This window comes from Mytilus californianus, unplaced genomic scaffold (genome assembly GCF_021869535.1).
Source record: "Mytilus californianus isolate M0D057914Y unplaced genomic scaffold, xbMytCali1.0.p SCAF_2, whole genome shotgun sequence".
Lineage (NCBI taxonomy): Eukaryota > Metazoa > Mollusca > Bivalvia > Mytilida > Mytilidae > Mytilus > Mytilus californianus.
In genome coordinates this window covers 46,588,490-46,660,578 of record NW_026262668.1, presented here as the reverse complement: position 1 = coordinate 46,660,578, position 72,089 = coordinate 46,588,490, and the positions used below count along the sequence as shown (strand labels likewise).

At 32.7% G+C, this 72,089-nt stretch overlaps 2 protein-coding genes and 1 pseudogene across 2 annotated transcripts; 1 reads left to right on the top strand and 2 right to left on the bottom strand.

Moving 5' to 3' along the window:
* Positions 1 to 16,284: 16,284 nt before the first annotated feature.
* Positions 16,285 to 36,077, bottom strand: LOC127728976 (translation initiation factor IF-2-like). Its single transcript, XM_052236554.1, has 4 exons — positions 35,903 to 36,077; positions 35,270 to 35,425; positions 32,194 to 32,853; positions 16,285 to 16,484 (listed from the first exon to the last, which is right to left on the bottom strand). Exons 1-4 carry the CDS (start codon positions 36,075 to 36,077, stop codon positions 16,285 to 16,287), a joined length of 1,191 nt encoding a protein of 396 aa, XP_052092514.1.
* Positions 36,078 to 50,658: 14,581 nt separating this feature from the next.
* Positions 50,659 to 53,736, bottom strand: LOC127728975 (coiled-coil domain-containing protein 34-like). Its single transcript, XM_052236553.1, has 2 exons — positions 53,619 to 53,736; positions 50,659 to 51,251 (listed from the first exon to the last, which is right to left on the bottom strand). Exons 1-2 carry the CDS (start codon positions 53,734 to 53,736, stop codon positions 50,659 to 50,661), a joined length of 711 nt encoding a protein of 236 aa, XP_052092513.1.
* An 18,282-nt stretch (positions 53,737 to 72,018) lies between these two features.
* Positions 72,019 to 72,089, top strand: part of LOC127728974 (uncharacterized) — a 1,192-nt pseudogene continuing 1,121 nt past the window's right edge.

Below are 72,089 nucleotides of genomic sequence, written 5' to 3'. Positions count from 1 at the left end.
CACGATACCGAATGACGTTACGCCACGAGTTATCGTTCCTGACGTTATCGAATAACGTTCACACATATACAAGCCAATGCAGCAGGTTCTGCAATCACAAAGTGATTAAATAATAAAAAAAATATTTTTGGTAATTCATTATGTGACATTTTTAACGGTAACTTTCCCTAGATGTAGAGTGCTGAGAGTTTTGATGCAATACGTAACGGTTAACTTATTTGACATAGATTGCTTTATCGTTTTCCGGCAATTCTTCTGCTCATTGTTAACCTTTAAACCTAGCTATTGTATTTATTGTTAACTTGTTCTCGTCCTGAACATGCATGAACTATTTGCCACTGGACGTTAAGCAACCAACAATCAATCCTACAATTTACACCCGTCACTTATAACTTTAATTGTTAAAATTTAAATCATTGCCTCTAATTTTTTCAAAGCAATCGACCGCTTGCTCATTATGGAAGTGGGGTAACATGAGACTTTATTTGTAAAAGGACAAGTACAAATAAAACAAAAAAATATATGGTACATGTTTTTTGTACAAAAGTTGGCTGTTATAATGATAAATGGAGATATGGGATATGCAATTTATAAGATAGCAACATCTGGACATTTAACGACATCAAAACCAAAGACCTCAAGAAAATTGTGACTAATGCTAATTGGACGAGTATCTTTTTATTTCTAATTTGTAGTTTTAGAAAACGTTGGTCCCCTAAATTGGAAAGTATGTGTAGTATAATTATCACAGTAACATTTCAGTCTCTTAGTACATGTTTGTTAAGTCTTAAAACTTTTGTTATTCTTGAGAAAATTCAAACCATAATGAAATAAGGAGATGCGGTAAGATTGCCAATTAATCAACTTTCCACCAAAGACAAAATGACGGAAATGGTAGCTTGCTTACATTGCTACTTCATTTTAGATCTCCAAATTACCATTCCATTATATGAACTGCATATTCAAAAATATGTTTTGTCACCAAAATTCCAATAGAGCACATATCATCATATTGTTTCACCCGTGTCCGTTCGACCGTCAATCCCGCACTTGACATATATACATAGGGTTTATACATACGGCTAATTATTTAGGACTACAGTCTTTTTGCTTCAGGTTTAAATTATTTACCTGGTGTTACTACTCATATTAAAGGTACGCATGTCGTCTGGATTTTCTTTATCTTTTGTTCATGACAGGTTGCTGGATTAGGCATTTTGATAACATATAAAAGGAACGCAGTGTACAGACTCCGGCTTACATCTCCTACATGTGGAATTTCAAGCTGGAACTTTTATATTTCGCGGTTTGCTTTACTTATAAAGAATGAATATATGATCTCAAGCTTTGTTTTGTAAATAATTTTCCACAAATGACAGACTGTTGAACTTTGTGAAATTTTGCATACAGTTTGCAAGGTTTGTCCGACTTGCTCAACCAACCAACTCACACATTTACACCACGTAGAGTACACTATACTAAGTACCAAGTTAAGAATATGACGGCTGTTAATCATTCTTTCGATGTATTTGAGCTTATGATTTCGTCATTTGATAAGGGACTTTTAAGTTTTGAATTTTTCTTTGAGTTTTGTTATTTTATTTTTTAGAATGTGTATTTTATCAGGATCATTATTTTCCCTCATAATTTTCACAACTAACAGAATGTTTAACCTTTTTTGACTGGTGCATCAAATTTGTCTTTTATAAACAACTGTTTTCCAAATTGTATTGTATCGTCCCGACCATGCATGAACTATTTACCACTGAACGTTAAACAACCATCAAAAACCAAGCAATTATAAAACTGTTAACTGAATCAAATTTTTAAAGTACTCTATTTCTGCATGGATGCAGCGATGACACCACCATTGTCTTAAATGATGGAGTTAAAAACTCAGTAATTCAAATGAACCACACGTGAAATTTTTCATGTTATTTTCACGTGAACTTTACAAAAATTTGGAGGTGTTTTTCATGATTTTAATTAAATTTAGAATAAAGATATTATTTGAATAATCTTATTATAAAAATTTACGTGAATTCAACGTGTACCAAATTCCGTTGATTTATGCATGAACTATTATCATAAGATTCACGTGGAACCAACCAGTTCAAGCAAGTTTCAAGTATATGCTCGTTTGGTGTGAAATTCAGACGAGATTAATGTTAATTCATGTGAGTGAAATTTCCATGTGCAGGACGAAATAAATTTATAGCAGTAGAATTTCATATTGCATAACTAGGAAATTTACGAAACCCGACAGGGGAAATGAAAATAAATAAACAACATTCAGATCCTGACACATATTTTGTTTTCCATATCTCTGAGTAGGAATAACGTTATATTCTGTATGCAATAACGTCATACGTTTTCGGTCAAATTCTAGGCATATCGATCAACTTTGAAGCCATTTATCTCAAAAACAAGGATGGTGACATATGAGTTTTTTTACGTGTATGGATTCAGTATGCAATCCTGGATATTATGTTAGTTTTTTGTTTTTCTCCGTATATAAGAACATATCCATCCATTGGAAAATCTAAAAAGGAAAGCCGAAAAAAAGCCATTTCTCCTATATACCTATGTAAATTTGTCGCAAAAATTGACGTATTCCTATCAAAATACCAAGAAAACAAAAATGGTGACCCCCATTTTTTATTACATATTCCGATGTAATTCGATTCAAAGAACACGTGTGTCAAAAAGTTTGGAAATCGGGAGATATGCCATTCGGTATCGTGTTACCTTAATATGCAAGAAACGTGCCTTGTGTAATTTGATGATATTGAAATAAAGGAGCTAGATCAAACATGCTTAAAACAAAAAACACAGAAAAAACTTATTCCTACATCAAAAGCTAGAAAAGTGAAAACACCATCATAGCTCCTCTACGAAGTGAAGGTACACTACACCCAAGTCCATCTAAGAAAGCAAACATATTTAACAATCAATTTCATTCTGCCTTTACATTTGAAGCAAACACTAATGACATGATGCATGATGCAACATAAAAATTCCAACAATTTAATTTAAGAATTACGAACATGGGTTTAGAGCAAAACGATCATGCGAGTCCCAAATAATTTCTCTGATACATGCATTATCACAAAACAATGACAAGAACATACAAAAAAGATCTTATAATCATGGATTTTGCAAACGCTTTTGACAAGGTACCACACAAAATATTACTATAAAAAATACTTTGGCATATCAGAAATAATAAACTGGGTTGAGTCCTTTCTTTCAAATAGAACTCAAAAAGTGTTTTTTGAAAATATGACATCCTTAAAAATACCAGTCACATTAGGTGTCCCACAAGGTACAGTGCTAGGACCCATACTATTCCTAATTTACATCAATGACCTTCCAGAATACATCAAACATAGCCGAATCAGACTATTTGAAGACGACAGTATAATCTATCGACAATTGAACCCCAAGACGACTGCCTCAAGCTTCAAGAAGATCTTGAAGCTGCCATTCAATAGGAACAAGACTGCCGTATGTCATTACACCCATACAAGTGTAACATTATGAATATAACACGCAGTTTACTGCGACCATTTGTGTTTAAATCATTACATCATTTTCTTTTGTACATATCAAAAACATTATTCTCAATATTTTTAATATCATTTTTATTAAAAGTACAGTTTATATTACAAAAATTTTCAATATTAAGTTCTCTAAATCTACTATGAACTCTAAAATTCCAGTTTTTAATTTTACTGTTACATATTCTATTTGCCCAGAAGAACACTTATTTATTTAGTCTGGTATTATTCATTTTAAAAAATCTTGACCAATTTCTAAAAATACATGACCATTGTTTAATTATACATGGCATCCAGCCCATATCTCCATATAAAGATAAATTTGGGGTATATTTTCCAACACCCATAAAGAAATCGCATGGCTCTATTTTTAATTGCATTAATACATGTAAATTCCCTAGCTCCCCATATTGAGGCACCATATTCAATAACTGACATAACCAGTGCATCAAAAAGTGTTGTAAAAATTGAAAACTCAAAACCACCATTAGCTTTACTTTTGGCAATTAACAAACCTAATGCCCTACTGGCAGACTTAGCAACAGCTTTTGCCATATCTATATAATTCAAATATTCATTTAACACTAGTCCCAGATATGTATATTTTTCTACAATCAAAGTGTTTCTAAAATGGTTCCTATTTTGATTAGAATAACAAAAACGGAATTTTTATAATCACATATTTTTAACTGGTAAAATATTGGAAAAAATACAAATTAAAATAAAAAGATAATAAATAAAAGAAAAACAAACTGAACATAAAAGAATCCGTGAGGTGTGTAAAATGCAGATATAAGATGCTACAACGAAATTTTATTTTTTAATATACATTTAAGTTATAAAAATATTTTTAGCGGTATGTTGACGATTCTAAAAGAATAAATAAATGTTTGGGCTTGGTATTTGTGATGTCGTTTAACAGAAAAAATGATTATGCATATGCTATGCAGCAGTGGTGAAATACTAATACAGGGTCAGAAATAAAATAACGAATGTCTTTTATAGAGACTGAGTGATCCTTGATACAGTCAGAGATAAGATAATGAATTTCTATTTAAAGTAGTTTAGTTTAAACATATTTTATTTGCAAAAGTAGCAAAAGGGATTGGACACAAGTTATAACAACATTAGTGACGTCGTCTCCCTATAAAAATATAAACACAAAATAAATTAGATAATGACGAAAAACATAGTAGGAATGTATGTAATATATATACAAACTACAAACAAAAACGAAAACAAAAAATACAAAATAATATGGAATATTATAGAGGACTGGACTAGAGTGAAGGGTTGGAAAGTAGGAAGTCAGAATTTTAATTGAATGTTCTAAATCTTTGTGTAATTTTGATATGTGATTGTACAGACTCAAAAATTTCTTTGTTTTGCTGAAATGAAAGGTCACCGTCACCAGGCAATAGAAGCTCAAAAGATATAGCATATATTTCTTATTTTAAAAACAGTGTTTCTTTTGCTTCGTTGTGAAAAGGGCACTAAAAAAATAGTGAATACCATCCTCAACAGGATGGCCACAGCTGCATGCGGGATTTGGTTTGATAATAACACGGTGCAAATCTGCATTTAAAGAACTGCACATATTTACAAACGTGTATGAATAATATTAAGTTTTCTATCACCACAACTAAAATAGTAGGGTGGCTGTATCAATTTAGATTTCATCTTTCGTTTGAACATATTTATATTTCTGGAATTACGTATTCGGGGTTTAGGCTATTCCATTCAATAGTAGTAGATGGAAAAAGGGATTTTCTGGTTATGCCTAGTCTATACCTGGGTACTACATAATTATTACTGTTTCGCAAATCATAATTAGATATTTGATCAACAAGTGTGGGCATTAAATCGCAGAGGTAATCAGGGGCAGTCCCATTATGTAAAGAAAAGAACATATTGAGCTTTCTGGACTTTCTTCTGTCTACTAGCAATTGCTAGCCTGTTTCGAAATATATAGCTTCCCGACTAGCAAACACTGGCAACCCAGATACCAATCTTCCTGCTTCCAACTGAACATGTTCTGAATTGTCGGAATCTTGTTGAGTACAACCATCCCATAACTCACATGCATATTCCATAATTGGTCTTATAAATGTTACTAGTAAGTATATACGAGCAAGATAATTTCTATTCAATACATATTTCAATTTTTTGAGAACATTTAATCTTGTGCTTGCACAATTTAAAATGTTTTCTATATGTGTATGGAATTTACCATTGGTATCAAAAGTAATTCCTAAGTGTGTATGACAGGAGACAAATTCTACTGCTTGATTTTGAAATTCTATTTCGATATCATCTGGGGAAGTATTACAGGAGAATATCATAGCCTTTGTCTTATTAGGATTAAAACTAATTAGCCAATCTTTAGACCATGCTGAGATTTGTTCTAAATCGCTATTTAAGACATCCTCTATTGTGTAAGGACTATTACTGGAATAAGAAAGGGATGTGTCATCAGCAAACAATCGAGTTAGACTTATCAAATTATCAGCTATGTCATTTACATAAATAAGGAATAGTAAGGGACCTAATACAGAGCCTTGCGATACTCCTATACATTAGTATTCTCAAAAGGCGAATATGAACTTGAAACAAAAACACTTTGTTTTCTATTTGAAATATAACTTTCAAACCATTTGTACAGTTTTCCATCAATACCATATGCTTTCAGCTTTATCAAGCTTTAGGCCAGTATGCCATACCCTATCAAAAGCTTTCGAGATATCACATAATATAAGAGATGTTATACAGCGATCATCAAATGACATAAATATCCTATAGTAAATTTCTATTAGCTGGTGAACGGTAGAATGAACTGGAATAAAACCTGACTGGAATTTGTATAACAACTTGTTTTTTATTAAGTGATTAAATATTCTTTGAAATACTTTGCCCACTGCTGATAATAATGAGATTGGTCTACAATTGGAAATCAGTGATTTGTCTCCGGTTTTAAAAAGCGGCATGACAATAGCTGTTTTCCACTGATTAGGAAACTCTGCTTTTTCAAATGACAAATTGAATAACAATGACAAAGGTACACTGACAGTATTACTTGTCTTTTTTAACATTTGATGACTAATTGAGTCATTACCTGATGCTTTTCCCAATTTTAAAGTCTGCAAAATATCAAGTACTTGATCTGAGGTTATATGAAAAATATCAATTGTTGAATTTGATCTAGCCAGAAATTCTGGAGGTCTACTATTATTATCATCTATAGTAGATATGGAACAAAAATAGTTATTCAAAAGGCATGCTTTATCGTAATTTTCAGTGACTAATTCGTCATTTTCATTTTTTAGTTGAGTAATATGAGTAGAATTACCCGATGTCTTTACCATTTTTTTCATTAAGGACCAATACGATTTAGAATTTCCACATGCGAACTCATCCAAAACACTATTCGTGTTTAAGTAAAATTGGTCTTTTGTATATCGTTTTAAATTATTCATATTTATAGTAATTAAGGCTCTACATTTTTATCAAACTTAAATATAAACTAGAATTGCTATTGCAAGCAACAGTGGATCTCACCCACCCCCATTGCCACTAAGCGGCAGCCATTTCGAAAATTTAAAGCAGTGAATGCACATATATGGATGGCTATTCATCTTTCTGTAATTTTTCAGAACATTTGGAGCATTTTGAAATTTTTCGCATTTTTGCTGTTTCCATGGCAATGGCGACCATTTTGGAAATTCCAAAGACAAAAGTCTTCTCTATACATGCCAGTTAGCATTAATATAAAGTTATATTAAGCTTGGTGCATTTTGAAATTTTTGACATTTTTGCTGGTTTCCATGGTAACAAAGACCATTCCCAAAATTGTAATGACAGATGCTACATTGGTACATGGGAGGGAACATACCATCAAAGTTTCAATGGATTTGACATACCATTTTAAGAGAGAAAATGCTACTTTAGGGTTTTTCCCATAGGCTATAATGGGAAACCTTTCCCCAGTTTCCATGGCAATACAGTAGTTCTGATGATTCTCAAAATCATCCAAAACCTGTATATAGTGGATACCTATGTTGTATAAAAATTTGATGATTTTTAGTTCAGGCATTCTCAAATTAGTCATCAAAAACAAAAAAAATATTTTTCACAATTTTGCTGTTTCCATGGAAACGGCGGCCATTTTAAAGTTCCAAAGTTTCACTGCAACTCCACTGATGATAGTCCTCATTATGCTCAACAATCATGAAGATTGGTTCCATTGCCTCCGAGAAAACTGCCGGACAAAATTAGGTGGAAGAAAAATAATAATAATAGGGAAAAAGAAACAGAGGAAAAGCAATATGTTACCCGACATTGTCGATCGGGTGACATAATAAGGAAACAAAAGCAATAATTATACAAAATGACAACGCGATGAAATCAGGTAGTTAATTTTCTCGTATGAATTGTTTTATATTGTCATTTCGGGGCCTTTTATAGCTTACTTTGCGGTATGGGTTTTTCTCATTGTTGAAGGCCGTACGGTGACTATAGCTGTTAACTTTTACGTCACTTGGTCTCTAGGGGAGAGTTGTTCTTATTTGCAAACATACCACACCTTCCTGTTTTTATTTAAATAAACCATACTTAATCTTATTTAAAATACAAGTTAATATAAATAAGAAGATGTGGTATGAGTGCCAATGAGACAACTCTCCATCCAAGTCACAATATACAAAAAGTTAACAATTACACTAAGGTCAAAGTACGAAGCCTGGAAATTACGATGAAATATAAGGCACCTTTTGTGTGTGTTAAATGCAGAAATTATACGTCACATCGAAACAGTTCATAAATGAATATGCGTTTGAGTCCTTAAAATAATTCTAAAGATATGAAAAGATTTACAGACACTAAGTGATTTCTTTGGAGTTGAGGCGATTACTCTTTATTTATTTAAAACTTATGGTTAATGTAATTAAAGAAATTGAGGTTTGATATATTCCTCGATGTTTGGCATTGAAAACTATTATACATTACTACCGTTATATGGTTTGCGAGGATAGATTAGCAATTGTCTAAAGACTTATGATAACAGGAAGATGAGTATTATCTATTTATGATTCTTTTATAAAATTAGAGATGCGTATGTTAATTTTTTTAGGAAAGTGTGTGAGTTTTCCAAAGGGCACGTGTGTCGACTTCCCTTTCCAAATCATATAGTTATAAATGGCAAAGTCAATTCTTTTGTTTTCGGTATGTGAAACAACCCACCTTCCCCTCAAAATAAAATCAGATTAAAAGTTGAAGTAGCTTGTGTACAACTTCATGTCCCACCTACAGAAGAATCAGTGCAAGTTTCTGGGAATTCCGTCAATTTTTTTTTCAAGGAGTCGAGCCAATATGTAGTCATAAGCGAATTTAGAGGGTCTAGTTGACAGAGGTCTAGAGCGTTTTGGCGACAACTTGATAAAAAAATATTTTTCTTAAAATCAATATCCGTATAAAACGAACATGCGATTGCAAAACAGGATTTTTATATTGCATACTTGACATGAGCTATACTGAGTTGGCACAGTTATTCCTGCTTCCCTCTGTCTGTCACAGAATCGTATAAAAGAGCAAATCAACAACTTCATTAGGTTTTGGCCAATTTACAAAAGGACAAGTTATGAAATGAAAATGTGAGAAATGTTTGAGCAAACTGAAAGTACAAAGTTGAGGTTTCAAATTGTTTCTACTCTAAAAGGCTGTTTTTAGTTTGTTTACTGGGGTATATTAAAATAAATTGAGCATATTTCGAATATGATAGTCAATGACCAAACCATATAAACCAGTGTCATTTATTTTCCAAAACAGTCTTATTTCGGAATTTACAAAACTAATATAGCTTAGGGTTTTGAACTATTTTCAAACTGGCTACAAACAAATAATCATGATTCATTTCATAAACTTCTTCAAAACAAAGACTGTTTTCACATTTCCATTTCAACTTTAGCCAGGAAGCTACCTCTAATTTCCAAAATAGCACCTCAGAATGGAACAAACAGTGGTTGCCTCTTATTCAGCATGTTGTACAATCTAATTTAAATATAGAGATATGGTTTCGAATCGTCATATGCTTATATGTACGAGCACGTGAGTTAAGATAGATCTGAATTTTAATCAGATTGCATGTTGTAATGCTATCTATCGAAAGAGAGAGGAATGGGAGAGAGAGAAATTATTTCTTTAACAAGAAAATTATACCCCACACAAAACAGCAGCTTCATTAAGAATCCATGTCAGTTTTTCTACATTTTATATAAAAAAATGAGGTAAAATCATGCTTCTTTATGTATCAATTATCTGATCGTTCATGCCAAACAAGCATTTAGGTTCACGATTGCGTTTCTTTTTTTTTAAAGAAAGCAACTTGTTTTGGAACATTTATTTGTAACATCAAGAGAAATATATATCAGTAAAAAAAAATCATGAATATCTGTGTACATGGTGTATGCGAGGTGATGACGTATGTATACCAGTCAAAGGTTAAATGGAGGGTTGACTGAGAAGCAGGAGTACCAAGATAACCCGAAAACAATCGAAAACAAGCTCAAAAACCGAAAAACGGTTCTTAATTCCCGAGAACGATATTGTATAAGGTCCTTTCAAGTCAATAATGATTAAGGTAACAAGACTGTTTTCGGGTTTTAAGCTTGTTTTCGACTGTTTTTCGGGTTATGCAGGTACTTGCATCACTAATTATGTTACATCGTCGATTGATCTGCAGGTATCGCTTATTATCAGAGGCTTGTAGTATTTACATAACTGGTATTGATAAACTATTATGGTTAACATGGGATAATAACACGAAATTGAATGCATTTTTTTTTGTACAAAGGTTTTTATAGAATAATTGTTTCAAAAATATTTCTATGTGTGTGTGTGTACTTTTATTTAATCATTATAAGTCTATATGTTTTTAATTGTAAATAAAGTTTGTATCACGACTGGTATTACTATTGTAAGTACTTATGACATATGTATTTATCTACATAACACCACGGAGACATCATGATTGTACATTATTAGTCATCTATTTATTAGAACAAAAATATAATACTGTCCCCCCAGACTGTCCAATTGAGGTCATTCCATATTTTCTTTTTGTCAAATGCTTGTAAGGATTAATTAAATGTTTTGTTTCAAGAATTGATACTTATTTAGTAATGCATGTCAACATGCAGTGGTGGTTTTAGGATATAGATTCATTTCGCCATTGAGGTGCAATTTTACGACAAATTCTGTCAAACTAACTGGTATGTTTTTGCATTACTCATGTTAAATTGAATTAAGACTTAAAGAAAGAGGTATGATCAATTCCCCTGTATACACGATTGTATTTTTTTCACTCATAGAGTCTTTCAATTTACAAAACTAGACTACGTATTTGAAAATAAACACATTGATTGCTCTTTAGTTACACTACAAAAGTACATGGAAGATGCGCTGTTTTAATAATACAATGAAAAACAGATGAGATCTTTTTGAGAGATGCTTTTTATATAAAAATCCTATTTTTCAATATAATGGATCACAAACTAATGTCGACATGGCTGCAGTGTATTTCCGATCATTTTTTAAACCCACAGCTGTGCAATAGAGCCTATTGGATAATTTACGATCGAAGTATACATCTCAAGAACCGAAAACCAAAGCTATCGCACTACCCAAACTTATATTTTCCAGTATGATATCGTCCTGAACAAACATGGAGTATTTGCCACTGGACGTTAAGTAACCAACAATCAATCAATTTATCCAGTATGATATATATAACCCTTAACACATTTATAGTTTTTGGCTCAATGAAAAAAAAAGATGTTTCATTCAATATATATATATATTTTTATTTTATTCATTCATTTTTTTTTATTTAATTTTTTTTGGTTGTGGGGGCGAACTTATGTTCAATTAAAATTATAGGACAACGGAGATTGCGTACGTGGGTTCGATTCCCATCCTAGGCATTCATTTACATCGGCTGGTGCAAAGCGGGTAGTTAAGCTTAGTGGCCCTGCGCTGACTCTGTTGTTTCTATGTCTAAAAATTCTGCCGGTCGCTGCCAAGTCTTGCTATCTTTCTTCTTTTTCTGTTTCTTTTCGAAGTCCAGATTTTACAAAACCATGATGGTAAAATGTGAAAATTATACCATAGATTTATACTCGGGTTGCATTCCCACAGGCTCCATTGTACAGCTATAGGTTAATTAAAATATATTTTACTATTCCATAAATATGCAATTGATATTAAGTGAATATAAGTTTTGTCCTAGTATTCACTTTTTATTACAAAGTCTTAAAAGAAGCTTATTTGCGTTCTGTATGTGCCTGTCCCAAGCCAGGAGCCTGTAGTTCAGTGGTTGTCGTTGGTTCATTTCTGTCATATTTGTTTTTCGTAAATTGTTTTGTTATAAATTAGGCCGTTAGTTTTCTCATTTGAATTGTTTCATATTTTCAGGTCTGGGCCTTTTATAGTCGACTATACGGTATGGGTTTTTTTCATTGTTGAAGGCCGTACGGTTGCCTATAATTGGTTAAATCCACTTCATTTGAACTTTGGTGGATAGTTGTCTAATTGGCAATCATACCACATCTCCTTTAATATTTCTATATTATTTACGGGATGGCATTTGCTGATTGAATAACCTGTTAGACGATTTCAATTAAAGTTTGGTTTACGCCTGTGACCATATACGATTCCTGATCGGCAAAACATGTACAAGATGAGTTGTGTATAATGTGTGGCGTTTGACCGTATGATGATCACTCAGGTTAAACCTGGTTTTATAGCTAGCTAAACCCTCCACTTGTATAACAGTTGTTTATAGTTCCGTTATATTGACAAAATTTGGCGAGCACGTATTTTCTTAGTAAAAATGTACGAACTATATCATTGCTTTTTGTGATATAAAAATAACACACTTTGTATTTATTTAATGTGACAAAATAAAATAAAACGTATGTACAATTCAAACAATAATAAATAAAAACTTTTAAAAAAGTCAATAGACAACGTCTCATCAACATTATAACCACGTGGTTATAACATATAGGTTGTTTTCTAGGAGGAGGTTTTACTGTCAACTCTGAAGCATGAAAACAGGTTTGTGATAAAATCACCAAACTTTGATTTCTTTACAGGTTTTTCTCCATCTGCAAAATAAATTTTGAAAGAAAAATCAAGTTATTAGACCCATGGAAGTAATATTGAATTTAAATATTACTTCCATGTTAGACCTAAAGCTTTTCTATACAGCTTTGTTTCTAATTTACTTACATCTTTTAAACAAAAGGCGATTCAATAAGATAGCAAGAGGTCAAGATATAGTACAAGCAGATAAATCATTTCTCATAATTTTTTTAAAATTATTTTTAAAAACTTGAGAGGGAAAAAACTCTCACTTGGTTGTTAATTTGAAACAAAAAGCATTATTAGCAGACTGATATAACAAAAATTCGAACATAATATTATGTAGGAATTAGAATCGCTGCTGTAGTATACCTATTGTATCAAAAAGTTTCATCACATTCTTCTCATGTGCATCCGTGCTTTCTTTTTCAATAAATACTAGATTGATAGTGAAGATTGAACCCACATTTAAAAATTTGTTTTTGATACCCTACCTGTAACTGTTTTCTCTTTCGTGTCATTTATTTTCATATTTTCTTTTTCTTTTAATTCCTCTTTTTTTAGTATCCTTTTATCCTGAAATTCATTACCTTCTAATTTTCTTATTTCTGTCGCTTCTTGTAGCATCAAAGTTCCTTCTTTTAACTGCTTTTTGTTCATCTTTTTTTCTTTCGATATCTCTGCCTCAAGCTTCCTTTTCTCTCTATATTCAAGTTTCTTTTTCTCTTTGCATTCCTTAGCTTCAAGCTTCTTTTTCGCCTTATATTCTTTAGCTTCAAGCTTCGTTTTCTGTTTGGATTCTTTGGCTTCTAACTTCAATTTTTGTTTTAACTCTTTTGCTTTCCGGTTCTTTATCTCTCTTGCTTTCTTTGCTTCCTGATTCTTTTTCTCTTTTGTTTGCTTTGAATCAAGGTTTGTTTTCTTAATTGCTTCTGTTGTCTGCAGTTTCATTTTCTCTAAGGTCTCCTGTAAATTTAGTTTCATTTCCTCGTTGGCTTCAATTATTTCTAATTTCTTTTCCTTTTTAGACTCTCTTGCTTCAAATTTGTTTTTCTCCTCTGAATCTATATCGGTGTCCAGTTCTTCTTCTCCACAATTTATTGTACTTTCCTGGATTTTGGCTTCCAAGGCCCTCCAGAATTCGGTGCTGTATTCATCAACGGCATCATTGATTATACCGCTGATGAATTGTTCCACCTGATTCTTCTCGTCCTCTTCTACTTTCGGTGGTCTAACTGTTCCCTCGTGTCCTGTAAATAGAATTTTAAAACCTTTTTGTATGCCCGGTCTAAGACAGTAGAGGAGCATTATCTTTTTCCGCTCTATTCATCCGTCCGTCCGTTCGTTTCGTATTGGGTTAACATTTGGTTAAAAGGAGTGTATGGTCACATCAAATTAAAACTTAGTAGACATATAAAAATAAGGTTGTGTGGTATAATGGCACATGGGACATCTATCCACCAGAGTCCATGAAGTGGATGTAAGCAATTATAGGCCACCGTACGGCCTTCAACAATGAGAAAAACCCATACCGCATATTCGACTATAAAAGGTCCCAACATGAAAAATGTAAAACAATTCAAACGAGAAATCTAACAGCCTTATTTATAACAAAACAATTTACGAATAACAAATATGGCCGACATGAACCATTGACAATCACACAACAACAGGCTCCTGACTTGGGATATGCACATAACGGGATCAAATGTTCGGAAACACACCGAAGTGTATATATAAACCTTAAAGTTATGACTTTTAGTTAAGATCGAAGGACTTCTAGGTAAAGATCTGCAGTAAAATAAATTCAGGTTCTACCTCTTTAACTTTTGATTCAGAGAAGTTTAAAAAAAAAATGCTTATACGTTTATTTCATCATGAAGTAAATCAAAATATTGTAACGGTTATTAGTGTGTCTTTTAAAGTAATTATCTAGAACAATCCAGGATCCTCCTAGTACAAATCTGGATATCCCAATTTCTACTTGTAAATATTTGAATCTGATTTGTACTGGATTTCAAATAGTATAAATCAGAATTCGAATTTGTACTTGGGGTATTATAGAACCTTTCTGAATTCCAATTTGTACTGTAACATATATATACATATATATATTATATATTTTATGAGGAAATAACAACAAAAGGTACATATGGTGTATAAGTATGGACACCAGGCTTCTTCTGTTTTTATATACTTTACAAAAAAAGTAAAATAACAAAAATACCGAACTACAGGGAAAATTTATAACGGAAAGTCCCTTAACAAAATGGCAAAATCATACACATCAAACGAATGGAAAACAACTGTCATATTCCTGACTTGGTACAGGCGTTTCCTTATGTAGAAAATGGTGGATCAAACCTGTTTTTTTTATAGCTAGCTAAACCTTGTGACAAGCCAACAAACAACATGTTTCTAAGATTCTTGTCGTAAAAAGGGTAATTGCAAAAGCAGAAGTCACTCGCTATGATATAAAAATAAGGAGCTGTGGTATGATTGCCAATGAGACAAATATTCACCAAATACTAAAGGACGAGGATCGAAACTATATATCACCGGACGGTCCTCAACAATAATGAGCAAAACGGAATGACAAAGAGAAAAAAAAATTCAAAAGAGAATGTAAGACTGTCATAAAAGACTTGGGTTCCTTATTATTTATTTAAATATCTATTTATTTTGTATTTTAAGCAATGTAAAAAAAAATCGATCAGTCGATCTGGTATGTATCTAAAAGTTTCGAAGTTGGTTCGTTTCAAAGCATATGCATGTGAGGGTCTGGATGGAGAGAATAATAAGCCAATGTTACAGAAAAATAGACAAATAAAGTAAAAATTAGGGAATAGTGGGGTACTGAAATATAAAGAATAGAGATAAGGGGTAAAATTTATAAAGACTAGAGAAAATGGCTAAAAAATTTTAAGAAAATAGAATTGAAGGACCCCAAATCCAGACCCTTATATGGCGCTTCGGTTTTCATCCGATTACTTACGCAAATAATTCAAACCATTCTTCTGATATATCAATGTATTCTTTGCTAAATCTGTATTATCACCTGCTCCATTTTCCTTTTCAATATTCACGCATATAGTTGTTTTTAATACTTTGTCTTCGTCCGTTTTCTTATTTTCAGTCGATTTTTCTCTCACTATTTTTCAAAAGATTATAAATAGAGTTGGTGTTGGTGGTGATAAAACATAAACCTAATACTCATATACTTAAACTAAAAACTTCATTGATCAATTGTTTTCAAATGTTTCAATATAAGAGCGCTATTCTAATGATTATGATAGGAAAGCTTACATATATGCAATTTATAAGGAGTGCTGAAAATTCGAGTTTCGTCTTCGTATTCTCAAATGACGACTTGACAAATCCATTATAACGTCAAAAACTGTGACGTTTCCATGATGCAAAACCATTTCTGAATTGGTTGATTAACTGTTTTGTACTACAAATGCAAAAGTAAAAGTTTTCAAGATTATTAATCGAGCAAACACCCCCCCCCCCCCCCCACCAAAAAAAAAAAAAAAAAAAAAAAAAATCCCTTGGCCACCCTTTTCGTTTTTTTCTTTTCTACCAAATTTCAATAAATAAATAAATGCAAACCTGTTATTTCTTCATCAGAAGTAACATCTGTTGGAGATTTGTAATTCTCCCTGACAACTTCTATCCTCTGCCAAAATTCCAATTCTTGACTAGACTCCGCCTTTTCTTTATATTGCATGATAAGCTCTTTCTTTGCAGCTTCTAACAGCGGAAAGGGGTGTTCCAAATCATCCATGACTAAAATAAAAATGAAATTTTCTGTTCGACTGCTTTCATTTAACTCTAGATTGATTTGAAATGCAGTTTACCTATATATATAGTACTTGTGTATTCTCTACCCCCACTCCTACGCGACCAAAAGGAACCCCGAGCCATAGAAATCGGTCCCAGTTTCTCTATCTGAGGGTCACGACTCCCGACAAGGGGCAACCGTCTGGCTGTACCGCAGCCGCGTCCGGTCGGAATCGGAACGTAAAATGAAAAGCCATATGTTAAAAATATACCACGCTCACTCAAGAACTATTGCAACAACTCCAGTGTGGAGTATGTGTGAAGCTTCTTACAAGGCAATATTTCTGTCCCTATAAAACATGTTTTCATTTACCAATGCCGTTGAAAATTCTGCATTTGTATCCCGATTAAACCATTAAGTAAATAACCATACCGTATGGGTTTTTCTCATTGTTGAAGGCCGTACGGTTGCCTATAATTGCTTACATCCACTTTATTTGAACTTTAGTGGATAGTTGTCTCATTGGCAATCATACCACATCTCCTTATTTTTTATATGAACTATTTGCAATCAAACTGATAATTAATGATCAATCGATCAATCAATCTAATATCTACATAATGTCTGTTTATCTATAGTTAGCTTTTTTTCCTCGTCTTAGATTTTTAGATTTGTTTATTGTACTAAAAGTATTTTCTATACTTAAACGGTACCGATAAGCTATAATAATGCAAAAACTAGTTTTGTTTTCAAGTGAACACGCACTAGATATACGGGCGCGGATCTAGATTTTTTAAAGGTAGGCCACCAGTAGTGTACAGTTTATACATGTTGTCATTGTTATCTACTACAAAGGTAATAAATTGGAAAAGGGGTATAGAAACTGTTGTCTATGTATCATGTTATTCATCGCGATTACACACTGGTGATCTTTATGCTTGTGTCCAGCCTTCATCAAATATTAGCAAAAGCTTTCCATGGCATGAACTGTTGCATATCTTATTTGATTTCAAGGTCAAAGTTATTAAAAGAGTCAATGTCTCAAAATGACATTTGAAATTTAAGCATGCTCCATGGTTCCATCTAATATTCATTTAACATCCTGACATAGTTGACAAGGGAAAATGGTTGAACTCTATTTAATTTCAAGGTGTACCGCGTGTGGGACATCAGTTAGCATTATAGATGGTATGGATTGGGTTTACAGAATAGAGAATAATGGGCAAAAAGTGCAGAATAAAAGGCTAAACAAATAAATATAGAAAAAAAAGTTTAAAAAAAAGAAGAAAATAATGGGGTGCTTATAAAATAGAGAGTAATTGGCAAAAAATATAAATAATAGAGAAAAATTACCTGAAAAAATAAAGAAATTTACAGAAATGAAGGACCCTGTTATGAAGTCCGCTTACTAGACGTACAGTATAGCGCGCCGCTCAACTGTCTATTGATGAGATCACAACAGACCCCCATCCAGACCCTCGTTATAGGAAAAGGACTAATCGCAAGTTGCTTCCGCCTGATTTGCTGCGGGCATGTCAATCAATTTTGAGAACAAAATGAAATTGATCACAAAAGTCATCCTTATATTCTGTAAGCTTTGATTTTATACATTTGTATTGTATTTTCGGTGATGTAGTCAGTAAATAACTGCACTTTTAGTCATTTCTCATTAAACAAGAATCAGTCGCAGTAGATATATCTAACATCTACACGTCTCCAAAGAAAAATAATATAAAATAGAAAGACTTTCCAAGGGCGAAATAAACATAGACATACATGAAGGATATCAAAAGAAAGTTTTGTATAAGTTACTGTATGTTATAAGTAGGATATTTTCTTACCTTTATACGCTTTTCTTTCTGTTTTCGTTCGATCAGCGAAAATTATTTTTTAATAAAAAGAACAGCGCTTCAAATTTCGTGAGTGTATCGTTGAAACTTTTTCCTCAACGACGACGACGCTACTATGGTACAACTGTGACGTCGCGAATAATTGTTGTATAGCTTCTTGCTTCCGGTTGTAATCAAAAGATGCAATATTAGAAATAAGATCGCATACTTATTAAATGCTGGGTAAAATTCATATTAATTTCCTGAAAAGTTTGAAAAAAAAAGTGTTAGACGGACAAAAATTATATCAGCGTTTTGGTTTTTTTAATGAAATTTGTGAATAATGAATCTGCACTTTTACTAGCATATACAAAAAAAAAAAATTCTTTTTGAGGGGGCAAAATGAAAACTGCAAAATTATTCAAAAACATTTAAAATACATGCGTATTACAATGTTACAACATTATAAAACAGTTCGAAGTGGGTGAAAACGCTTAATCATCGGCTTTCACAGAAGGGAGGAAAATCAGCTGAAAAACACCTTTTCATCTGTACAATTATTTGTATATATTAGAATATGAAACAAACAAAAACGGGATAAACGATATTAGAAAATGAAACAAACATAAACGGGATAAACCATATTAGAAAATGAAACAAACATAAACGGGATCAACCATATTAGAAAATGAAACAAACATAAACGGGATAAACCATATTTGAAAATGAAACAAACATAAACGGGATAAACCATATTAGAAAATGAAACAAACATAAACGGGATAAACGATATACATATATACATATATATCTATATATATACATTGTTGTTATTTATTCCAATGAAGAAGACCGTAATAGCCGAAACGTATGGAAAATTGTGTTATAGTTTTTATTATATACATATAATAGTCTAGGTGGCCGAGTGGTCTAGAGCGATGGACATAGTGCAGGCGGTGTTGTCTCGATATCCCAATAGCATGAGTTCGTATCCCGGCGAGGGAAGAACACAAATTAGTTTCCACAAATTTGCAGATTTAACATTGTTGTGCTGATATTTAGAGTAGTTATATCTTTTGGAAAATGTTGTTTGTGTTGTATTTAGACCCCTCTGCCAAGAAATTTGTTTTGCATGCACACGTATAAAAATTGCGGTTTTTATCCAACGCAATCATAGGTTTGAACGTTGTTTTCAATTTAGACTTGTATATATTTTTTGGTTTGGGCTTGTATTATATTTGCCTTCGGGTTTATATAATCCGTTCATCCTATTTCGACTGTTCAAAATTCAAGAGTCTATCCTAAATTGAGGTAAATTATGTGGCCTTCCAAATACCGTTTCGATTCCTAACATCACTGAAGAGACATTAATTGTCGAAATCCGGATATGGTGTACCAAATTTTTGCACCTTATGTTTGCGGTATATCATCTTTTCCGCAAGTTTATTGTTTTCTGTTTGGTATTAAATTAATAATTAAGATCCATTTTGTTACATCTGGGATCCGTTTATTTGGCAATCGCCAATGGCAGTCAGCAGGATTTAAGAGCATCTGTCGTTCGATCTGCTAGTCAAATGCGTTTTGTTAAATATACTTTTTCACTTTTTTGGTCTTTTGGAAAATGTTGTTTGTGCTGTTTTTAGACCCCTCTACCAAGAAATTTGTTTTGCATGCACACATATAAAAATTGCGATTTTTATCCAACGCAATGATAGGTTTGAACATTGTTTTCAATTTAGACTTGTTTATATATATATACATGAGTTCGAATCCTTGCCAGGGAACAACAAAAAATTTGCTTTCGCAAATTTATAGATCTAACATTGTTGGGCTGATATAAAGAGTAATTATGAATATAATATGTGTTTTCAGCCGTGTATCACCTTCACTGGTGATCCAATGGATGGATCTGTCGTAGAGTTGTCACTTGTACTTATATCATAAAAGCTCTTCAACTGCAGGATGGTGCAAGTCGTGTGGTAACAGACGATGTCTGACTTGCCAACAAATACTGAATACTCAAACATTTACTTGCCACTCCACTGGGTCCGCATACACTATATATTGCAATGTAACTTGCAAAACCCAGAATGTTGTATACCTTCTGCAGTGTCGATGTGGCATGCAGTATGTTGGCGAGACAGAACAGCCATTCAACAAACGCATGCCCGACCTCCCCGTAAGTCGTCATTTGAGATCACCTGGGCACGCCAAAGCTGATCTCAAAAACCTTACCATCTCTATCATAGACCACAACGAGAGTTGGTAAAGGGCCGATAGACTTGCTTGGGAAAGTTTTTGGATAAGAAAGTTAAGGACTGTTTCTCCAGATGGCATTAATGAAAAAACATAGTATGAGTTTCCTGTAACTCAGGCTTCAGTACAGGACTCTTACAGTTTTAAGGAATTTATTCCTCCTCCCAAACATCAATATTGAAAAAAATTACCAGCGTATTGATTCGTGATAATTTGTATAACGATCAAGATTATTATTTCAGTTTGACTACCACATGTCAAGATAAGAATCATTTGACATCTTACTGATGAAGGATATTAGTTATCCGAACTATTTAACATTTGTTCATGATTTTACTTTTTTTTTGTGATGTTGTACCCTTTTAGACTTGCTTATTATATATTATATTTTGTAGTGTACTGTATCATAATTTTATGATCCATCGCCCCATAAGATTTATCGTTGGCTATTATTCAGACATTTTATATATATATATTATATATATATATATCTGCATATGTGTAGTGACAACTGCAAATTATACCTTGTCCATCGGATTTCTTATGATTAAGAAATACCAGGCGTTATCATATTTATAAAGTGCCTAGAAAATCAACTTAACAATGTTAGGTTGATTTTCTAGGCACTTTATATTATATATATTTACATATGTATTGTAAAGTTAACAGTCTAATGAATGATTCAGCAATTGTTAGATTTCTGAATGTCCAGTTGCAAGACTTTCACGCATATGCGTGTAGCATATTATACATTAGTTAATAGTCCATTTGGATTTTTGAAATAATATATCATGACACCTATATATATATATACAACAAAACAAAACTGTTCAAAATAATTTAAAAAGGCATATGTGAATATCGGTTCATGGAACTGAGACGAAAGTAACTGGGCGAACAGACCCATTTTCTTGAAACATTAGTGGAATGGATCAATAATATTGCACCTTTTTGTCATTATTATGATTATGGTTTATAATATAATTGCAGCTGCATTGTACATATTAAAATGAAATTATAGAAATATGTAAATTAAAGAATATAACTTTAATTTTTTGAAATTTGTTGAAACTAAATTTTGAGTGGGGGACTTGAGACTTTCGAAATTCGTAATTGTTGACATTTTCACAGGCTCTTTTTTTTCAAGGTTTTCAATAGGTCAGAAAGAAATATGCATGATATTCAAGGTACTAATATAAAAATAAGCAGATGTGGTAGGATTGTCAAAGAAAAACTATCCAGCAGAGTTCAAATGATGTGCAAAAAAATATATAACTATATACTTTTTGAAGACGTTTCAGTCAAATATTGTCTATCCTGTTACTTTAATCATTTGAAATGGGGCGTAATTCCACAAAACGGAGTAAAACTTTTGAACGATTTTATGCTAAAAATATATATATTTTCTATCAAATCTACGCCACCGCCCCGATTTCGCCACTTGAAGGGTACGCTTTAATATGCAAGAAACGTGCCTTGTGTAATTTGATGATATTGAAATAAAGGAGCTAGATCAAACATGCTTAAAACAAAAAACACAGAAAAAACTTATTCCTACATCAAAAGCTAGAAAAGTGAAAAAACCATCATAGCTCCTCTACGAAGTGAAGGTACACTACACCCAAGTCCATCTAAGAAAGCAAACATATTTAACAATCAATTTCAGTCTGCCTTTACATTTGAAGCAAACACTAATGACATGATGCATGATGCAACATAAAAATTCCAACAATACAATTTAAGAATTACGAACATGGGTTTAGAGCAAAACGATCATGCGAGTCCCAAATAATTTCTCTGATACATGCATTATCACAAAACAATGACAAGAACATACAAAAAAGATCTTATAATCATGGATTTTGCAAACGCTTTTGACAAGGTACCACACAAAATATTACTATAAAAAATACTTTGGCATATCAGAAATAATAAACTGGGTTGAGTCCTTTCTTTCAAATAGAACTCAAAAAGTGTTTTTTGAAAATATGACATCCTTAAAAATACCAGTCACATTAGGTGTCCCACAAGGTACAGTGCTAGGACCCATACTATTCCTAATTTACATCAATGACCTTCCAGAATACATCAAACATAGCCGAATCAGACTATTTGAAGATGACAGTATAATCTATCGACAATTGAATCCCAAGACGACTGCCTCAAGCTTCAAGAAGATCTTGAAGCTGCCATTCAATGGGAACAAGACTGCCGTATGTCATTACACCCATACAAGTGTAACATTATGAATATAACACGCAGTTTACTGCGACCATTTGTGTTTAAATCATTACATCATTTTCTTTTGTACATATCAAAAACATTATTCTCAATATTTTTAATATCATTTTTATTAAAAGTACAGTTTATATTACAAAAATTTTCAATATTAAGTTCTCTAAATCTACTATGAACTCTAAAATTCCAATTTTTAATTTTACTGTTACATATTCTATTTGCCCATAAGAACACTTATTTATTTAGTCTGGTATTATTCATTTTAAAAAATCTTGACCAATTTCTAAAAATACATGACCATTGTTTAATTATACATGGCATCCAGCCCATATCTCCATATAAAGATAAATTTGGGGTATATTTTCCAACACCCATAAAAAAATCGCATGGCTCTATTTTTAATTGCGTTAATACATGTAAATTCCCTAGCTCCCCATATTGAGGCACCATATTCAATAACTGACATAACCAGTGCATCAAAAAGTTTTGTAAAAATTGAAAACTCAAAACCACCATTAGCTTTACTTTTGGCAATTAACAAACCTAATGCCCTACTGGCAGACTTAGCAACAGCTTTTGCCATATCTATATAATTCAAATATTCATTTAACACTAGTCCCAGATATGTATATTTTTCTACAATCAAAGTGTTTCTAAAATGGTTCCTATTTTGATTAGAATAACAAAAACGGAATTTTTATAATCACATATTTTTAACTGGTAAAATATTGGAAAAAATACAAATTAAAATAAAAAGATAATAAATAAAAGAAAAACAAACTGAACATAAAAGAATCCGTGAGGTGTGTAAAATGCAGATATAAGATGCTACAACGAAATTTTATTTTTTAATATACATTTAAGTTATAAAAATATTTTTAGCGGTATGTTGACGATTCTAAAAGAATAAATAAATGTTTGGGCTTGGTATTTGTGATGTCGTTTAACAGAAAAAATGATTATGCATATGCTATACAGCAGTGGTGAAATACTAATACAGGGTCAGAAATAAAATAACGAATGTCTTTTATAGAGACTGAGTGATCCTTGATACAGTCAGAGATAAGATAATGAATTTCTATTTAAAGTAGTTTAGTTTAAACATATTTTATTTGCAAAAGTAGCAAAAGGGATTGGACACAAGTTATAACAACATTAGTGACGTCGTCTCCCTATAAAAATATAAACACAAAATAAATTAGATAATGACGAAAAACATAGTAGGAATGCATGTAATATATATACAAACTACAAACAAAAACGAAAACAAAAAATACAAAATAATATGGAATATTAAAGAGGACTGGACTAGAGTGAAGGGTTGGAAAGTAGGAATTCAGAATTTTAATTGAATGTTCTAAATCTTTGTGTAATTTTGATATGTGATTGTACAGACTCAAAAATTTCTTTGTTTTGCTGAAATGAAAGGTCACCGTCACCAGGCAATAGAAGCTCAATAGATATAGCATATATTTCTTATTTTAAAAACAGTGTTTCTTTTGCTTCGTTGTGAAAAGGGCACTAAAAAAATAGTGAATACCATCCTCAACAGGATGGCCACAGCTGCATGCGGGATTTGGTTTGATAATAACACGGTGCAGATCTGCATTTAAAGAACTGCACATATTTACAAACGTGTATGAATAATATTAAGTTTTCTATCACCACAACTAAAATAGTAGGGTGGCTGTATCAATTTAGATTTCATCTTTCGTTTGAACATATTTATATTTCTGGAATTACGTATTCGGGGTTTAGGCTATTCCATTCAATAGTAGTAGATGGAAAAAGGGATTTTCTGGTTATGCCTAGTCTATACCTGGGCACTACATAATTATTACTGTTTCGCAAATCATAATTAGATATTTGATCAACAAGTGTGGGCATTAAATCGCAGAGGTAATCAGGGGCAGTCCCATTATGTAAAGAATAGAACATATTGAGCTTTCTGGACTTTCTTCTGTCTACTAGCAATTGCTAGCCTGTTTCGAAATATATAGCTTCCCGACTAGCAAACACTGGCAACCCAGATACCAATCTTCCTGCTTCCAACTGAACATGTTCTGAATTGTCGGAATCTTGTTGAGTACAACCATCCCATAAATCTCATGCATATTCCATAATTGGTCTTAAAAATGTTACTAGTAAGTATATACGAGCAAGATAATTTCTATTCAATACATATTTCAATTTTTTGAGAACATTTAATCTTGTGCTTGCACAATTTAAAATGTTTTCTATATGTGTATGGAATTTACCATTGGTATCAAAAGTAATTCCTAAGTGTGTATGACAGGAGACAAATTCTACTGCTTGATTTTAAAATTCTATTTCGATATCATCTGGGGAAGTATTACAGGAGAATATCATAGCCTTTGTCTTATTAGGATTAAAACTAATTAGCCAATCTTTAGACCATGCTGAGATTTGTTCTAAATCGCTATTTAAGACATCCTCTATTGTGTAAGGACTATTACTGGAATAAGAAAGGGATGTGTCATCAGCAAACAATCGAGTTAGACTTATCAAATTATCAGCTATTTCATTTACATAAATAAGGAATAGTAAGGGACCTAATACAGAGCCTTGCGGAACTCCTACATTAGTATTCTCAAAAGGCGAATATGAACTTGAAACAAAAACACTTTGTTTTCTATTTGAAATATAACTTTCAAACCATTTGTACAGTTTTCCATCAATACCATATGCTTTCAGCTTTATCAAGCTTTAGGCCAGTATTACTTGTCTTTTTTAACATTTGATGACTAATTGAGTCATTACCTGATGCTTTTCCCAATTTTTAAGTCTGCAAAATATCAAGTACTTGATCTGAGGTTATATGAAAAATATCAATTGTTGAATTTGATCTAGCCAGAAATTCTGGAAGTCTACTATTATTATCATCTATAGTAGATATGGAACAAAAATAGTTATTCAAAAGGCATGCTTTATCGTAATTTTCAGTGACTAATTCGTCTTTTTCATTTTTTAGTTGAGTAATATGAGTAGAATTACCCGATGTCTTTACCATTTTTTTCATTAAGGACCAATACGATTTAAAATTTCCACATGCGAACTGCATCAAAAACACTATTCGTGTTTAAGTAAAATTGGTCTTTTGTATATCGTTTTAAATTATTCATATTTATAGTAATTAAGGCTCTACATTTTTATCAAACTTAAATATAAACTAGAATTGCTATTGCAAGCAAAAGTGGATCTCACCCACCCCCATTGCCACTAAGCGGCAGCCATTTCGAAAATTTAAAGCAGTGAATGCACATATATGGATGGCTATTCATCTTTCTGTAATTTTTCAGAACATTTGGAGCATTTTGAAATTTTTCGCATTTTTGCTGTTTCCATGGCAATGGCGACCATTTTGGAAATTCCAAAGACAAAAGTCTTCTCTATACATGCCAGTTAGCATTAATATAAAGTTATATTAAGCTTGGTGCATTTTGAAATTTTTGACTTTTTTGCTGGTTTCCATGGTAACAAAGACCATTCCCAAAATTGTAATGACAGATGCTACATTGGTACATGGGAGGGAACATACCATCAAAGTTTCAATGGATTTGACATACCATTTTAAGAGAGAAAATGCTACTTTAGGGTTTTAACCATAGGGCTATAATGGGAAACCTTTCCCCAGTTTCCATGGCAATACAGTAGTTCTGATGATTCTCAAAATCATCCAAAACCTGTATATAGTGGATACCTATGTTGTATAAAAATTTGATGATTTTTAGTTCAGGCATTCTCAAATTAGTCATCAAACAAAAAAATTATTTTTCACAATTTTGCTGTTTCCATGGAAACGGCGGCCATTTTGAAGTTCCAAAGTTTCACTGCAACTCCACTGATGATAGTCCTCATTATGCTCAACAATCATGAAGATTGGTTCCATTGCCTCCGAGAAAACTGCCGGACAAAATTAGGTGGAAGAAAAATAATAATAATAGGGAAAAAGAAACAGAGGAAAAGCAATATGTTACCCGACATTGTCGATCGGGTGACATAATAAGGAAACAAAAGCAATAATTATACAAAATGACAACGCGATGAAATTAGGTAGTTAATTTTCTCGTATGAATTGTTTTATATTGTCATTTCGGGGCCTTTTATAGCTTACTTTGCGGTATGGGTTTTTCTCATTGTTGAAGGCCGTACGGTGACTATAGCTGTTAAATTTTACGTCACTTGGTCTCTAGGGGAGAGTTGTTCTTATTTGCAAACATACCACATCTTCCTGTTTTTATCTAAATAAACCATACTTAATCTTATTTAAAATACAAGTTAATATAAATAAGAAGATGTGGTATGAGTGCCAATGAGACAACTCTCCATCCAAGTCACAATATACAAAAAGTTAACAATTACACTAAGGTCAAAATACGAAGCCTGGAAATTACGATGAAATTTAAGGCACCTTTTGTGTGTGTTAAATGCAGAAATTACACGTCACATCGAAACAGTTCATAAATGAATATGCGTTTGAGTCCTTAAAATAATTCTAAAGATATGAAAAGATTTACAGACACTGAGTGATTTCTTTGGAGTTGAGGCGATTACTCTTTATTTATTTAAAACTTATGGTTAATGCAATAACAGAAATTGAGGTTTGATATATTCCTCGATGTTTGGCATTGAAAACTATTATACATTACTACCGTTATATGGTTTGCGAGGATAGATTAGCAATTGTCTAAAGACTTATGATAACAGGAAGATGAGTATTATCTATTTATGATTCTTTTATAAAATTAGAGATGCGTATGTTAATTTTTTTAGGAAAGTGTGTGAGTTTTCCAAAGGGCACGTGTGTCGACTTCCCTTTCCAAATCATATAGTTATAAATGGCAAAGTCAATTCTTTTGTTTTCGGTATGTGAAACAACCCACCTTCCCCTCAAAATAAAATCAGATTAAAAGTTGAAGTAGCTTGTGTACAACTTCATGTCCCACCTAAAGAAGAATCAGTGCAAGTTTCTGGGAATTCCGTCAGAATTTTTTTTTCAAGGAGTCGAGCCAATATGTAGTCATAAGCGAATTTAGAGGGTCTAGTTGACAGAGGTCTAGAGCGTTTTGGCGACAACTTGATAAAAAAATATTTTTCTTAAAATCAATATCCGTATAAAACGAACATGCGATTGCAAAACAGGATTTTTATATTGCATACTTGACATGAGCTATACTGAGTTGGCACAGTTATTCCTGCTTCCCTCTGTCTGTCACAGAATCGTATAAAAGAGCAAATCAACAACTTCATTAGGTTTTGGCCAATTTACAAAAGGACAAGTTATGAAAATGTGAGAAATGTTTGAGCAAACTGAAAGTACAAAGTTGAGGTTTCAAATTGTTTCTACTCTAAAAGGCTGTTTTTAGTTTGTTTACAGGGGTATATTAAAATAAATTGAGCATATTTCGAATATGATAGTCAATGACCAAACCATATAAACCAGTGTCATTTATTTTCCAAAACGGTCTTATTTCGGAATTTACAAAACTAATATAGCTTAGGGTTTTGAACTATTTTCAAACTGGCTACAAACAAATAATCATGATTCATTTCATAAACTTCTTCAAAACAAAGACTGTTTTCACATTTCCATTTCAACTTTAGCCAGGAAGCTACCTCTAATTTCCAAAATAGCACCTCAGAATGGAACAAACAGTGGTTGCCTCTTATTCAGCATGTTGTACAATCTAATTTAAATATAGAGATATGGTTTCGAATCGTCATATGCTTATATGTACGAGCACGTGAGTTAAGATAGATCTGAATTTTAATCAGATTGCATGTTGTAATGCTATCTATCGAAAGAGAGAGGAATGGGAGAGAGAGAAATTATTTCTTTAACAAGAAAATTATACCCCACACAAAACAGCAGCTTCATTAAGAATCCATGTCAGTTTTTCTACATTTTATATAAAAAAATGAGGTAAAATCATGCTTCTTTATGTATCAATTATCTGATCGTTCATGCCAAACAAGCATTTAGGTTCACGATTGCGTTTCTTTTTTTTTAAAGAAAGCAACTTGTTTTGGAACATTTATTTGTAACATCAAGAGAAATATATATCAGTAAAAAAAAATCATGAATATCTGTGTACATGGTGTATGCGAGGTGACGACGTATGTATACCAGTCAAAGGTTAAATGGAGGGTTGACTGAGAAGCAGGAGTACCAAGATAACCCGAAAACAATCGAAAACAAGCTCAAAAACCGAAAAACGGTTCTTAATTCCCGAGAACGATATTGTATAAGGTCCTTTCAAGTCAATAATGATTAAGGTAACAAGACTGTTTTCGGGTTTTAAGCTTGTTTTCGACTGTTTTTCGGGTTATGCAGGTACTTGCATCACTAATTATGTTACATCGTCGATTGATCTGCAGGTATCGCTTATTATCAGAGGCTTGTAGTATTTACATAACTGGTATTGATAAACTATTATGGTTAACATGGGATAATAACACGAAATTGAATGCTTTTTTTTTTGTACAAAGGTTTTTATAGAATAATTGTTTCAAAAATATTTCTATGTGTGTGTGTGTACTTTTATTTAATCATTATAAGTCTATATGTTTTTAATTGTAAATAAAGTTTGTATCACGACTGGTATTACTATTGTAAGTACTTATGACATATGTATTTATCTACATAACACCACGGAGACATCATGATTGTACATTATTAGTCATCTATTTATTAGAACAAAAATATAATACTGTCCCCCCAGACTGTCCAATTGAGGTCATTCCATATTTTCTTTTTGTCAAATGCTTGTAAGGATTAATTAAATGTTTTGTTTCAAGAATTGATACTTATTTAGTAATGCATGTCAACATGCAGTGGTGGTTTTAGGATATAGATTCATTTCGCCATTGAGGTGCAATTTTACGACAAATTCTGTCAAACTAACTGGTATGTTTTTGCATTACTCATGTTAAATTGAATTAAGACTTAAAGAAAGAGGTATGATCAATTCCCCTGTATACACGATTGTATTTTTTTCACTCATAGAGTCTTTCAATTTACAAAACTAGACTACGTATTTGAAAATAAACACATTGATTGCTCTTTAGTTACACTACAAAAGTACATGGAAGATGCGCTGTTTTAATAATACAATGAAAAACAGATGAGATCTTTTTGAGAGATGCTTTTTATATAAAAATCCTATTTTTCAATATAATGGATCACAAACTAATGTCGACATGGCTGCAGTGTATTTCCGATCATTTTTTAAACCCACAGCTGTGCAATAGAGCCTATTGGATAATTTACGATCGAAGTATACATCTCAAGAACCGAAAACCAAAGCTATCGCACTACCCAAACTTATATTTTCCAGTATGATATCGTCCTGAACAAACATGGAGTATTTGCCACTGGACGTTAAGTAACCAACAATCAATCAATTTATCCAGTATGATATATATAACCCTTAACACATTTATAGTTTTTGGCTCAATGAAAAAAAAAGATGTTTCATTCAATATATATATATATTTTTATTTTATTCATTCATTTTTTTTTATTTAATTTTTTTTGGTTGTGGGGGCGAACTTATGTTCAATTAAAATTATAGGACAACGGAGATTGCGTACGTGGGTTCGATTCCCATCCTAAGCATTCATTTACATCGGCTGGTGCAAAGCGGGTAGTTAAGCTTAGTGGCCCTGCGCTGACTCTGTTGTTTCTATGTCTAAAAATTCTGCCGGTCGCTGCCAAGTCTTGCTATCTTTCTTCTTTTTCTGTTTCTTTTCGAAGTCCAGATTTTACAAAACCATGATGGTAAAATGTGAAAATTATACCATAGATTTATACTCGGGTTGCATTCCCACAGGCTCCATTGTACAGCTATAGGTTAATTAAAATATATTTTACTATTCCATAAATATGCAATTGATATTAAGTGAATATAAGTTTTGTCCTAGTATTCACTTTTTATTACAAAGTCTTAAAAGAAGCTTATTTGCGTTCTGTATGTGCCTGTCCCAAGCCAGGAGCCTGTAGTTCAGTGGTTGTCGTTGGTTCATTTCTGTCATATTTGTTTTTCGTAAATTGTTTTGTTATAAATTAGGCCGTTAGTTTTCTCATTTGAATTGTTTCATATTTTCAGGTCTGGGCCTTTTATAGTCGACTATACGGTATGGGTTTTTTTCATTGTTGAAGGCCGTACGGTTGCCTATAATTGGTTAAATCCACTTCATTTGAACTTTGGTGGATAGTTGTCTAATTGGCAATCATACCACATCTCCTTTAATATTTCTATATTATTTACGGGATGGCATTTGCTGATTGAATAACCTGTTAGACGATTTCAATTAAAGTTTGGTTTACGCCTGTGACCATATACGATTCCTGATCGGCAAAACATGTACAAGATGAGTTGTGTATAATGTGTGGCGTTTGACCGTATGATGATCACTCAGGTTAAACCTGGTTTTATAGCTAGCTAAACCCTCCACTTGTATAACAGTTGTTTATAGTTCCGTTATATTGACAAAATTTGGCGAGCACGTATTTTCTTAGTAAAAATGTACGAACTATATCATTGCTTTTTGTGATATAAAAATAACACACTTTGTATTTATTTAATGTGACAAAATAAAATAAAACGTATGTACAATTCAAACAATAATAAATAAAAACTTTTAAAAAAGTCAATAGACAACGTCTCATCAACATTATAACCACGTGGTTATAACATATAGGTTGTTTTCTAGGAGGAGGTTTTACTGTCAACTCTGAAGCATGAAAACAGGTTTGTGATAAAATCACCAAACTTTGATTTCTTTACAGGTTTTTCTCCATCTGCAAAATAAATTTTGAAAGAAAAATCAAGTTATTAGACCCATGGAAGTAATATTGAATTTAAATATTACTTCCATGTTAGACCTAAAGCTTTTCTATACAGCTTTGTTTCTAATTTACTTACATCTTTTAAACAAAAGGCGATTCAATAAGATAGCAAGAGGTCAAGATATAGTACAAGCAGATAAATCATTTCTCATAATTTTTTTAAAATTATTTTTAAAAACTTGAGAGGGAAAAAACTCTCACTTGGTTGTTAATTTGAAACAAAAAGCATTATTAGCAGACTGATATAACAAAAATTCGAACATAATATTATGTAGGAATTAGAATCGCTGCTGTAGTATACCTATTGTATCAAAAAGTTTCATCACATTCTTCTCATGTGCATCCGTGCTTTCTTTTTCAATAAATACTAGATTGATAGTGAAGATTGAACCCACATTTAAAAATTTGTTTTTGATACCCTACCTGTAACTGTTTTCTCTTTCGTGTCATTTATTTTCATATTTTCTTTTTCTTTTAATTCCTCTTTTTTTAGTATCCTTTTATCCTGAAATTCATTACCTTCTAATTTTCTTATTTCTGTCGCTTCTTGTAGCATCAAAGTTCCTTCTTTTAACTGCTTTTTGTTCATCTTTTTTTCTTTCGATATCTCTGCCTCAAGCTTCCTTTTCTCTCTATATTCAAGTTTCTTTTTCTCTTTGCATTCCTTAGCTTCAAGCTTCTTTTTCGCCTTATATTCTTTAGCTTCAAGCTTCGTTTTCTGTTTGGATTCTTTGGCTTCTAACTTCAATTTTTGTTTTAACTCTTTTGCTTTCCGGTTCTTTATCTCTCTTGCTTTCTTTGCTTCCTGATTCTTTTTCTCTTTTGTTTGCTTTGAATCAAGGTTTGTTTTCTTAATTGCTTCTGTTGTCTGCAGTTTCATTTTCTCTAAGGTCTCCTGTAAATTTAGTTTCATTTCCTCATTGGCTTCAATTTTTTCTAATTTCTTTTCCTTTTTAGACTCTCTTGCTTCAAATTTGTTTTTCTCCTCTGAATCTATATCGGTGTCCAGTTCTTCTTCTCCACAATTTATTGTACTTTCCTGGATTTTGGCTTCCAAGGCCCTCCAGAATTCGGTGCTGTATTCATCAACGGCATCATTGATTATACCGCTGATGAATTGTTCCACCTGATTCTTCTCGTCCTCTTCTACTTTCGGTGGTCTAACTGTTCCCTCGTGTCCTGTAAATAGAATTTTAAAACCTTTTTGTATGCCCGGTCTAAGGTAGCAATACACAGTTAGGAGTTTGGTTTCGCATTTTGGCCCCGGTGGATTTTTCAAATATGAAAGTTATTGTGTAATAAAATTCATTTGTAGACAGCTGAGTACTAATTTAGCCTTCAAAGTTGGTTTATAAGAACATCAAGATTATTTTTTACATGTTTTATGGGCTATTTTCTGTTTGACTCTCCGTATTTTCATAGCTAGACCGGTCATCGGTCCAGAAATTAATGTAATGTTTACAAACACTTTTTTTCTACACGAAGTTTTTGACGCAATTTTACAAAAAAATGAGATGAAAGACATATGATTTTCATTGGATTTATTGAAAGATATATGTAAACAGTTTCAGAAAAGGTATTACTTGAAGTGATTGAAATTCTACTTTTGGTCAAATTTTGGGGAAATATGTGACATCTTTTCCCCCCTTTTTGCTATATTTTATAACAAAAAAATGCAGATTGTTGCCATGGATACACCAAAAAGAAATTATATTTTACCATTTTATATACTGGATATGAAATCTATGGAAGATTCTGATTACATACATATGCACATATATGACACAAACAGTAAGCTTTATATTGCAAGAAGGCAATGATAGGGGATGGTAAAATTTATGAGGGAAAATTTTAATATTTTTTCCTAACTGTTTATTGCTACCTAAGACAGTAGAGGAGCATTATCTTTTTCCGCTCTATTCGTCCGTCCGTCCGTTCGTTTCGTATTGGGTTAACATTTGGTTAAAAGGAGTGTATGGTCACATCAAATTAAAACTTAGTAGACATATAAAAATAAGGTGGTGTGGTATAATGGCACATGGGACATCTATCCACCAGAGTCCATGAAGTGGATGTAAGCAATTATAGGCCACCGTACGGCCTTCAACAATGAGAAAAACCCATACCGCATATTCGACTATAAAAGGTCCCAACATGAAAAATGTAAAACAATTCAAACGAGAAATCTAACAGCCTTATTTATAACAAAACAATTTACGAATAACAAATATGGCCGACATGAACCATTGACAATCACACAACAACAGGCTCCTGACTTGGGATATGCACATAAAGGGATCAAATGTTCGGAAACACACCGAAGTGTATATATAAACCTTAAAGTTATGACTTTTAGTTAAGATCGAAGGACTTCTAGGTAAACATCTGCAGTAAAATAAATTCAGGTTCTACCTCTTTAACTTTTGATTCAGACAAGTTTAAAAAAATGCTTATACGTTTATTTCATCATGAAGTAAATCAAAATATTGTAACGGCTATTAGTGTGTCTTTTAAAGTAATTATCTAGAACAATCCAGGATCCTCCTAGTACAAATCTGGATATCCCAATTTCTACTTGTAAATATTTGAATCTGATTTGTACTTGATTTCAAATAGTATAAATCAGAATTCGAATTTGTACTTGGGGGATTATAGAACCTTTCTGAATTCCAATTTGTACTGTAACATATATATACATATATATATTATATATTTTATGAGGAAATAACAACAAAAGGTACATATGGTGTATAAGTATGGACACCAGACTTCTTCTGTTTTTATATACTTTACAAAAAAAGTAAAATAACAAAAATACCGAACTACAGGGAAAATTTATAACGGAAGGTCCCTTAACAAAATGGCAAAATCAAAAGCTCATACACATCAAACGAATGGAAAACAACTGTCATATTCCTGACTTGGTACAGGCGTTTCCTTATGTAGAAAATGGTGGATCAAACCTGTTTTTTTTATAGCTAGCTAAACCTTGTGACAAGCCAACAAACAACATGTTTCTAAGATTCTTGTCGTAAAAAGGGTAATTGCAAAAGCAGAAGTCACTCGCTATGATATAAAAATAAGGAGCTGTGGTATGATTGCCAATGAGACAAATATCACCAAATACTAAAGGACGAGGATCGAAACTATATATCACCGGACGGTCCTCAACAATAATGAGCAAAACGGAATGACAAAGAGAAAAAGAAATTCAAAAGAGAATGTAAGACTGTCATAACAGACTTGGGTTCCTTATTATTTATTTAAATATCTATTTATTTTGTCGGATGAAAGCAATGTAAAAAAAAATCGATCAGTCGATCTGGTATGTATCTAAAAGTTTCGAAGTTGGTTCGTTTCAAAGCATATGCATGTGAGGGTCTGGATGGAGAGAATAATAAGCCAATGTTACAGAAAAATAGACAAATAAAGTAAAAATTAGAGAATAGTGGGGTACTGAAATATAAAGAATAGAGATAAGGGGTAAAATTTATAAAGACTAGAGAAAATGGCTAAAAAAATTTAAGAAAATAGAATTGAAGGACCCCAAATCCAGACCCTTATATGGCGCTTCGGTTTTCATCCGATTACTTACGCAAATAATTCAAACCATTCTTCTGATATATCAATGTATTCTTTGCTAAATCTGTATTATCACCTGCTCCATTTTCCTTTTCAATATTCACGCATATAGTTGTTTTTAATACTTTGTCTTCGTCCGTTTTCTTATTTTCAGTCGATTTTTCTCTCACTATTTTTCAAAAGATTATAAATAGAGTTGGTGTTGGTGGTGATAAAACATAAACCTAATACTCATATACTTTAACTAAAAACTTCATTGATCAATTGTTTTCAAATGTTTCAATATAAGAGCGCTATTCTCATGATTATGATAGGAAAGCTTACATATATGCAATTTATAAGGAGTGCTGAAAATTCGAGTTTCGTCTTCGTATTCTCAAATGACGACTTGACAAATCCATTATAACGTCAAAAACTGTGACGTTTCCATGATGCAAAACCATTTCTGAATTGGTTGATTAACTGTTTTGTACTACAAATGCAAAAGTAAAAGTTTTCAAGATTATTAATCGAGCTAACACCCCCCCCCCCCCCTCCCCCACCAAAAAAAAAAAAAAAAAATAAAAAAAAAATAAAAAAAATCCCTTGGCCACCCTTTTCGTTTTTTTCTTTTCTACCAAATTTAAATAAATAAATAAATGCACACCTGTTATTTCTTCATCAGAAGTAACATCTGTTGGAGATTTGTAATTCTCCCTGACAACTTCTATCCTCTGCCAAAATTCCAATTCTTGACTAGACTCCGCCTTTTCTTTATATTGCATGATAAGCTCTTTCTTTGCAGCTTCTAACAGCGGAAAGGGGTGTTCCAAATCATCCATGACTAAAATAAAAATGAAATTTTCTGTTCGACTGCTTTCATTTAACTCTAGATTGATTTGAAATGCAGTTTACCTATATATAGTACTTGTGTATTCTCTACCCCCACTCCTACGCGACCAAAAGGAACCCCGAGCCATAGAAATCGGTCCCAGTTTCTCTATCTGAGGGTCACGACTCCCGACAAGGGGCAACCGTCTGGCTGTACCGCAGCCGCGTCCGGTCGGAATCTGAACGTAAAATGAAAAGCCATATGTTAAAAATATACCACGCTCACTCAAGAACTATTGCAACAACTCCAGTGTAGAGTCTGTGTGAAGCTTCTTACAAGGCAATATTTCTGTCCCTATAAAACATGTTTTCATTTACCAATGCCGTTGAAAATTCTGCATTTGTATCCCGATTAAACCATTAAGTAAATAACCATACCGTATGGGTTTTTCTCATTGTTGAAGGTCGTACGGTTGCCTATAATTGCTTACATCCACTTTATTTGAACTTTAGTGGATAGTTGTCTCATTGGCAATCATACCACATCTCCTTATTTTTTATATGAACTATTTGCAATCAAACTGATAATTAATGATCAATCGATCAATCAATCTGATATCTACATAATGTCTGTTTATCTATAGTTAGCTTTTTTTCCTCGTCTTAGATTTTTAGATTTGTTTATTGTACTAAAAGTATTTTCTATACTTAAACGGTACCGAAAAGCTATAATAATGCAAAAACTAGTTTTGTTTTCAAGTGAACACGCACTAGATATACGGGTGCGGATCTAGATTTTTATAAAGGTAGGCCACCAGCAGTGTACAGTTTATACATGTTGTCATTGTTATCTACTACAAAGGTAATAAATTGGAAAAGGGGTATAGAAACTGTTGTCTATGTATCATGTTATTCATCGCGATTACACACTGGTGATCTTTATGCTTGTGTCCAGCCTTCATCAAATATTAGCAAAAGCTTTCCATGGCATGAACTGTTGCATATCTTATTTGATTTCAAGGTCAAAGTTATTAAAAGAGTCAATGTCTCAAAATGACATTTGAAATTTAAGCATGCTCCATGGTTCCATCTAATATTCATTTAACATCCTGACATACTTGACAAGGGAAAATGGTTGAACTCTATTTAATTTAAAGGTGTACCGCGTGTGGGACATCAGTTAGCATTATAGATGGTATGGATCGGGTTTACAGAATAGAGAATAATGGGCAAAAAGTGCAGAATAAAAGGCTAAACAAATAAATATAGAAAAAAAAAAGTTTAAAAAAAGAAGAAAATAATGGGGTGCTTATAAAATAGAGAGTACTTGGCAAAAAATATAAATAATAGAGAAAAATTACCTGAAAAATTAGGAAATTTACAGAAATGAAGGACCCTGTTGTGAAGTCCGCTTACTAGACGTACAGTATAGCGCGCCGCTCAACTGTCTATTGATGAGATCACAACAGACCCCCATCCAGACCCTCGTTATAGGAAAAGTTGCTACCGCCTGATTTGCTGCGGGCATGTCAATGAATTTTGAGAACAAAATGAAATTGATCACAAAAGTCATCCTTATATTCTGTAAGCTTTGTTTTTATACATTTGTATTGTATTTTCGGTGATGTAGTCAGTAAATAACTGCACTTTTAGTCATTTCTCATTAAACAAGAATCAGTCGCAGTAGATATATCTAACATCTACAAGTCTTCAAAGAAAAATAATATAGAATAGAAAGACTTTCCAGGGGCGAAATAAGCATAGACATACATGAAGGATATCAAAAGAAAGTTTTTTATAAGTTACTGTATGTTATAAGTAGGATATGTTCTTACCTTTATACGATTTTCTTTCTGTTTTCGTTCGATCAGCGAAAATTATTTTTTAATAAAAAGAACAGCGCTTCAAATTTCGTGAGTGTATCGTTGAAACTTTTTCATCAACGACGACGTCGCTACTATGGTACAACTGTGACGTCGCGAATAATTGTTGTATAGCTTCTTGCTTCCGGTTGTAATCAAAAGATGCAATATTAGAAATAAGATCGCATACTAATTAAATGCTGGGTAAAGTTCATATTAATTTCCTCAAAAGTTTGAAAAAAAAGTGTTAGACGGACAAAAATTATATCAGCGTTTTGGTTTTTTTAATGGAATTTGTGAATAATGAATCTGCACTTTTACTAGCATATACAATGCAAGTAAATTATATTTATCATGTTGAAACTACAATTAGAAAAAGGTAGTGACAAATCAACCAAATATATTTCATGTCCGGGTCAAAACGTTTAGCAATCTTTAAAAAAAAACATTTCTTTTTAAGGGGGCAAAATGCAAACTGCAAAATTATTCAAAAACATTTAAAATACATGCGTATTACAATGTTACAATATTATAAAACTGTTCGAAGTGGGTGAAAACGCTTGATCATCGGCTTTCACATGGAGGAAAATCAGCTGAAAAACACCTTTTCATCTGTACAATTATTTGTATATATTAGAAAATGAAACAAACATAAACGGGATAAACGATATACATTTATATATATATATATATATATATATATACATTGTTGTAATTTATTCCAATGAAGAAGACCGTAATGGCCGAGTTATAGTTTTTATTATATACATATAATACATACATATATATACAGAGATAATTAGATGAAGTGCAAAAACAATTAATAGAACGACAACATTGAAATGGAGACTTTTTGCTTTAATACTATCTCTAAAGTTTTGGACTTTTTGTCGATTGCTTGTTTTATCCAACATCTCCTTTTATTAAACATATAATAAAGTAACTGGTTTGGACATTATCCTCTTAAACCAATGACCATTAGATTTCAAATCAACAAAATAATAATGAATTAATTAAACATAGATATAAACCAATTAGACTTTACAGTATGTTGCTACATGTATTGATGAGTTTTTAATGAAAGAAACACTATCTTTCTCGATAACGCTTGAGCTTCCGGGGGCTTCGCCTCCCCCTTGAAAGCCCTACCAGAAGTGTCCTTTGTCCTGGATCTGCTGGGGGCCTGCAGGCCCCTCGCCGAGGTTCGGGCGTACACTTAAATATGACCTAGCTACGCCAGTGGCCACCGGCCCGATTTCACCACTTGAAGGGTACGCTTTAATATGCAAGAAACGTGCCTTGTGCAATTTGATGATATTGAAATAAAGGAGCTAGATCAAACATGCTTAAAAAACACAGAAAAAAACTTATTCCTACATCAAAAGCTAGAAAAATGAAAACACCATCATAGCTCATCTACGAAGTGAAGGTACACTACACCCAAGTCCATCTAAGAAAGCAAACATATTTAACAATCAATTTCAGTCTGCCTTTACATTTGAAGCAAACACTAATGTCATGATGCATGATGCAACATAAAAACCCAACAAAACATTTAAGAATTACGAACATGGGTTTATAGCAAAACGATCATGCGAGTCCCAAATAATTTCTCTGATACATGCATTATCACAAAACAATGACAAGAACATACAAACAGATCTTATAATCATGGATTTTGCAAATGCTTTTGACAAGGTACCACACAAAGTATTACTATAAAAAATACTTTGGCATATCAGAAATAATAAACTGGGTTGAGTCCTCTCTTTCAAATAGAACTCAAACAGTGTTTTTAGAAAATATGACATACTTAAAAATACCAGTCACATTAGGTGTCCCACAAGGTACAGTGCTAGGACCCATACTATTCCTAATTTACATCAATGACCTTCCAGAATACATCAAACATAGCCGAATCAGACTTTTTGAAGATGACAGTATAATCTATTGACAATTGAATCCCAAGACGACTGCCTCAAGCTTCAAGAAGATCTTGAAGCTGCCATTCAATGGGAACAAGACTGCCGTATGTCATTACACCCATACAAGTGTAACATTATGAATATAACACGCAAGAGAAATCCCATCCACTTTTATTACAACATGAATGGCTACGTATAAGAATCAGTACTACTTACGAAATACAAAGGTATCACAATTTAAGCAGACCTAAAATAGAACATTCACATTCAACAAACTGCCGCCAAAGCAGAAGAAGAAATCTCAAAGTTCAATCACAAACAATTACAGAAAGAGCATTTCAAACCTAAAGTAGAATACTGTTGTACTGTCACGAAATAGAAGTTCCTTCATAATCTAAGTTCCAAATGGAAAAAATATTCTGGAATATTATTTCCACTGGAATAAATATTACAGTATATGTTCCTAACGGAATAAATGGTATAGAATATTTGTTCCAACAGGAAAAGATATTATGACATTGTTTATAACAAAGTTTCCAGTGGAACTTCTGTTAGGCGGATCAAATATACGTTGACAGTACTGTATGAAAAAAAAGTACAGAGACGGGCTGCAAGATATGTTACAGACATCACAAGACCAGCAGTATGACTGAGATGTTAGACACCATGAATTGGCAAACTCTCCAAGAACGCCGTCTAAGAACTAGATTAACAAAATAGTAAATGAGAATATTGCCATTCCATCGCATGATTCATTACATCAGATTCAGTCTATGACAAGATCTTTCCATAAAGACTCCAACAGACAAATTCAATGCAATAAAGACGGCTACATTTCTTTTTTCTTTTGCCAAACCATTAAAGACTGGAACAAATTATCCTCTGACAACCAAAAAACATCACTAAAGAAACTTTCAAGGGTGCACTCACTCACGATGTGCTCCTTCTTGACAATCACCTACCTAAAATAAACTGGCAATCATGTTTGTATCTTAATAAATGAAATCAAAATACTAACATACTATTTACTCGGATGAACCCAATATCTGATTTATTGATTGCTAGGTGTTTAACACTACTTTCAGTACTAAAAAGAGAACCACCGACCTTCGGTAGGAAAACTGACAATCCTAGTCAATTAAGATTGGAGTCGAGCGCACCTGACGCTTCTTGCGGGATTCGAACTCACAACCTTAGTGTTGACAGGCTAGTGACACAATAGTTCGACTACTTAGACCTCTCGGCCATCGAGGCCCCACCCAAGATCTGATGTCTGGCAAATAGACCATACATATTTTCATCTCTGTAGACTATAAAAAGAAACTTGCAGTTGCTTTCTCAAGTCGAGTGTCAAACACTTCAGTCACAATTTAGACGATAACATACTAGTATCTAACCTTTTTAAAATCAATTGACTAGGACTTATGTTCTGTGTGCACAGAGGATCGAAAGGGACAACTGAAAAAAAGTTAAATGTGTTTTGCACTGTCTGAAGATTTGATGATACATTCAATGAATGCTTGCATTTCGATTAGCTGTGCTTGTATATAAAACAGGTACTCTTCCTAATACGAAACTGGAAAATTTTAAGTGACTATAATTCTATAATTATTTGACCCTTGCTTGTGTAAACAGAATTCGTTGGTTGCCCTTCAAACTTGACAGTGTAGAAGTTCCTTATTTTCAACATTGTCTTTTTTGTTCTTTGGTTAGTTTTTAAAAGTTATTATTTGAAAAGCAAGACCTTGTGTATTTTTTTTTATCATGCAATGATTACATTTTAAATTCATGTATTTTATACAATGTTTATAATAACAATTGTTTTATTTGTGTCAAACAAAAGTGGTAAATCACAGAAGCTTATTTTGGTTCGCTTAGCTTAATCAGAAGTGGATAAAGGAGCTATCAAAAAGGTGGAGTGGTTACATGTTAATGATGGGTGGCATACTATTTTTTACGATATAAATAAGGAGATAATCAGTAAAAGTCTGCGGGTCAGCAACCTAACACAAAAGATAAACCCCGCAACATCTGCCTGTCCCAAGTCAGTAGCCTGTAATTCAGTGGTTGCCGTTTGTTGCTGTATATCATATTTGTTTTTCGTTCGTTATTTTGTGCATAAATCAGGCCGTTAGTTTTCTCGTTTGAATTGTTTTACAATTGGCCTTTAATAGCTGACTATGCGGTATAGGTTTTGCTCATTGTTGCAGGCCGTACGGTGACCTATAGTTGTTAACCTCTATGTCTTTTGGTCTCTTGTGGAGAGTTAACGTTGTCTTATTGGCGATCATACCACATCTTCTTATTTTCATATTGACATTTATTGACTTTTTGCGATCTTGCAAAATTCAAACTCTATCGGAAGCATTGTTTGGTTTGCTTGAAATCATAAATTGGAATAAAGTTCCCGCAAAAATTCAGGAGCGTAGGAGCCGAGGGCAAAACTGATAAACTTCTAGACCATTTGACTTAGGTTTTTTTGCTTTTCGCTTTCAAGTTTGCCTTTTAACACAAATAAATACACAATTTTAGCTCACCTGGCCCATAGGGCCACGTGAGCTTATGCCATCACTTGGCGTCCGTCGTCGTCCGTCGTCGTCTGTCGTCGTCGTCGTCTGTCGTCGTCGTCGTCGTAAACTATTTCAAGAATCTTCTCCTCTGAAACTACTGGGCCAAATACCTTCAAACTTTAACTGAATGTTTCGTAGGACATCTAGTTTTTAAATTGTATCCGAAGTTTTGATCCATCAACAAACATGGCCGCCATGACTAAAAATAGAACATAGAGGTCAAGATCTATCAGCCCTGAAATTTTCAGACGAACCGAACAACCCATCGTTGGGTTGCTGCCACTAAATTGGTAAATTTAAGGAAATTTTGTAGTTTTTGGTTATTATCTTGAATATTATTGAAGATAAATTTTATAAATTTATTAAAGCACAAATTACACCCATAAGAGGGCCAAAGGCATGACAATTACATGTAATAACAACAATATAATGATCACATTAAAATTTACATAAAAAATAAAAATAAACCAAAACATTAAACACAACAAATGACCTCAAGTGCCCGCTGTCCTCAGTTCCATAGACTGTTTAATAAAGGAGCCTAAAAATTTTACTTGCTGACTAGTGGTTGGATTTAGTGTATATTTCATTTTATTACCAGAAAATATTTTGTATTTTGTTTTTAAATCATTAAAAAAGACATGTCTTAAATCATCATTTATTTTACATATTAAAAAGAAATGGAATTCATCATCCAGAACTTTGCACTTATTACAAAGTCTTTGAAGGCGTGGAATATTTTTATATCTTCCAGTTTCAATAGCGAGGGAATGATCACTTATTCTAAATTTGCATATAAGTTTTCTTGTATCAAGATTAGGGTATGTCAAATAAAATTCTTGTTTATATTCAGCTTTTATATGCTTAAACAGAAGAAGTTTGCTATTTTGGTCGAGAGATGATATTTTATTGTCATATATTTCTTTATATCTTTGCTGAAATTCATTTTTATAGAATTTTTTACTGAAATTCTTACAGTCTCCGTTTTTGTTTTTAGTTACATCTTTGGGTTTGCTAATATTATTATCCGACCTAATATGATTTACATATGAGTACCATGAGTATATACCTTGATCATGAAGTGATTTAGAAAGAGAGTAACACTCTTTAAGTAAATCAGATGAGTTTTCACTCAAAAGTCGGTCTTCATATAAAAGTGACTGTGTGGCAATGAAACAAAAAAGGGGAAATCTTCCTAATTCAGATCTAGAGGCAATATTACTAGCACATTTCTCAACTCCAAGTGTAAATTTGCAAAACTTATTGTGAATTTTTTCAGGAGGACTCTTATCTATAAAACTGAGTTTATCCAAAGGAGAATTATTTTTTCTGGCTCTAGCAATTGCATTATAGTATCATGGTTTGTACACATCCATATACCAAATTTCACAATTATATGTAAGAATAGGACGAACCAACGAATCAAATTAATGAACAGATAAATTTGCAGTTAATTCGTTCAGATCGCTTGTATAGCTTTTGATAGAGTACATAACTTTTATGGCCTTTTTTGAAAGTGCTTCAGCAGATGATAATAAGTTTCCATTTTGTGAGAGCAAGTTGCCTAAGAACCTAAATTCATTTACTGATTCTAAAACAATGTGCTTGTAATTAAATTTTGTATTTTGGGTCTTTTTATGACGATGACCAATAACCATAGTTTTAGTCTTTTTACAATTAACAGTGAGTTGCCATTTATCACAGTAAGAAGAAAATTTATCTAAGCTTTCCTGAAGACCTTCTTTTGATTCTGACATTATTAATAAATCATCTGCAAACATTAAACTTCCAATAACAGAATTTTCGAGAGTTAGCGGTTGACACTCATTTCCTGAGAATAAATTTGGAACATCATTTATATATATATGTTAAAAAGGGTAGGGCTTAAAGAATCCCCTTGCCTAACTCCTCGGTTTATATCAAAGTAGTCAGTAAAACAATTGTTAATTTTCAGTGCTGACATTGTCTTAGAATACATACATTTAATCATATTAATCATCTTATTGCCAACTCCTGAAAACAAAAGTTTAAAAAATAAAGCTTTACGCCACACAGAATCAAAAGCTTTGCGCAAGTCAATGAAGCATGCATAAATTTTTCTCTTACCAAGATGTATGTATTTATTTATTAAAGTTTTTAGTACAAACAAACTGTCAGTTGTCCTCATTTTAGGTCGAAAACCAAATTGAAATTTACTGAATTTGTCTTCCATATAAATCATTACCCTTTCATTTAAAACCGCACTAAATATTTTTGCTACACCATTTAAGAGTGAAATACCACTATAATTATTTGGGTCAAGTGGATCACCACCCTTAACTAAAGGGACTATATATGAGTTAAGCCAAGTTTCTGGATAAAATCCTGATGAAAATATTTAATTAAAAAGTGTAATTACAGACTTAACAATAACAGGACAACTTGTTTTTATTATTTCATTTAATATGAGATCAGGACCACATGATTTACCAACTTTAAGAGACTTAATTACTCGTTTAACCTCTGTTATTGTTATAGGTTTATCAGTAATATTATTATCTTTGTAATTATTTAAATCTGATAGAAAGTTTTCGATCTCTTCTACATGAGTTTTATTTTCAGGTTCTACCCAGTCACCCTGAGATTGGAAGTGTTTCATTAAATTTTTGGGTTGAAAATTATCGTTGCTAGGTGTATTGATGTTTTTATGGGTATAACTATTAGCTTCTTTCAACAATATCCAAAATTCTTGTGGATTTTCAGTTTTAGCATCTAATAATTTTTTTATAAAATTTTGTCTGAATTGTTTTTTTTTTCTTTTAGCACACTTCTTCAAATCTTTAGCTGTTACAAAATAAGTTTTTCTTAATGTTTTATCAAATGGCTTAGATTTTAATTGTTTCCCAAGAAAATTTATTTTTGATTTTAAGTTTTTAATTTCACTGTCAGACCAAGGTTTTATAATTTTCTTTTTTTTCTTATAATGAATTGGACTTTTTCTTACGCAGACATCTTTCGATATGTTGTCAAATATGATTCTGAGGTTTTCAGATGAATTTATACCCAACTCACTGATTTCAATTTTTTTTTTGCTCGAAGTCTACAATCATATTTATTACTTCCTTAGAGGACAATGTTTTATAAATTTTTTCTTTAGACTCTGGTGTCCATTTGTAGCTTGTACAATTTTTTAAAGAGTGGGTCTTTTCAATTTTATGGGAAAAATTCAACTTACATTTCAAAACAAAATAAATCTGAACATGGTCAGAGAGGTAATTAGGACTTTTAGTAAAAAAAATATTTCACTGAGGACAGGAGGTCCTTGCTAGCAAGACCATAATCAACAGTACTACAACCATTAAAAGTATAACAAGTAAAATAACCCAACGAGTCACCTATAAATCTACCATTTAGTATCCGCAGTCTTGAGGATATACACATATTTAAAAGTGATTTTCCATGACAATTTGAAGTTTGATCTTGACCATTTCTTTCGACAAATATATCATCATCATAGTTGGGTGGTAAAATATCTTGTAAAACATGGGAGTCATATGATTCTTGACTGATAAAATCTGTGTGATCACTTACTCTAGCATTAAAGTCACCTATCAATGCAATTTCACCTTTAACTGAAAATTTAACTATTTCATTTTCTAAGTTCTGAAAATCATCATCTAAATGAGTAGAATTATAAGGGGGAATATAAACAGCACATAAAAATAAATCTTTCTCAAATCCAAAGAAGGACTTATCTAGTTTAAGCCATATTCTATTTGGAGATGTAGATGCTTTAGATAAATTAGTTATTCCCTTGAAAATTTCTTTTTTAATGTATATAATAATTCCGCCGCTGTGTCTTTTAGATTTTTTTTGTTTTTTTCTGCACTTTGAAATAGAAACAAAATTCTCAATTTGAGTTTCAGCATTCTCTCCTTTCCATGTTTCTAATATAAAATTTATATCAGATTTGATAGTATCAATAAATAAATCTTCAGTGTATTTATCCCCAAGACCACGAACATTCCATGATGAGACAGTTAGTTCTCTTTGTAATGATGACATGTGTGAAATGATTGTTATGAGCTGGTGAAAAAAGATCCCTCAAATTTTAATCTTTATTCATGTAGGCCTTATTAATTTCTTGACAAATATCTTTTATATGACTTCAAATATATTGTGTTGTATAAAGCTTTTATAAGTATATTAGAAATATTAGAAAGAAAATACTAACATGTGGGCTGAGAAGTAGCCTAGGGGAGGTAATCAATTTGAATTATCTCCCTTTAGAAAAAAAACAAAAAAACTAATACACTGTAACAGTAATAAAAATACTTGAGATTGTCAGAAATAGTATTGGTATTCAGAGGATACCACAAATATATATATACATCTTAATATATGACTGTTAATACATTTATAACATATTATGAAATACCTATTTTCTTGTACTTTGTTATCATGTTTGTAGTATAGTGAGCTTCTATAATAAATTGCATTTTCATCTATTCTACAAAAAGTTAAGAAAACGAATATATTAAATATAAATAAAAATGCTGTTTTCAAATCAATTTGATTAATCTGGCACTTACTTTGTAGTTGCAAACAACACTCTATTTTGAGAAATTAAACATTTTATTCTAGTTATCAGTTCTTTCTTTTCTTTTTTAAATAATAAAAGAATTTTGTAATTTGCAATTGCTACTTATCAGTTATGATATGCAATTAAAAGTATATATTTTCCATTTCGTTAAAACATTGATGTAAAATTCAACAATCTGCAGTTAAGAGTTCTGACACTATATTTCATATCACTGTATTTACATTAATATAATTAACCATACTCAAATAATATACAAATGAATAATTGAAAATTTAACATCGAACAAATAGAATATTCTTGAAACAAAAACAAAAACAAAGCAACTTGTTGAAATCAATTTTATTTTGAACCAGTAGTCCACAGCTTCCACAATAAAGTACATTACCTTTTGATGTTGATGTAACTGTGTCCTAAAACTATTACAATGTCATTATATAAATTACATTGTTTCGACTACAATCGCACGCCAATATTTATCCTAAAGGACAGTTGATTGGATTAAAGTGATGGATTGCCACGCCTATATTAAACGAGGTCCTATGAACTTAGCCTGGCGTTCTGACCCAATCTAATACTTCGTCTACTGTCGAGCAGTGGGCCAGGATCCCAGGCTACTATGAACTGACTTCATATAGCTGTCAATATGAGGGAAAATATTCCAGATATATTTAGACATTTAGTTGGGAACCAGTATTCGATATTTGAAGAAAAAAAAATATATTGATATCTCTAATTGTCAGTATTAAAAGTGTTGAGTAACGAACATGACTGAATTATAGATTTAGATTGTGAAGTCGTATACACCCCCTTTTTGTAGTCATTCCACATAAAGAACTACAAAAATCTTTAGGTTTTGTGATTTTATAAAAATTGCAAATATTTAACAAATTCAAATTCTCATACAGGATGATTTTCCTTTTTCCTCAACATTACCTGCTGAAGAGAGTGAGAGAGGGGTAAGAGGGGTGTCATTCCGAATTTCCGGGAAAAAAAGCTGAATACCGAAATCCCGAAAAAATAAAGCATTTTATACCGAATCCCGAAAAATTAATCATTGATTCCCTAGTCCCAATAGGAGTAAAACCCGAAATCACACAAAAATATAGGCCCAACCCGACGTCCCGAAAAGATCTGTTCAAGAGTTCAGTTTATTTAAATTTTCAGAGATTAAAATCAAACAAAAATATTTTACACAAATTCGTCTTCAGACACGTTAATTGATATAGTATAGTCTGGATTTTGCTAGAAAATAGCCAATGAAATGCATAAAATATCGTTTGTCATGAGTCATGCGTGGACTGTCTTACTTTATAGGGATGCTAATGCGGCACATCAAAAATAAGATATTTTTTTAACCAGACATTTACCCACAGAACTTAAATTAATCTGAATACATTGACCTCTAATCCTGTCGACTTTGAAGCCCGTCAGACAGTTCCTTAATGAAATTTGAAATTTAAACAACTCTTAGTTTTCACGGGAACGAAGATTTTGCAAGTACTTTGTAGTGATAAGTTCATCAACGAAGTAATTTTAAAAATAATACGCCAAGGTCGAAACTAGCTCTAGCTCACAGTAAAGAAAATGTGAACCGTCTTAAAGCAAGAATCCGAAGTTTTTTTGTTGTTGACATATGTTGCTGGTGGATAAAGTCGCACCGACTTAAACAATGTAGGGTCTACAGAGAAATGACGATTTAAGTGTTCGAGGTACAATGTATGTATCATTTGAATAAAAATATTATCTATGTAGAAATTTGTTGTCATTTCAACTTGATTCAAACTCAATTATGTATATTTTATTGTTTTATAAAAAAATTCACTCCACCCCTAGTCCTATGATATAAGACTTCGTAGGTTCATATCGTTTGCATTCAACGTAAAAATATTCGATTAAAAAACGTAGATGTTATAGCAACCATAGGTCATCGTACGGCCTTCATCAATAAGCAAAACCCATACTGCAATAAGCAAGCCATAAAAGGCTAAGACATATCAAAATGTAAAACATTCCAAACGAGAAAACAAAAGCCTTAATTATGCTCAAAGCAACAAACGAGTAACAAATATGATACACAGCAACGAACGACAACCACTAAATTACAATCTCCTGCTTTGGGACAGGCACATAAAAAAATGCGAGTCAAACATATTTTTGTGCGTTGTAAATTACACCACAGACTTTCTTTATTCAAAGAATTAAGTTCAAAAGTACACAATTATTACCAATTCACCATGATAAAGAAGGTTTATAATGTAATGTCTTTCGGATTCAAACTAATTAGATTTGGTTAGCGATGCAAAATTTTAGATATTTAGCTTGCAAGTTAAAAAAAAATACAGGGGAAATTGTTCGCATCTTTTTGCACCGAAGAATATCCGACGAAAACTGTATTTTTTATCTATCACATTTTTGTTCATAAAAGACATCGTGAGTTTTAGTAAAAATTAACATTTAAGACTAGTGTGTGAAATGCATTGCCTCTTTTACCAAATATATTTCAATTGTCAAAGAGAGGCACGTTTTTACTGACTTTTATTACAAAAGAGAACTTTCCCCTTCTACACAATATTTTCAAGCAAGTACAATGTAATCTTACACTCGTACAACTCCTGATCACTCCTTTGTTTTCATATTTTAAACCTGATTTTATAGCTAGCTAAATCCTCCACTTGTATAACAGTTGTTTATAGTTCCGTTATATTGACAAAATTTGGCGAGCACGTATTTTCGTAGTAAAAATGTACGAACTATATCATTGCTTTTAGTGATATAAAAATAACACACTTTGTAATTATTTAATGTGACAAAATAAAATAAAACGTATGTACAATTCAAACAATAATAAATAAAAACTTTTAAAAAAGTCAATAGACAACGTCTCATCAACATTATAACCACGTGGTTATAACATATAGGTTGTTTTCTAGGAGGAGGTTTTACTGTCAACTCTGAAGCATGAAAACAGGTTTGTGATAAAATCACCAAACTTTGATTTCTTTACAGGTTTTTCTCCATCTGCAAAATAAATTTTGAAAGAAAAATCAAGTTATTAGACCCATGGAAGTAATATTGAATTTAAATATTACTTCCATGTTAGACCTACAGCTTTTCTATACAGCTTTGTTTCTAATTTACTAACATCTTTTAAACAAAAGGCGATTCAATAAGATAGCAAGAGGTCAAGATATAGTACAAGCAGATAAATCATTTCTCATAATTTTTAAAAAATTATTTTTAAAAACTTGAGAGGGAAAAAACTCTCACTTGGTTGTTAATTTGAAACAAAAAGCATTATTAGTAGACTGATATAACAAAAATTCGAACATAATATTATGTAGGAATTAGAATCGCTGATGTAGTATACCTATTGTATCAAAAAGTTTCATCACATTCTTCTCATGTGCATCCGTGCTTTCTTTTTCAATAAATACTAGATTGATAGTGAAGATTGAACCCACATTTATAAAAATTTGTTTTTGATACCCTACCTGTAACTGTTTTCTCTTTCGTGTCATTTATTTTCATATTTTCTTTTTCTTTTAATTCCTATTTTTTTAGTATCCTTTTATCCTGAAATTCATTACCTTCTAATTTTCTTATTTCTGTCGCTTCTTGTAGCATCAAAATTCCTTCTTTTAACTGCTTTTTGTTCATCTTTTCTCTTTCGATATCTCTGCCTCAAGCTTCCTTTTCTCTCTATATTCAAGTTTCTTTTTCTCTTTGCATTCCTTAGCTTCAAGCTTCTTTTTCGCCTTATATTCTTTAGCTTCAAGCTTCGTTTTCTGTTTGGATTCTTTGGCTTCTAACTTCAATTTTTGTTTTAACTCTTTTGCTTTCCGGTTCTTTATCTCTCTTGCTTTCTTTGCTTCCTGATTCTTTTTCTCTTTTGTTTGCTTTGAATCAAGGTTTGTTTTCTTAATTGCTTCTGTTGTCTGCAGTTTCATTTTCTCTAAGGTCTCCTGTAAATTTAGTTTCATTTCCTCATTGGCTTCAATTTTTTCTAATTTCTTTTCCTTTTTAGACTCTCTTGCTTCAAATTTGTTTTTCTCCTCTGAATCTATATCGGTGTCCAGTTCTTCTTCTCCACAATTTGTTGTACTTTCCTGGATTTTGGCTTCCAAGGCCCTCCAGAATTCGGTGCTGTATTCATCAACGGCATCATTGATTATACCGCTGATGAATTGTTCCACCTGATTCTTCTCGTCCTCTTCTACTTTCGGTGGTCTAACTGTTCCCTCGTGTCCTGTAAATAGAATTTTAAAACCTTTTTGTATGCCCGGTCTAAGACAGTAGAGGAGCATTATCTTTTTCCGCTCTATTCGTCCGTCCATCCGTTCGTTTCGTATTGGGTTAACATTTGGTTAAAAGGAGTGTATGGTCACATCAAATTAAAACTTAGTAGACATATAAAAATAAGGTGGTGTGGTATAATGGCACATGGGACATCTATCCACCAGAGTCCATGAAGTGGGTGTAAGCAATTATAGGCCACCGTACGGCCTTCAACAATGAGAAAAACCCATACCGCATATTCGACTATAAAAGGTCCCAACATGAAAAATGTAAAACAATTCAAACGAGAAATCTAACAGCCTTATTTATAACAAAACAATTTACGAATAACAAATATGGCCGACATGAACCATTGACAATCACACAACAACAGGCTCCTGACTTGGGATATGCACATAAAGGGATCAAATGTTCGGAAACACACCGAAGTGTATATATAAACCTTAAAGTTATGACTTTTAGTTAAGATCGAAGGACTTCTAGGTAAAGATCTGCAGTAAAATAAATTCAGGTTCTACCTCTTTAACTTTTGATTCAGACAAGTTTAAAAAAATGCTTATACGTTTATTTCATCATGAAGTAAATCAAAATATTGTAACGGTTATTAGTGTGTCTTTTAAAGTAATTATCTAGAACAATCCAGGATCCTCCTAGTACAAATCTGGATATCCCAATTTCTACTTGTAAATATTTGAATCTGATTTGTACATGATTTCAAATAGTATAAATCAGAATTCGAATTTGTACTTGGGGGATTATAGAACCTTTCTGAATTCCAATTTGTACTGTAACATATATATACATATATATATTATATATTTTATGAGGAAATAACAACAAAAGGTACATATGGTGTATAAGTATGGACACCAGACTTCTTCTGTTTTTATATACTTTACAAAAAAAGTAAAATAACAAAAATACCGAACTACAGGGAAAATTTATAACGGAAAGTCCCTTAACAAAATGGCAAAATCAAAAGCTCATACACATCAAACGAATGGAAAACAACTGTCATATTCCTGACTTGGTACAGGCGTTTCCTTATGTAGAAAATGGTGGACCAAACCTGTTTTTTTATAGCTAGCTAAACCTTGTGACAAGCCAACAAACAACATGTTTCTAAGATTCTTGTCGTAAAAAGGGTAATTGCAAAAGCAGAAGTCACTCGCTATGATTTAAAAATATGGAGCTGTGGTATGATTACCAATGAGACAAATATTCACCAAATACTAAAGGACGAGGATCGAAACTGTATATCACCGGACGGTCCTCAACAATAATGAGCAAAACGGAATGACAAAGAGAAAAAGAAAATTCAAAAGAGAATGTAAGACTGTCATAACAGACTTGGGTTCCTTATTATTTATTTAAATATCTATTTATTTTGTCGGATGAAAGTAATGTAAAAAAAATCGATCAGTCGATCTGGTATGTATCTAAAAGTTTCAAAGTTGGTTCGTTTCAAAGCATATGCATGTGAGGGTCTGGATGGAGAGAATAATAAGCCAATGTTACAGAAAAATAGGCAAATAAAGTAAAAATTAGAGAATAGTGGGGTACTGAAATATAAAGAATAGAGATAAGGGGTAAAATTTATAAAGACTAGAGAAAATGGCTAAAAAATTTTAAGAAAATAGAATTGAAGGACCCCAAATCCAGACCCTTATATGGCGCTTCGGTTTTCATCCGATTACTTACGCAAATACTTCAAACCATTCTTCTGATATATCAATGTATTCTTTGCTAAATCTGTATTATCACCTGCTCCATTTTCCTTTTCAATATTCACGCATATAGTTGTTTTTAATACTTTGTCTTCGTCCGTTTTCTTATTTTCAGTCGATTTTTCTCTCACTATTTTTCAAAAGATTATAAATAGAGTTGGTGTTGGTGGTGATAAAACATAAACCTAATACTCATATACTTAAACTAAAAACTTCATTGATCAATTGTTTTCAAATGTTTCAATATAAGAGCGCTATTCTCATGATTATGATAGGAAAGCTTACATATATGCAATTTATAAGGAGTGCTGAAAATTCGAGTTTCGTCTTCGTATTCTCAAATGACGACTTGACAAATCCATTATAACGTCAAAAACTGTGACGTTTCCATGATGCAAAACCATTTCTGAATTGGTTGATTAACTGTTTTGTACTACAAATGCAAAAGTAAAAGTTTTCAAGATTATTAATCGAGCTAACACCCCCCCCCCCCCCCCCCCCCACCAAAAAAAAAAATAAAAAAAATCCCTTGGTCACCCTTTTCGTTTTTTTCTTTTCTACCAAATTTAAATAAATAAATAAATGCAAACCTGTTATTTCTTCATCAGAAGTAACATCTGTTGGAGATTTGTAATTCTCCCTGACAACTTCTATCCTCTGCCAAAATTCCAATTCTTGACTAGACTCCGCCTTTTCTTTATATTGCATGATAAGCTCTTTCTTTGCAGCTTCTAACAGCGGAAAGGGGCGTTCCAAATCATCCATGACTAAAATAAAAATGAAATTTTCTGTTCGACTGCTTTCATTTAACTCTAGATTGATTTGAAATGCAGTTTACCTATATATATAGTACTTGTGTATTCTCTACCCCCACTCCTACGCGACCAAAAAGGAACCCCGAGCCATAGAAATCGGTCCCAGTTTCTGTATCTGAGGGTCACGACTCCCGACAAGGGGCAACCGTCTGGCTGTACCGCAGCCGCGTCCGGTCGGAATCGGAACGTAAAATGAAAAGCCATATGTTAAAAATATACCACGCTCACTCAAGAACTATTGCAACAACTCCAGTGTAGAGTCCGTGTGAAGCTTCTTACAAGGCAATATTTCTGTCCCTATAAAACATGTTTTCATTTACCAATGCCGTTGAAAATTCTGCATTTGAATCCCGATTAAACCATTAAGTAAATAACCATACCGTATGGGTTTTTCTCATTGTTGAAGGCCGTACGGTTGCCTATAATTGCTTACATCCACTTTATTTGAACTTTAGTGGATAGTTGTCTCATTGGCAATCATACCACATCTCCTTATTTTTTATATGAACTATTTGCAATCAAACTGATAATTAATGATCAATCGATCAATCAATCTAATATCTACATAATGTCTGTTTATCTATAGTTAGCTTTTTTTCCTCGTCTTAGATTTTTAGATTTGTTTATTGTACTAAAAGTATTTTCTATACTTAAACGGTACCGAAAAGCTATAATAATGCAAAAACTAGTTTTGTTTTCAAGTGAACACGCACTAGATATACGGGCGCGGATCTAGATTTTTATAAAGGTAGGCCACCAGTAGTGTACAGTTTATACATGTTGTCATTGTTATCTACTACAAAGGTAATAAATTGGAAAAGGGGTAAAGAAACTGTTGTCTATGTATCATGTTATTCATCGCGATTACACACTGGTGATCTTTATGCTTGTGTCCAGCCTTCATCAAATATTAGCAAAAGATTTCCATGGCATGAACTGTTGCATATCTTATTTGATTTCAAGGTCAAAGTTATTAAAAGAGTCAATGTCTCAAAATGACATTTGAAATTTAAGCATGCTCCATGGTTCCATCTAATATTCATTTAACATCCTGACATAGTTGACAAGGGAAAATGGTTGAACTCTTTAATTTCAAGGTGTACCGCGTGTGGGACATCAGTTAGCATTATAGATGGTATGGATTGGGTGTACAGAATAGAGAATAATAGGCAAAAAGTGCAGAATAAAGGGCTAAACAAATAAATATAGAAAAAAAAGTTTAAAAAAAGAAGAAAATAATGGGGTGCTTATAAAATAGAGAGTAATTGGCAAAAAATATAAATAATAGAGAAAAATTACCTGAAAAATTAAAGAAATTTACAGAAATGAAGGACCCTGTTGTGAAGTCCGCTTACTAGACGTACAGTATAGCGCGCCGCTCAACTGTCTATTGATGAGATCACAACAGACCCCCATCCAGACCCTCGTTATAGGAAAAGGACTAATCGCAAGTTGTTACCGCCTGATTTACTGCGGGCATGTCAATGAATTTTGAGAACAAAATGAAATTGATCACAAAAGTCATCCTTATATTCTGTAAACTTTGATTTTATACATTTGTATTGTATTTTCGGTGATGTAGTCAGTAAATAACTGCACTTTTAGTCATTTCTCATTAAACAAGAATCAGTCGCAGTAGATATATCTAACATCTACACGTCTCCAAAGAAAAATAATATAGAATAGAAAGACTTTCCAGGGGCGAAATAAGCATAGACATACATGAAGATATCAAAAGAAATTTTTTTATAAGTAACTGTATGTTATAAGTAGGATATTTTCTTACCTTTATACGCTTTTCTTTCTGTTTTCGTTCGATCAGCGAAAATTATTTTTAAAGAAAAAGAACAGTGCTTCAAAATTCGTGAGTGTATCGTTGAAACTTTTTCCTCAACGACGACGTCGCTACTATGGTACAACTGTGACGTCGCGAATAATTGTTGTATATCTTCTTGCTTCCGGTTGTAATCAAAAGATGCAATATTAGAAATAAGATCGCATACTAATTAAATGCTGGGTAAAGTTCATATTAATTTCCTCAAAAGTTTGAAAAAAGAAGTGTTAGACGGACAAAAATTATATCAGCGTTTTGTTTTTTTTTAATGAATTTTGTGAATAATGAATCTGCACTTTTACTAGCATATACAATGCAAGTAAATTATATTTATCATGTTGAAACTACAACTAGAAAAAGGTAGTGACAAATTAACCAAATATATTTCATGTCCGGGTCAAAACGTTTAGCAATCTTTTCTTTTTAAGGGGGCAAAATGCAAACTGCAAAATTATTCAAAAACATTTAAAATACATGCGTATTACAATGTTACAATATTATAAAACTGTTCGAAGTGGGTGAAAATGCTTAATCATCGGCTTTCACATGAGGGAGGAACATCAGCTGAAAAACACCTTTTCATCTGTACAATTATTTGTATATATTAGAAAATGAAACAAACATAAACCGGATAAACGATATTAGAAAATGAAACAAACATAAACGGGATAAACGATATTAGAAAATGAAACAAACATAAACGGGATAAACGATATTAGAAAATGAAACAAACATAAACGGGATAAACGATATTAGAAAATGAAACAAACATAAACGGGATAAACGATATTAGAAAATGAAACAAACATAAACGGGATAAACGATATTAGAAAATGAAACAAACATAAACGGGATAAACGATATACACACATATATATATATATATATACATTGTTGTAATTTATTCTAATGAAGAAGACCATAATGGCCGAAACGTATGGAAAATTGTGTTATAGTTTTTATTATATACATATAATAGTCTAGGTGGCCAAGTGGTCTAGAGCGATGGACACAGTGCAGGCGGTGTTGTCTCGATATCCCAATAGCATGAGTTCGTATCCCGGCGAGGGAAGAACAAAAATTTGCTTCTGCAAATTTGCAGATTTAACATTGTTGTGCTGATATTTAGAGTAGTTATATCTTTTGGAAAATGTTATTTGTGTTGTATTTAGACCCATCTACCAAGAAATTTGTTTTGCATGCACACGTATAAAAATTGCGGTTTTTATCCAACGCAATCATAGGTTTGAACGTTGTTTTCAATTTAGACTTGTTTATATTTTTTGGTTTGGGCTTGTTCTATATTTGACTTCGGATTTATATAATCCGTTCATCCTATTTCGACTGTTCAAAATTCAAGAGTCTATCCTAAATTGAGGTAAATTATATGGCCTTCCAAATACCGTTTCGATTCCTAACATCACTGAAGAGACATTAATTGTCGAAATCCGGATATGGTGTATCAAATTTTTGCACCTTATATTTGCGGTATACCATCTTTTCCGCAAGTTTATTGTTTTCTGTTTGGTATTAAATTAATAATTAAGATCCATTTTGTTACATCTTGTGATCCGTTTATTTGGCAATCGCCATGGCAGTCAGCAGGATTTAAGAGCATCTGTTGTTCGATCTGCTAGTCAAATGTGTTTTGTTAAATATACTTTTTCACTTGTTTGGTCTTTTGGAAAATGTTGTTTGTGCTGTTTTTAGACCCCTCTACCAAGAAATTTGTTTTCAATTTAGACTTGTTTATATATATATACATGAGTTCGAATCCCTGCCAGGGAAGAACAAAAAATTTGCTTTTGCAAATTTACAGATCTAACATTGTTGAGCTGTTATTTAGACGAATTATATAAACAGAATGTGTTTTCAGCCTTGTATCACCACCACTGGTGATCCGATGGATAAAATCTGTCGTAGAGTTGTCACTGGTTCAGACGTACTTATAATATAATTATTTCTGTGACTGTATCCTACATTAATTTGTAAGATCCTCTACGATAGATAATTTAGCTGATCTGTAATATTCCATCTTCATGCCTTATATATCATGTACTGTGTTACGACGCTAGATAAAAACTGACGAGGAAATGTAACACCCGGCCACCGAAAGCTTGATTTTATCGAGCCTAGGTGGTCGAGTAGTCTAGCGCGCCGGACATAGTGCAAGGCGATTTGGTGCCACGATATCTCAGTAGCATGAGTTCGAACCCCTGCCAGGGAAGAACAAAAAATTTGCTTCCGCAAATTTACAGATCTAACATTGTTGAGCTGTTATTTAGACGAATTATATATACATTATATATATACATAATTACTCTAAATATCAGCACAACGATGTTAAATCTGCAAATTTGCGGTAGCAAATTTTTGGTCTTCCCTCGCCGGGATTCGAATTCATGCATATTTGAATCCCGGCGAGGGAAGAACAAAAAAATTTTCCGCAAATTTGCAGATTTAACATTGTTGTGCTGATATTAAGAGTAATTATGAATATAATATGTGTTTTCAGCCGTGTATCACCTTCACTGGTGATCCAATTGATGGATCTGTCGTAGAGTTGTCACTTGTTTAGACGTACCTATATCATAAAAGCTCTTCAACTGCAGGATGGTGCAAGTCGTGTGGTAGCAGACGTTGTCTGACTTGCCAACAAATACTGAATACTCAAACATTTACTTGCCACTCTACTGGGTCCGCATACACTATATATTGCAATGTAACTTGCAAAACCCAGAATGTTGTATACCTTCTTCAGTGTCGATGTGGCATGTAGTATGTTGGCGAGACAGAACAGCCATTCAACAAACGCATGAATGGTCATCGAAGTGACTACACCTGCAAGCCCGACCTCCCCGTAAGTCGTCATTTGAGATTACCTGGGCACGCCAAAGCTGATCTCAAAAACCTTACCATCACTATCATAGACCTCAACGAGGGTTGGTCAAGGGCCGACAGACTTGCTTGGGAAATGTTTTGGATAAGAAAGTTAAGGACTGTTTCCCCAGATGGCATTAATGAAAAAACATAGAATGAGTTTCCTGTAACTCAGGCTTCAGTACAGGACTCTTACAGTTTTTAGGAATTTATTCCTCCTCCCAAACATCAATATTGAAAAAAATTACCAGCGTATTGATTCGTGATAATTTGTATAACGATCAAGATTATTATTTCAGTTTGACTACCACATGTCAAGATAAGAATCATTTGACATCTTACTGATGAAGGATATTAGTTATCCGAAATATTAAATATTTGTTCATGATTTTACTTTTTTTTGTGATGTTGTACCCTTTTAGACTTGCTTATTATATATTATATTTTGTAGTGTACTGTATCATAATTATATGATCCATCGCCCCGTAAGATTTGTCGTTGGCTATCATTCAGACATTTTATATATATATATATATATTATATATATATATATGTCTGCATATGTGTAGTGACAACTGCAAATTATACCTTGTCCATCGGATTTCTTATGAATAAGAAATACCAGGCGTTATCATATTTATAAAGTGCCTAGAAAATCAACTTAACAATGTTAGGTTGATTTTCTAGGCACTTTATATTATATATATATACATATATATTGTAAAGTTAACAGTCTAATGAATGATTCAGCAATTGTTAGATTTCTGAATGTCCAGTTGCAAGACTTTCACGGATATGCGTATAGCATATTATACATTAGTTCAATAGTCCATTTGGATTTTTGAAATTATATATCATGACACCTGTATATATATACAACCAAAAAAAACATGTTCAAAATAATTTAAAAAGGCATATGTGAATATCGGTTCATGGAACTGAGACGAAAGTAACTGGGCAAACAGACCCATTTTCTTGAAATATTAGTGAAATGGCTCAATAATATTGCACCTTTTTGTCATTATTATGATTATGGTTTATAATATAATTGCAGCTGCATTGTACATATTAAAATGAAATTATAGAAATATGTAAATTAAAGAATGTATCTTTAATTTTTTGAAATTTGTTGAAACTATATTTTGGGTGGGGGACTTGAGACTTTCGAAATTTGTAATTGTTGACATTTTCACAGGCTCTGTTTTTTCACGGTTTTCAATAGGTCAGAATGAAATATGCATGATATTCAAGGTACTAATATAAAAATAAGCAGATGTGGTAGGATTGTCAAAGAAAAACTATCCATCAGAGTTCAAATGATGTGCAAAAAAATATATAACTATATACTTTTTGAAGACGTTTCAGTCAAATATTGTCTATCCTGTTACTTTAATCATTGTTACAGAATAGACAAATTTCTATATTTATGAATGTTGTTGTGATAAAATTACTTCCGTTTTTGCAGGGATAATTTTTTTTTCTTCTGTGGTCTTTGTTTCAAACACATAGTTGTAATTTTTACACAAGTACACTGTTATAAGAATTATACAGCATAGATAGGATAGAAAACAGTTGCGGATCCAGGATTTTTAAATTGGGGCGTAATTCCACAGAACGGAGTAAAACTTTTGAACGATTTTATGCTAAAAATATATATATTTTCTATCAAATCTACGCCACCGCCCCGATTTCGCCACTTGAAGGGTACGCTTTAATATGCAAGAAACGTGTCTTGTGTAATTTGATGATATTGAAATAAAGGAGCTTGATCAAACATGCTTAAAAAAACACAGAAAAAACTTATTCCTACATCAAAAGCTAGAAAAATGAAAACACCATCATAGCTCCTCTACGAAGTGAAGGTACACTACACCATAGTCCATCTAAGAAAGCAAACATATTTAACAATCAATTTCAGTCTGCCTTTACATTTGAAGCAAACACTAATGTCATGATGCATGATGCAACATAAAAAACCCAACAATACACTTTAAGAATTACGAACATGGGTTTAGAGCAAAACGATCATGCGAGTCCCAAATAATTTCTCTGATACATGCATTATCACAAAACAATGACAAGAACATACAAACAGATCTTATAATCATGGATTTTGCAAACGCTTTTGACAAGGTACCACACAAAATATTACTATAAAAAATACTTTGGCATATCAGAAATAATAAACTGGGTTGAGTCCTTTCTTTCAAAAAGAACTCAAACAGTGTTTTTAGAAAATATGACATCCTTAAAAATACCAGTCACATTAGGTGTCCCACAAGGTACAGTGCTAGGACCCATACTATTCCTAATTTACATTAATGACCTTCCAGAATACATCAAACATAGCCGAATCAGACTATTTGAAGATGACAGTATAATCTATCGACAATTGAATTCCAAGACGACTGCCTCAAGCTTCAAGAAGATCTTGAAGCTGCCATTCAATGGGAACAAGACTGCCGTATGTCAGTACACCCATACAAGTGTAACATTATAAATATAACACGCAAGAGAAATCCCATCCACTTTTACTACAACATGAATGGTTACGTATTAGAATCAGTACTACTTACGAAATACAAAGGTATCACAATTTAAGCAGACCTAAAATAGAACATTCACATTAAAAAAAACTGCCGCCAAAGCAGAAGAAGAAATCTCAAAGTAAAATCACAAACAATTACAGAAAGAGCATTTCAAACCTAAAGTAGAATACTGTTGTACTGTCATGAAATAGAAGTTCCTTCATAATATCAGTTCCAAATGGAAAAAATGTTCTGGAATATTATTTCCACTGGAATAAATATTACAGTATATGTTCCTAACGGAATAAATGGTATAGAATATTTGTTCCAACAGGAAAAGATATTATGACATTGTTTATAACAAAGTTTCCAGTGGAACTTCTGTTAAGCGGATCAAATATACGTTGACAGTACTGTATGAAAAGAAGTACAGAGACGGGCTGCAAGATATGTTACAGACATCACAACACCAGCAGTATGACTGAGATGTTAGACACCATGAATTGGCAAACTCTCCAAGAACGCCGTCTAAGAACTAGATTAACAAAATAGTAAATGAGAATATTGCCATTCCATCGCATGATTCATTACATCAGATTCAGTCTATGACAAGATCTTTCCATAAAGACTCCTACAGACAAATTCAATGCAATAAAGACGGCTACATTTCGTTTTTCTTTTGTCAAACCATTAAAGACTGGAACAAATTATCCTCTGACAACCAAAAAACATCACTAAAGAAACTTTCAAGGGTGCACTCACTCACGATGTGCTCCTTCTTGACAATCACCTACCTAAAATAAACTGGCAATCATGTTTGTATCTTAATAAATGAATTCAAAATATTAAGATACTATTTACTCGGATGAACCCACTATCTGATTGATTGATTACTAGGTGTTTATCACTATTTTCAATACTAAAAAGAGAACCACCGACCTTCGGTAGGAAAACTGACAATCCTAGCCAATTAAGATTGGAGTCGAGCGCACCTGACGCTTCTTGCGGGATTCGAACTCACAACCTCAGTGTTGACAGGCTAGTGACACAACAGTTCGACTACTTAGACCACTCGGCCATCGAGGCCCCACCCAAGACCTGATGTCTGGCAAATAGACCATACATATTTTCATCTCCCTGTAGACTATTGAAAGAAACTTGCAGTTGCTTTCTCAAGTCGAGTGCCAAACACTTCAGTCACAATTTAGACGATAACATACTAGTATCTAACCTTTTTAAAATCAATTGACTAGGACTTATGTTCTGTGTGCACAAAGGATCGAAAGGGACAACTGAAAAAAAGTTAAATGTGTTTTGCACTGTCTGAAGATTTGATGATACATTCAATGAATGCTTGCATTTCGATTAGCTGTGCTTGTGTATAAAACAGGTAGTCTTCCTAATTTTCAACATTGTCTTTTTTGTTCTTTGGTTAGTTTTTAAAAGTTATTATTTGAAAAGCAAGACCTTGTGTATTTTTTTTTATCATGCCATGATCCCACCAATGCATTACATTTTAAATTCATGTATTTTATACAATGTTTATAATAGCAGTTGTTTTATTTGTGTCAAACAAAAGTGGTAAATCACAGAAGCTTATTTTGGTTCGCTTAGCTTAATCAGAAGTGGATAAAGGAGCTATTAAAAAGGTGGAGTGGTTACATGTTATTGGTGGGTGGCATACTATTTTTTACGATATGAATAAGGAGATAATCAGTAAAAGTCTGCGGGTCAGCAACCTAACACAAAAAATTAACACCCCACCTGTCCCAAGTCAGTAGCCTGTAACTCAGTGGTTGTCGTTTGTTGCTGTATATCATATTTGTTTTTCGTTCGTTATTTTGTGCATAAATCAGGCCGTTAGTTTACTCGTTTGAATTGTTTTACATTTGTCATTTCGGGGCCTTTAATAGCTGACTATGCGGTATGGGTTTTGCTCATTGTTGCAGGCCGTACGGTGACCTATAGTTGTTAACTTCTATGTCTTTTGGTCTCTTGTGGAGAGTTGTCTTATTATGATTAGCAATCATACCACATCTTCTTATTTTCATATTGACATTTATTGACTTTTTGCGATTTTGAAAATTCAAAGTCTATCGGAAGCATTGTTTGGTTTTCTTGAAATCATAAATTGGAATAAAGTTCCCGCTAAAATTCAGGAGCGTAGGAGCCGAGGGCAAAACTGATAAACTTCTAGACCATTTGACTTAGGTTTTTTTGCTTTTCACTTTCAAGTTTGCCTTTTAACACAAATAAATACACATTTTTTTTTATATTGATGCATTGTTCAATAAGTGCATTATTTGTGTAATAGGAGACAGATTTGTAAAAACAAATTTGCTTGTTTCTGAATCTTAAATACTTATTTCAATTGTATTATATCGTCATGTGATGATTTATCTGAATAAATATTATTTAAACTAACGCATAGGTTTGCGTAATTTCGCAAAGTTTTGCTTCATTTCGCAAAGGTTCGCGTTATAACGTAAACATAGGAAGATATATAAAAAAATTGTGTGGCGCTATAACGCTTCCGTATAGAGTTCTGTTTTTGTTATACATTTTTGTATGTGAACAATAAAATCAAGTCATGTTGAATAGACCTACCCGAATTTTCGTTCAAATTGGTGGTATTGACATAACATCTATTAAATTTCTATATGAACACGTAAAAAAAAAATGCATTTCCGATATCCTTACTACATGTAAACTATTTAAATAGTGTTTAAATTCTAAACACAATTCTAAATACATTGTACATTGTTAACATATTTAATTTCGTAACATGTTTTGATTGAAAAAAAAGTGTTTAGGATTGTGGTTAGGATCATGTTTAGCTTAGAAATTATTGTTTAAGTTCTAAAATCTTTTAATTAAAAAACACATTTAAAAGTGTTTATATTCAAGACATATGTGTACATTTAATGTGTTTACTTAGAAATGTGTTTAGATAATATCATTATCATTGAATAACTGTCAACCAACTCGTGATGGCGGAAGGGATAATTTCAACTTCACCACTAGGAACTCTTCTTGTGAACAGCAACCCTCTATCAAGGAAATCATGATAGGAAATACACGCCCTGGAATATCGTATCAAAATTACAAATAGACATGACAGATAATACATACATATATCTGTGTCAACACTTTATTATTCTAGAGTGACACTACTCAGATATTTGATTTCATCTTAAGTTGGGAGGTTGTAAATGTAACAGCCACTATGTTCCGTCAGTTACTTTGTTCCGGCGAAACTTTTTAACTAGTTATTTTGTTCCGATGGAACTTTCCAACTAGTTGTTTTATTCCGAGTGCAGTCGAAAAGTTCCAGAAAAAAGTAGCTAGTTGAAAAGTTCCGGAACAATGTAGCTAGTTGAATAGTTCTGGCGGAACAGAACAACTAGTTACATCGTTCCGAATATACCATATTTCGTCTTTTTTGTAGAAAGAGGGGGAAGAATGAGTATCAGTATATACAAGAGCAAATAATTAATTTACAAGAATACCAAACGCACTGAAAGGGGTTTCTTTGGGGACAAATATGCAAAATTTAAGTTGTATTTCATAGCTCACATAAAACGGAATAAGTTGCATTATCATGCAAACTTAGTATTCATAGTATCCTCAAGAGAGGGAATGATACCCCCTCCTCATGTGGTTCTTTGCATCAATTCTCCAAATGGAACTTTGTGACTGGTTGATAAGTTCCGTTGGAACGTTTGGGCTAGTTTGTTAGTTCCGGTTTTGACTAATTTGGCAAAAGGGAACTTTCTAACTAGTTGATATGTTCCGTTGGAACTTTTCAACTAGTCACTTTGTTCCGGTGGAACTTTTAAACCATAGGAAGAACAAAGTAACTAGTTAATAAGTTCCTCCGGAACTTTTCGGCTAGTTAATTCTTTCCGCCCGGAACTTTCCAACGTCGGAACAAAAGAGCATTTACATAAATAATGTGCAATATTGATCCGAAAAAACAAAATTGATCGACGGGCAGGGGATATTATACATCGTGTCTATTTCTTTATATATATGCGTATAATTGGTTTATTATGTACGTACATCATACGAAACTTCAGTGATGCTTTGTCTGTACCATCGAACCGGTCATGAATAATTGTCGATGTTTCTACTTTGTTTGAATGTTTTGTGTCATATTATCGTATTTTTTTCGTATGAAAAAAGTATCGCATTTCTATAAGAAAAACGTCGCACTCATATAAGAAAAAAATGCCTTATTATCCTTATACCAAGTGATTTTGGCAGAGAATGCAATCGAATAAGTTCAATGGCCATTCCACTGTCTTTGGTACATCATTGTCAAAGTATTTGAACACCTCAAAATTATAGATCGTGTAAATGGGTTTTATTTGATGCAAATGCATTTTTACTTGTATAAATACAACACACTTGGAATAAAATGTTCAAAATACATGGCAAGTTGTATATACGTTTGTCCTGTTAAATACGTCCATGTTTTAAAAAGAATATACAGTCAAGTACTTTCAGATGAATTTTCATTTATTCCTACAAATGTCAAAAGTCGTCTGAGATTTCCCCACAATGCATCTCCTTTACAAAAGAAAATATCGCTACTCCACATAAGAAACGGATTTCTCGAACTTAGTGTATTATAATGATGATATGGGACGAATAAAATAGTTTAAAATTGATAGCATTTATATGTGCTATAGCTAAGCATTTTAAAGTATCGGCTATTGTATTATTCTGTTTAAAACCTTTCTATTTGCGAGATCAATATTAAACGTGATTTATGAAAATTACATATAAAAAATAAAATATTTACACCCTATTTTTCCTACCTTAAATTTAATCATAATATAAAGCTTTCAAAATTTTTTTTTTCGATTTACGCGTGTATGTTTTACCGCTTATTAGATTTTCTATTTAAGCACATCTGCTAGTTCGGGTAAATCGTTCTGTATTACGAATCATGGCAGAGCGCGAGAAGATACTTTCCTCTCAGTCAAATTTTAATAGTTTACAACGTGTCAAAGTTTTTCGAGTCGCAGATTCAGCAACTGACGGCCACTCCACTAAATGGTAAAATTGAGAATGGAAATGGGGAATGTGTCAAAGAGACAACAACCCGACCACAGAGCAGACAACAGCCGAAGGCCACCAATGGGTCTTCAATGCAGCGAGAAACTCCAGCACCTGGAGGCATCCTTCAGCTGGCCCCTAAACAAATATGTATACTAGTTCAGTGATAATGGACGTCATACTTAACTCCAAATTATACACAAGAAACTAAAATTAAAAAATGATACAAGACTAACAAAGGCCAGAGGCTCCTGACTTGGGACAGGCGCAAAAATGCGGCAGGGTTAAACATGTTTTTTGAAATCTCAACCCTCCCCCTATACCTCTAGCCAATGGCTCTACAAAGAGAACTTCAGACGCTACCCTGGTTAGCGAGGCTATACTATACGGAGAATTCCCTGCCCCTTCCCCCCAAAAAAATGCATTCGGAAAAAAAGGAAGAAAAAAGTATATCAAAACGTTATAGAATAGCGACATATGCATATTTAGAAACTGCCGTCGTCATAGTTATACTTTTATATCTATAATTTCCAAAATGTGACAATTTTCACATTTTTTTAAACTCCGTTTTACAAGAAAATCAACGGCTGTGTCTCACTATTTACTTTGCGAATACACATATAGTGTTTACATATTTTAACCGGATCAATGACCACAACTGGATACTTCATGATGAGTTTATCCCAAAACACCTGTCTATAGATGGACTGGTCTATGATAAGCTAACCGGTCAAAGCCCGCCCATCTTGATTCCGATAAATCTTGTTTCAAGGCAGGTTTCACCGTTTCTTGAATCCGAGAAAATCCGGTTTTGGTTTCTTGTAAAATAACGTGTTGGTTTTCAAACTCGTTCCGGATTCTTTGTAATCAAACACGGCCTTAGACTTTTAGATCCGGCGATTTAAATTAGATCGGTTCACTTTAGATCGATTTAAGCCCAATGTGAACGCTTTGAATCGATCTTGAATCTGTCGAAACTAAAACACCAAAAGAGGTAGTTTAGTTTGAATCGATCTAAGTGAACCGATCTAACTTTAAATGTGAACGCAAAGATCGATCTAAACTAGTACGATTGAATCGAAAATAATTTGTGCGCATGTATGGCGTCAAAATTACGCCTGCAATTTATTACAAAATGGATGGCCAACATAAAACACTTAAACGAAAACTAAACTAACAGCAGTATCAATATTTGAACTTGTAACTCAAGTGAAACAATAAATTCATCCATTTTTTTTTGCAAGCGTGTGTATCAACATATTAGTTTGATTAAATATTTCTATTTATGCATAGTGTTTACAACTTCACGGGTAATTAGGTAATTAGGTCAGATCGATTGCATTTTTACTGGTAGTGTGAACGCAGTGGTTCATATTAGACCGATAGTGATCGTTAGGATTAAAGATAATATGAACGCTCACTGGTTTTATTTAGATCGAATCAAATTTAGATCGATTAAAAAAATGCTAGTGTGAACGGGGTCAAACGCAAGGACGCGTGTAAAACTGGAATCAGTTCACTTGTTTCCTCTCGCATTGACTAAGGGAATACTTTACTCTACGGGACAAATGCTTCTATACACTTGGAATTGCAACGTGTTTAAAATAGACTTATCACCCGACTTTAGGAAATACTACCATATTACACTTCATTGGCTTCCAGTATGATATTTCTGTCAAATAAACTATTGCTGTACAAAATCATGCTCCTGTGTATTTAAAAGATACTTGCCTTCTCGGTCTCTACGACCAGAGAACGCTATGCGTATACAACCAACACGTATACGCACTAATTCTTATATATGGGGTAAGATAGTATGACAAAGCGGAAATATAGCCTACCCTGCAATCTGCAGAATGAACAGACGCTTGGAACTTTTAACAAGAATGTGAAAACTTATAAATATCTTTTGAGACTTGTTTATCATAATTTTATGTAATCTCTGAATTCAAATTGTTTCGTCTATACTTGAAAATTTATAATTTTTAAACAGTATTCATATTTGTAATTCTTGGTACTTTTAATTTTTCCACCCTTTTGTATCATATTTTAGTTTGTTTATTAATGAATATTTTTATTATCGTGTAAAGCGCTTAAGTAATGTTTTATCATATAACGTGTTTAATAAATATTGTATAATGATAACAATAATTATAGTACATAATTTTATGTTTTATTCATAAGTAACATACATCAACATGCAATTTAAAATAAAGACATTTTCCAAGATAAAATAATACTCTGACAGATGTAAACACCCGTCCTAACCCCTCCATCCACGAACGAATCACACCTTTCCCCTCAGATGAATACAGGGATAAGATAAACACAACTGTTAAATCTGAGAACATTACCTCAGTTTCAAGTATTCTTGTATTGCGTTTATGTATACATAAATTTTAAACATACATGCACAACATCATTTACAATACCAATTACATTTGTGTGTTTATATCCTCATTGCCCAATTGTTAAGAGTTTGTATTTTCAATTATTTACCAAATTATGGCTGATTTACTAAAGGATGTTTGTGATATATTTATTTACACCAAAATGTAGTGAATTTGTCTTCATGAGAAGTTCTTGGAAACATAGAATCTGTAAACTTAAGAGATGTGTTCTTCTGTTTTGTTGTCGTTAGATTTTTGTTTGTTTTTTATTTTCTATTATTCACATGCAGACCAATTAGAAATATAAAGTGAAAAAAAAATTTCTTTTTAATCTAAAATTCTATAGTAAGATGACAAGGTCTTTGCCTCAGCAATATTTGATACCAGTTTACAAACTCCATCATGATTAGCAAATTCAAAGGCTGAACATTCAAATGTCCACATACAAATAGCCGCACATTCGTTTAAATGTGCCGTTGTTGTCGTCGTTAGTATTTGGAATGTAGGGCAATTACTAACAAAATGAAACATGCCGTCAACAACTTTGGATTTCATTGGGTCAGCTTGGATAGAAGTCGATACTGTGAAAACAAAAACATGATCAAAATGGATCTGATGATTATTAGATAATAATTGGTTCATATATCAGTTGTAAATACGAGTAATATTTTGTTGATGTTTCAAATTTGATCGAAGGTTTTAACTCGAAAAAAAAGAGAAAGATAAAACCCAATGGATTGGATTTAGGCAACATGCAATTAACTTGTAGGATGCCACCTTTTGCTGAAAACATGTTTGTATATTCCTTAATTCGACATTAAAAAAAATTGTTTCAGATGTTTTTGGTTGATGTCTCATTGACTTATATCCAACATGTCCTTTTCTTCCAGGATTCAGTCATTAGTTCTATAGAAATCAATACACCAGGTCGCCATGACACTAAAATTATATGAATAGAAAAATATTCAACGTAATACTAATACCTGCATGGTTGCGTTCAATATCGTAGCGGCTACGTAGTGCTACGTAGATTTATGACTATTGAACGAATAGCTAGCCTAGCTGCTATCAATATCTATGTAGCAGCTAGGCTAGCTACACGTTCAATAGTCATAAATCTACGTAGCCCTATGTAGCCGCTACGATATTCAATGCAACCCTGATTTGATGTTATGAGAAGCTGATTCATTTTTCATTTTTGAACTTCATTTTAAAATATTATCATATCAATGAGAAGCAAAAGAAGTCTACCGATGTTCAAATCTCATAAATCCATTAAAAAGATACAATATAAGGTAAGGAAACAAAAACTGAGGAAATCGCATGAACTCCAAAAGAACCTAGACCGGATGCGTAGACAGGATAAGCGTCTCCTGCTATGCATGCATCACCCACCATGCGAATCCAAAAGCCTTCCCAGTACTAACCTGGTACTTGAAAAATCCATTCTACGTGTCCTTCGTGTTCTGTGTTTATCTGTATATCCTGTATAAAAAATGGGCACGATTCTACATATGACAACAATAGATCATTGGTATCTTCTCGTCCGACTTTTATCTTTCCTCCCATCCATGACACCCAGAACTTTTTGTTGTTCGAACAATTCATTTCACCATATCCAAAGTCGTTATCAACTTCATAATAATTGTTCGTGTGTCTGGCTAGTACTGATTTGTTATTATGCCAGCCACCAATCATAATGACATACAATGGTGGGATTTGTGTTTTCTGCGTTAATAAACGAAGGTGAGCGTCTCTACAACCTCTGACCTCAAATCTGAGTTCTGTTGTTTCGTTTGCAAAGATTCCAAAAGTCGACAGTAAAACATTATTCGTTAGTCCACCTGTTGTCGTAATGTTTACGCTTGAAGCTGGAAAAAATATTGAAGTAAGTAAAACATGAAAAAGCTACCAAGGAGTTAATCATACGTAGAAGTAGGATACCATAAGTCGAAAAGGGACATACAACATCAAAAGCAGAAGGACTCGCATCAGCTAAGGGCACACAACACTATTAGTCGAAGAAAGGCACACCACATAATTCACCAATGCAAAGAGAAATATAAGTCAAGAAAAAAACTACCTTTAAAACTAAAGATTGAGGAACACGCCCCCTATACAAAGGGATCATTTCATATGCTCAGATAGAACAAGCACCCTCCACAAGTGCTCCCGTTATATTGCTAATTACAATTTGAATGTGGTGATTAACAGATGGTTATTTATTATACATTGAATATTTCCATCTTTTCTCAGTCAATTCTACTTCCGATTTCACATCTTTTTGCATGTTAGATTCTTCTTCTCCCACTGTATTATTACCTTAATTCAAAGGTTGTCTCTGTTATAAGGTTATCTTTCTCTAGTCCCGAAGTTAACCTTTATATAAAGGCCAAACTGTACTGAATTGAACATATATAAAATGCGATTTATGGAAAAAGAGAGAACCGAATAGTAAAAAGATGTTCAGGAAACGGAAAAGTGAAATTGTAACAGCAAAATCCGGAAAAAAGGTTCGGCAAAAAATGTTATGAGAATTTTACTCCCAAAATGGAATACTGAAAGGTTAAAGTGTCGATGTTATAATATAAACAACACATAGCTGAGAGTGTTATAGAGCGGATTATTATTCCAAGAAAAAATAGTCAATCGAGGTGAAGATAAGGTTGACAATGTTTTTTTTTCGAGGGGAAACAATCTGCTCTGTAACCCTCTCAGCTATGTGTTATTTAATCTATTATACTGAATGTTCTTTCATTATCATCTTTTGAATTTTAAATTGAAAGTAATTGACTATGACGTCATGTACATTACAACATTACAGTTATTAGAAAGACAACAAAAGTTAAGCAAAACGTAATTTTTATTTTTACAGTCTACGGAAATGTCTGAGGCCAAAACTTAGAACTTGATCATAGTCTTTAAAATTATTGATGTAAATTCAATTCATTGTCCTTTAATTATCGATTTTCCATTGGTCTGCACGAGAAGGAGACATTTAAAAAAATGTCTCACGCTGAGCCTTGGGATAGAGTAAATTATCTCCCTCGTATTAGTCAATCAAAATTAAGCATTTTGACGTGAAGTAAAATAACAGTAATTATTATTAAAGCTCTATTGCCAAATAAAAATTTGAAATAAAAAAAAACTTAGAACTTTCATTGTCTTACAGTAGCTGGAGAGCTGATCTATTTTTCACGTGCATTTTACGTGAAAGAAAATCTGCAAACAAACATTGATTAAAATGTACCTGTATAAATGACAATTTTTCCATTTGTATACGGCATTTACGTTAATATAGATATTATATATTTGAAACACGTAAAATGGCAGCAAAATGGATTAAAATTCAAGTTCTTTATCGATGTTTTCCTTTCTCTCCTTTATTTTTTCTAACATACTCCATTCTTAATGAGATCTGATGAATAGGCATATACAATCCAATATAAGGTTAGGTCGTATCAATTTAAAAAAAAAACATGGCTGATAAGGAAACAAAAAGTGACGGTAGCAGCCGAGATTTAACTATCTGGCCCGATTTATCGTTTGG

What these genes read in the sequence shown, in the direction of transcription:
- LOC127728976 (XM_052236554.1), bottom strand. Translation starts at nt 36,077, where the DNA reads ATGGATGATTTGGAACACCCCTTTCCGCTGTTAGAAGCTGCAAAGAAA. An exon ending in TTCTGATGAAGAAATAACAG is followed by an intron (nt 35,426 to 35,902) that starts GTGTGCATTTAT and finishes TTTGAAAAATAG; the next exon opens with TGAGAGAAAAATCGACTGAA. An exon ending in AGAAATAAGAAAATTAGAAG is followed by an intron (nt 16,485 to 32,193) that starts GTAATGAATTTC and finishes TTTTTATTTTAG; the next exon opens with TCATGGATGATTTGGAACAC.
- LOC127728975 (XM_052236553.1), bottom strand. Translation starts at nt 53,736, where the DNA reads ATGCAATATAAAGAAAAGGCGGAGTCTAGTCAAGAATTGGAATTTTGG. An exon ending in TTCTGATGAAGAAATAACAG is followed by an intron (nt 51,252 to 53,618) that starts GTTTGCATTTAT and finishes TTCTATTTACAG; the next exon opens with GACACGAGGGAACAGTTAGA.